Source organism: Argiope bruennichi, chromosome 4, assembly GCF_947563725.1.
Source record: "Argiope bruennichi chromosome 4, qqArgBrue1.1, whole genome shotgun sequence".
Taxonomy (NCBI): Eukaryota; Metazoa; Arthropoda; class Arachnida; order Araneae; family Araneidae; genus Argiope; species Argiope bruennichi.
Window position 1 is genome coordinate 129624232 of NC_079154.1, and position 51336 is coordinate 129675567.

General features: G+C 31.7%; 1 protein-coding gene across 1 annotated transcript; it reads right to left on the reverse strand.

Annotated features, from left to right (window-relative positions):
- Window positions 1-688: 688 nt before the first annotated feature.
- Window positions 689-30460, reverse strand: LOC129965577 (uncharacterized). Its single transcript, XM_056079594.1, has 2 exons — window positions 30276-30460; window positions 689-4137 (listed from the first exon to the last, which is right to left on the reverse strand). The coding sequence occupies exon 2, from the start codon at window positions 4102-4104 to the stop codon at window positions 1639-1641; it is 2466 nt and encodes an 821-aa protein (XP_055935569.1). The 5' UTR covers window positions 4105-4137; window positions 30276-30460; the 3' UTR covers window positions 689-1638.
- Between the last annotated feature and the right edge of the window lie 20876 nt (window positions 30461-51336).

Genomic DNA, 51336 nt, shown 5'->3' on the forward strand with positions numbered 1-51336 from the left:
AAGATGGGCGTGTACCTTTACGTGTGTAAATATGACCTCTAGGTAATCGAGCCTGCAGATTTATGAAGGTTCAAGCATTTTAATAACTAAATTTAAACGCATAAGCACAAACGTAATATTTATAATAAACATCGCAAAATATAACTCAAAATAAGCGCTATCGCCATTTGTTTACGTCTGTCACCTGGCACTGCAAGGCGTTTTTCTTAAACGCTCTATCTTCGCGGCTGAAAGGGTGATTAGCAGACCCTTTTTCTTATTCTTCACCCGATTCTGTCCTGCTTTCTCGAATAAGTTTATTTATAGGTCTGAAAATCTGTTTTGATTCTACTTGAGTAAACCATGCAACATATAAAGATGGACGAAGTGAAGAAACTTGAAAACAATGACTCAAAACGTTGGGAAGAAGCGATGAGCAATACGTTGAGATTTGTGCTAGGTGTCAAAGACAATGCATATTTAATTATTAATGTTAAATATAAGAATAATCAGTTTATGACAACAAACTTCTCGAAATATATAAATTATGGATTATCAGCAAAACGGACAACTAAAGTTGGAGGGTGGAATTAATGAATCCCAACATATTTCTAACATCAATTATTGATATTCTGCAATGGATCATATATTTAAAGTGAGTTCGTTTGAAATAAACAGAAACCTGTTTGTAAAATTAGTTTATTGCCCTTTGACGTGTGGATGAAGGAAACGTTTATACAAATCAATGATATTTATTTTAATCATAAAACAACACCAGGAAAAAAAATAAAACTTACAGTATCAATCTGTCACTAAAAACATTATGCTAGTTTTGAAAGTTTTATAGTAAAAATGCCGTGAGCAGAAAAAATCATTCAGGTTAAAAAAAGTGCGACTAGATAATTTTTAATAAATTTATATTGAATAATTTTATGAAAGATTAACATGAAAATTTCTATTTATATTCGAACCAAATAGCTTAAAAAATTCAAGTTATTTTACTCTACAAAAAGATGCAAATTATTATAGCAGAGATTTTATTACAGTAATTAAAAAAATGATAATTTTGATTTAAAAAGTGCGAAATTATGAAAAAAAAAATGGTGAATTTTATCTTAATTTAAATGCATGTACAATCTACAAGAAACAAATGAGTGTTTAGAGCACTACAAAAATTTGACAAAAAGTATACAAAAGTAAAATTTACACAATTCAAAAATGTCTATATTTTATACATATTCTTCCAGATGTTTAATACATTTCAAGAAAGCACTAAATGGCAAATACAAAAATATTCATTCATTCATCTCCACAAGAATAAAAGCTTACTTAAAGACCTCTAAACCTTTACAAAAAGGAATGCGTCATTTTTTTAAGTCCTTGATTAATGAGGAAATATTTACATACAAAAAAGTTACTGAAATCAGATCTATATCAATTCACACAATATCACATAATATCTGACTAATTCAAAACGGCGAAGTGTCACTAGTGTCTTACTTTGATTACAAATGAATCATTTACAAGGACTTCTGTGCGCATTGTTTAATGTCACAGCACTTGCTCTGTAATAAAATACCGCCGAAGTCATAATTTAAAAGTGACATTTTATAAAAATTCGATTAGTATCATTAATTGAATAACGGCTGACCCAGTACGTTAAATTGAAGACCTGGTTTGGCAAGAGGTAGTGATTGAGCTTGACGAGTTGGTCGAAGTCGAGTCTTTCTGTTTCAGCAACAACCTGGAGGAGAGTTTTTTGGCCATTGATGAATGCAGGCGCGTGCTATTCGTCAGACATCCTGATCCCGTGGAAGCGGAATTAGTGGTTGACCTGAATTCAGCAGGTTTCGATTTCTTGCGCCACTTGTCTTTTAAATATTTCACTACTTTGCTCGAGAAAGAGAAGGCAGCACAAATGAAGACTCCTTGGAAAGTATTGAGAACGCAGAACAAATACCACAATGATTCTACGTCTGCGTAGCTGGCAACGACACCGACGATCCACGTCAAGCCCATGAGAAGGGCTAGCCTCAGGTAGAGTTTAAAATTTCGTCTTTGCGCTTGGCTCTGCTGTTTAACAGAAGACTGTGTAGTCATGAGGATCATTCGTGAACTGGTAAAGAACAAGACCACATTCATCAGCATGATTAAAACCAGAGGCCCAAAAAAGAAGGTTGCGAGAGATCGTCTTTTCAAGAACCAACACTGAGGACTTGCGAAGCCAGGTCTATAGATCAATGGGAAAGTATCAGTGAATTCTGCCACAGCCAAAAGGCCAGTTAAAGATAAGGGTGTACCCCAAGAAAAGAAGGAATAAATAATAAACCGTTTAATTTGTTTACCAGATGACACTCTCAGTTCCGTCGTGGCCATTTTTAGAGTCCGCCAAACGTCGAATGCTATGACGGCCATCCAAAAGAAAGAACTTTGGAAAAAGTAGTATTTGAAAAAGGCAACTAAAGTGCACGAAGACTGACTAAGGGTGGTAGACGCACCAATGATGTAGGATGCATAGGCAAAGAACAAGGCGACGCAGAGAGAAACCAGGCATTTTCCTGAAAGGTTCTGCAAATCTGGCACAATCCAGAACATCACGAAATGCAAAAAGAGAGACAACATAGAAATACCCAGTCCAATCAATGTTACGTATCCCATAACCTCAAAAAATTTATTCTCGTCCGATGCATATCCAAAGTGAGAACATACTAAAGTTTTGCCGTCTCGGGTATGATAATTGGTCGGCTCGTACACTTTGTCATATCTTGGAACGTAAATGCTGTCATTTAGGTATTTTATAAATTCATCATCATTCAAGGCTATCAGTAAACAATCGCGACTGAGATTACCTTTTAACTCACTGTCATTTGTAATAGAAACATTATACGTTTCACCACGCACATTCTGAAGTGGGTTGTCAACATCCTCAGAAAGTTCATATTTGACTTCGTTATCTTCGATTGCAGGCTGTATAACAAGTGGAACATCGCCACTGCCGGATACTGTAACTTCATTAATAGGTTCTTCTCGAAGTACACAGGAATCACCGAACCTCCTGTATCCTGGAAGGCATAAAAGACTTCGACATTTTTGGAAAAACATATCCCATACATCTCCGGGATCACATTTTTGATTCTTTCCAACGTTTTCACCTCCTGCCTCGTTGACATCCAGCAACAAGGAGAATGCTTGTGGCTCGATTTTACGAAAATCTATTCCTTTCATTTCTCTGAACTGACAGGAGAGGTCAGTTGCCTTTCGTCCATTGCAGATAGCACAATGGGGGTTTCTGAATTTGTCTTGGTCGTAGATGAACCTGGCTGCCATGTACGATTTGCACATTATTCTGGTGTTTTCATCTTCCCAATCTAAAGGACAATCCGATATAAGATCCGATTTACACAAGCGAATCTTGCTTTCGAGCTCTATGGGTATGATCGGGTCAAGAACACAGTTGTGATAATGAACCGACCCATTCGGTCCGGTAAGGTAGAAACCCCAACTGGAGTTGTCAGATTTCAGAGTCTGGTAGACTACATCCTTGGTGATATTTATTTGATTTTCATTATAAGTGGTTATAGAAGGGCATACCAACTTAGGAGACCAGAGGGTTATGTTTTCAACCTGATTATTGCATATACTACAGTAGTAATTCTTGAAAGTCATACCGGTCACCTTATTGGTAGCCGGTAAAGATCCAAGAGGATCGGGGGAATTATCTAGGGTTGTTTTGCTTTCACACAAATTCCGGATCTCTTCGGGGCCATCATAAGAAGGTGGACAAGAATCCTTCATATAGATCCCCATTCCTTCCTCCAGGAGATGATACATTTCGAAGCATCCATGTCCTGAAGAGCTAGTCCAAGCGCTTAACCCAGGAGCATCGATGCAGCAATCCCCAAATTCGATGCACAGTTCATCGCAGGCACAGTTCCTGTCCTTGAGAGCAGACCCTTTGCTTGATTCCTCAGCACAACTATCCAGCTGGGGACAGCTTTTACCAAATTTCTGTACTTCGGTGAAATTGAATGACATTGAAGCATCGGCAACGCGTATATAGCACAGGCTAAAGAGAATGACGATACAGCAAATGGGCATCGATAGACGTCGCATATTGTACGGCATTGCAGTATTAACGTTGTAAAACACCTTATGATCCTGAAAGAAAAAAAAAATGCGTATTAATATATTGCAGAAAGACAAATCAAAATTATGTTTGGAACAAGCTTAACCTCAAATAATAAAATGAAAATCCAAAAATATTTAAAATCATGACTATCTTGGATATTGACATGGAATATGGGTCAAAGTTTTATTTAGATGTTAAAACTTTCTTGAATATCTTGAAGTAAATTATTTTCTCACAAGTTATAAAGGAAAGAATACAAATGAGAAAGAATCATAATTCAGCAATTTAATATAAAAATACATCCAGTAAGGGAAATCTTCATTTATCAGTTTGACGTGTCCTTTTGAAGTATTATATTTAAGAACTGTATTACAATAAGGTAGTTTATTTTAATAATTTCGTTTGGATATAAGATAGCATACAATATTAAATCGCATTCCAAAACAAATTACTCGCATATACTCCTTTTATTAAAAAAGTTCAGTGTTATTGTTAATACCCTACTTTTAAGCTACAATGGAGTTATTTCGGAGCGGAACTCGTCATTCGGAATCGTGGTTGGATGACAATGGCATCCGTCTTAGTCTTTTTTCTAAAAATTGACCGGATTAAAAATTATTTTTTGTCCAAGGTCTATACTTTTTTACTGCCAAGATTATAATTTTTGAAAAAACAAATCCTTTATTTCAAAAAGAATTAGTTTATTCAATCATTTTCAAAGAATTTTTTCCAAAGTATCAATAGTTTAAATTTAAAACTGAAGGTAAATATTGTCTACGACCAAGAGATTTTATTTTTAAGAAGGTATATAAAGAGGAAAAAATGAATTATCGCGGTAATCATTTAATCTGAGTAATGTAACTTAAAAGAAGAAGAGGGTTTAACGCAAACTACCATGACATTTTACTTTTAAATTTATCATTCTAATTAGGAATAGAGAATGAATTTGTGTCTGAAAGCATTACAAACATTCACTTATTGATGAATCAAAAGTAAAAATCTAACTATCGCGATTATTACCAAAATAGATTATTATACTATACCGAGAAACCTCATTATGTTGATTCCCTTTGTCCCCCGTGACCTGGGCGTCCCGGGTTCGAGCATGGTTGTTCTCTTCCTTGTGTTCTCTCTGTGAGGTGCGTGAATGAGCCCCCACCCCGTAAAAAAAGGATTGTGCAAGCGAGTGTGTGTGCTATCTTCATTTGAGCTAGAAGTCAGACTTCTGCCCTCGGGTGCTCAGGGGTCTTCACCCTCAGAAGCTACTGCGCAAAAATTTGACTTCAACAGTCATACGACAGAAAAAAAATCCCCTTTGCCCCGATTCACTTCAATGTTAACTTTTTTACAACGTCGCTGTGTTTTAATATTCGATAAAGCGGCATCTAATCTAAATGACCAATACATACATTTTTTTTTAAAGTTTAATGAAAATGATTACTTACAATTTTAACACAAGATCCAGCTATTAGCATCAGGTCGCTACTTCATTTTGTACATTTTAAATATTGTAATTCATTAATTATACTAATTTGCAAATTTTATTAACTTGTTTTGCAGATTTTTTTTTTTTTTCTCCAGGCCCAAATATTGATATACCAAGTTTCAAAAAAATAAGTCAACCAGAACGATCCCCCTCCACAAGAGTCAGAAAAAAAACTAACTTTAAATACCATGTACATAGATAACATGGAATTTATTTAATAACATTAATGACAGAGGGATTAACATTCAAACATCTTCTTACAACTTTGTAGGTATTTTTAACAATAAAAATTTAAAAAACAAATAAAACGTTCAAATGATGCACCGTCTTGAATGGTGAATAAGAAGCGCCATCCGAGTGTAAAGTGTTAATTTCCGTTGAGTGACTCGTGACCAATGGTAAAATGAGCACCTAAGCCCAATTATGTAGGAGTACTCGAAGTGAGAGCCTCGGAATCTTATTACACTGTTAATGTAATTTGTTTCCTATACCTGCTTTTTAGACAAGTAACATTTCCAGCATTTTCGTTTAATCCGTAAGCACTTCCGCGGAAGGTTTTAAATCCATTGTTTTATTTTTGTTACTGAAAAATATTACAAATTTGACAACGTGCATCAGTACTACCTGCACATTCATATGGGTTATCTAAATGGAAGAGCTAAATCTATAGGAAAACGAGGTAGTTCCTTTATTGAAAATAAGGCATGAGATGAGGGGATTTACAATATGCTTATACTAATTCTTTCGATTCATTTTACATTATGGCGATGAAAAAAGTACAGAATTATTTTTGAACTTCATTAAAACAGGACTGTGGAAGGTGATATTTTAGAGCAAACAGCACAATTACACAAGTTCTTCTGATGATGCTTTCGCTATGTATGAAAAAAATTGTCGATAAATGGTGCTGCACAGTTTGAAATTCTCAAAAATCCGAATAGAACTCATTCTTATAGTAGAAATCTATGCTTAAGGGTCAAATACCTCAAAGGGGAAAAAACGGGAGGGAATAAAATGATATTTTTTGAAATTTCTATTACGCATCACATCTACCTCTCTTCTGGATCTCATGTCGTTCGAAAAATTCAAATAAAAATAATAAAAATTAACCCTTATCAGGCGCTAGCTCTTTATACGCAATTTTCACTAGATTATAGTTGATTTCAGTAAATACGCGCAACACTTAGCATTATAAAGATAACATTGATTAAACATTTTTTGAAGGAGTTATAGAAATATATGAATTTTAATTATTTAGGAAGTATGATATTTTTTAAAACAATCTACAACAAGGAATCACTCCACATGAAGGGATGTTTTTCTGTTGCACAATTACAGAAGTATTTCTTCCTCCGGTCTTTGTAGGATTAGAACATACTAAGTAGTTATGTTTTCTTTTAGTATCAAATTGCCAGAAATGCAGTTTCCCATTTAATCACTCCTCATTGTATGTTGTTCCGTACTGTGTAGTTTCACTTCATGTAAATTTCAAATTAATGACAACTCTTTTCCGAATGAAGTTCTTTATAAAATTTTATGATGTCAAGGCTAGTCCTAGCACTAGAATCAAAATCACAGGGAATTGTTTTCAAAACATTCACTCTATTATCACTGCCAAAATTCATACAATTTAATTCATTTTTGTATTTTATTTTTAATATGATAATCAAAGTTTGGGAGGTATCAATAACTCCGCAGCTGATACTTCACTGACAGGACAATCGTGCAAACATTTCAGATAGCGAGTTTCGACATGTTCCGTCTTGCTACTGTCCACGTGACGTACGACCTCAGCGACAAAGCACTGTTATCAGAAAGTGTTGGGAATTCTCCTACGAGCTTTTCCCCTCCGAACTTGGACTGCCTTCCCCTTTCACATCCTAGTCAAAACTCGAGGTGTCATGTTCTCTCCACGGTCACTTTCGTTTTTCGGTCCCGAACGGCAATGGACAAAGATTATCCTGAAATCTGGGACTTTCCGTTGAGAATCCCACTCTAACAAGTTGCCAAAAACGAATGAGAACTTGTTAACGGGGCCATCGAGAGGAAATCAGGATGCACATCTTCCACGGACACTACAGCTAACTTCTCTCAGTTGAAAGAGAAATCATTATAATAGGGTCCTCATGCTTGTTGAAGGGGGGGGGGAGAATATAAGAATTTTTCCAAGGAGCATTTTTTTTTTTTTTTTGAAATTCAAAAACTATAAAATTACGTATCTTAGAAATAAAAATACATATGATAAATGTAAATGAAATAATTTTAATATTCACTTCAACTGAACCATTATTTTAATATTTCTGGATGCTTTAGTGAAGAGCACTAAAGACATCTGCTATGCTCATCGTGCAGTTCATAATCCAAAGATCAAAATGCAAGTCCTTTCAATATTAACCAACGCCCGGCTACAGCTTGATGCTAATTTCGCTAACATATTCGTCCTTCAACTAAAACAAAATTCATTAGTAAAATGTTAATCCTTGCTTTTGATCAGTGCTTGGTAGAATGAATGGGGAAGAGCACGAAATGCCAATTAACTTTTTTACATTAAAAAAATGTACTGGGAAAAATGTATCTTTAAAATATTATAAATATGTGTTTTAAGTTATTTTGTTTTAGCCTCGGTTCTTAAAACTTTTCGATTCTGCTATGCATAAAAACTGTTTTCTATGCATACAAAAATCAGTTTTCTTCAGGTAAGTGAAAAACTTTTTGGGAAATATGTCACCAAAAGAGTCGAGACAGAACTCATTTAACACTGGAAACGACATTTTTCAAAACTATATATAACTCTCGAAATTATCAGAATTCCGTAAAATTTCATTGAGAAGTTAATTTTATTACGACAAATCGATTCAGTGAAGGGGAAAAAAATATTTCCGTAATGGGAAAAATTTCGAGAAAGTAATTCACTCGATTAATCAGTTTGTTTCAATACATCTGTCCCCTCGACTCATTTCCATTGACATCAAATTTGCGCAGATGCGATAATGAAGTTAGAGGTGTCTTGGTACATACGAACGATATAGTCTATAGTAGGAATAGCTTTCAAATTTGACTTCTTTTAGTTAGAAAATGGCAAATCAGAGAAATAAAACCGGATATTCATGCTAAAGGAGACATACCAAAATCTATCGCAACTCCGTTCAGAACTGGCCTGACTTAGAGGTTGGATACAAAACTCAACTCAGTTATTGGCTTTATGGTATTGTAACTCATCCACACAGGACATTTCCGTACGGGTCATAAGCGTCCAATAAATCATCCTTAGTTCATTTGAAAGAGTGGGGTAGGGAGTGATTAATATAGGTTTCCTAAAAACATTAGCTGTTGGCGGGAAAAGGTATTGGTATTAACTAAATTTTGATGCTTAAACAAAAGGAAAAAGCTTCTGCCTGTGCGTGTATGTGTGCTTGCTCTGTACAAACCAGACCATCTGACTGATACCTATCATGGTATTGGGACAGTACGAAAAAGTCATACAACCTTTTTTATGGCGTAACTTTGAGACAAAACCTCGGGACGCGTAGTAAAGGAGGACTTACAGTGTATTCTAGCAAGGTGTTCATCTTCGTTGTGGTAGTGGTGGTGCGTGTGTGTGTGTGTGGGGGATAAATTATCTTGAATGACCGATCGAGCTGCATGGAGTGGTGCCATATCAGTGTGTGTGTGTGTGTGTGTGTGTGTGTGTGTGTGTGTGTGTGTGTGTGTGTGTGCGCGCGCGCGCGCGCAATACCATACCGTAAATATTTATGCACCGCAGCGAGAAAAGGAGGGGAGGAGAAATCCTTTTCCATTCTACTCGACCTAGAGAAAATCGGTACAGAAAGACGAAAGATAGGATGGAAATGCATCACCACCATTCAGCCATCCATCAAAAGACCCCGCCCTCGGTTTCTTTGAGAAAAAATAGTAGCATTCGCACGCACGACAACATATGCAAAAACTTCAAGGTTACCTCAAAACGAAAGAATCTTTTTTGAAATGTTTATGGCATCTCCATTATTTTCTCGACCTTTCAACAAAAGATGATTTTTGCTGCTGCGGAACGCTGCACATGAGCTATGGAATAGTGTCCCAGCAGCAAATCTGGCCCAAATAGCGAAAACACCAACGAAACCACAGAGATTCTTTTATTTCTTGAATAGAGGAAAATCTATGTTAAAAATTCATCCTAAATACATTGTGTGTTTCGTTTACATTAAATGAACGTGTTTATAATGCTTATTTTTTCCCCCAGCTTTTTATGATTTACAAATTAAAAGGTTTTACATAAAAAAAAACTAAAATTAAAAGCCATTTTTTAAAATTCTAATATAGATAGGATTTTTTTAATAGAAAATTTTAAAGTTAATTTTTATGGAAAATTAACACAAAAAACTGAATTTTAAATAAAGAAATATTTTCAGTAAACTAAAAGTTAGGTAACATTTGATCAGATCTGAGAAAATCACTATATAGTATTGAAAAATACAAAAATCTATATCAGAAGACTAAGTTCTGCAAGCAATAACTGACTCATTTCCTCCACTCACATTACAGTCAGTTATTTGCAATGTAAAATATTAAATTCATTATTGTGTTTGCATTCTTTTCACTTTAAAATTGTGTTCTAGATATTTAATAGGAATTCTGAGATGTATTAAAAAAGAAATTCTGAAATGCATTGTTTATCATAAAAAATATACCTTAGAAATTCAGCATTTTATTTTCATCAGAATTATGAAATTATTTCCAACAAATCAATGGAAATAATTTAACAGCCAAAAGTAACAGTTGTTGCTATGATAAAAAAAAAAAAAAAAAAAAAAACAAGAATAGAATAAGTTGTACTAATTATGCTAAGAAGTAATTAAAAACTTCTGAGGATTTAATACTTAAATAATTTTTTTAAAATTTTAAATGAAGGCGATATTATTATGCCAAATTTCGTTTTATTAAAATATACATGAAATGTTAAATTTGTGTGTGTATATTAAATATATGAAAATATTTAGCAATATTAAGTATTTGCCCGATTTTATTTCTTTTTTGGAGTTCAACGGGCTTGCATAAAAGTTATTCCATTAAATATTTACGGTCAAATATTGCACAGCATTAAAATGATTTAATTGGGTATGATGAAATATATTATTTGTTGCTGAAACAAGCTGAATGTAAGTTAATTACCCGGTTAACAGGTTAAAAAAACATCATTATTGACTATATTGTTGAACTGGAAACTTCGTTTCTAAATTATTATATAAAGAGCACCCAATCTTTTTTCATGAAATAAGACTCAAAAAAATCACATGGATTGCTTCGTCTACTTTCATTTGGAATATCTTTACTTCTAAAATGTATACTTTCAATGAACTTCCCACTAGAAGAATCAGGATATTTAAATCCTTGACGAATTTCTTTTACTCGGGCACCTTGACTGTCATTAAAAAAACGGCTGATGTTTTCAAAACTGCTGAATTCTCAAATGGGCGTGCAACTAAAGGATGAATAGAAAAACGTTAAGAGAAGGACTGTCAACCGTAGAAACGGACAAATGAATCATCTACTGAATTTAGCTTTTCTCGCTAATAACTGCTAATATTCATCGAAAAGACTCATTGCCCACTAATATTTGAAAAGGAAACTTCACGAGAAAGTAGAATGGTTGGGAGATCTTACTCAAGTTCGAGAAAAAATCCGTCGTATAAAATACCATGCGCAAGACACATCTGTTTTGTTGACAATTATCATATTCCAAAATTGTTTCATTTCTGGGCTCTTTTTTAGTTCGAGAGCATCTGATCCTTAAGATCTGCCTGCATTCAACAAGAATTTTAACACAATTATTACTCATAATTTGCCAGATGTTCCATTTAGAAGATAGGCGAGAAGAATTTTGGTGCGTACTTGATCATTTTGCACCCTGGTCAGATGATACTCAAACCAAATGAAATTTAGTACACCAAGTACTAAACTTCCACATTACACCAGCATGAAGATGATTGGCATTTAACATTTCCACTTGATTATCATTCCTTGAAGTGCCTTTATTCTGGTAGTTATTTAATTAATATATTTTAAAACTACAGCAAGACATGAAGTTTCCCCTCACCCTTATAATCTAAACAAAGCCTTAATCTATTGCCGATTATTCATCGTTTAGCGTTAACAACTGTACTGTTTGTTAGTTGTCTATATTTCAGGCATTAAGGAACACTAGTTTAAGTCAAGCTAGCTAAAATCAATGCCCGAAAACTGCCAGATAGCGAGATACGACAGAGATAGATACGACACAGCACAATCGGTCGTATTCCTTGAAAGGTCAAATAGGATAATCGCGATATTGTATCGGAAAAATCACTTCGTCTCAAGCAAGCAAACGCTGTGTTTGCCCAGTAACACAGCTAGAAAGTTAATAAAAGATTATCTTTATTTTCGAATCGGCCGATATGTGGGTCGTTTTCAGAAACTGGGGTGTTTGTGTCACGCGCACTTCGAAATTGAGCTGGGTCACATCAGTTGCGAATGCGCACAATGGACTCTTAACTCTTGGCGAAAACAACAAAGAATCGAACAACATTATTTATGGAAAGCTTATATCGAAGGTAAACGCACGTTAGTTTAAAAGCGGCTTTCAGACTTGGATGTAGAAAAGAGCTTTCGAAATAGCAACCTTGTCGTTAATAGTAGTAGCAGGGTCAAAGAAAAAATTGACCCATCGAAAACTTCTCGCGCATTGAATTATTGATTTTAATTTTAAATCTGCAATTGAGTATCAAGTAATTTATATTTAAAAATCACTTAAAAAGCCATCATTATCTCAAATCCCCTTATATTATTAAAGGAATTAAAATAATAAAAGTTCCAAATAGGATGTGTCATTTAACTAGAAATCTAAGTAAATCTGTATGACAAGGGGTTAATCGAGTTTAGGCGTGTTTCAGAGGCAAGGCGTAAAAAAGTCCGCCTCTGGGTCGTCCATCCTCGGGACAGAAACCGAATTCTATGAGGATTCTGATAATTAACTGAGTAAGGATGGAATAACGACCCTAGTTTTAAATGGAGATCCAGGAGAAAAGAACACATCACAAAATTGCCATATTAATGAGAATGCTGGTTTCATAGAAGTGCATTTAAAAGATGCATAGCAAAAGTATTGTACAAATTATTAGGAAACAAAATTATTCAGAATTATATACTGGTTTTCTATTCTTAATCCTGACTCAATTGTCAATTTCTAAACCACTGAAGATGGACATACACATTCAATTAAAAAATGTTTTGAATGGCTCAAATTATATTGTGTTGTTTCAGTCAATAATATTGTCGAAAACCTACAAAATTTCATTTTTTTATATAATTCCTCAACCTTGTCGATCATATTAAATAAATTACCACCGATGTACTAAGAAGAACGTCCCACTTTTTTACGGTCATAACTGACCGAGTAATGAAGCTTTGATTTTCGCTATTTCAGATCCATCATTGGTCGCCTTGAAGAAACGGAATTCGTTGAATGAACGTTCTTTTTGGAGGTAGCTGTTGCGTCGTACACGATTATAGTAGATACTTAACAATTACAGAAGATAATATGACCAATTACTTATTCTTCATCCACAACTTCGGTATTCGCAGAATAGCAAAGCACGGTACGGTAAAATAGCAAAGAATATTAAAAAAATATCAACGTGCTCAAAAACCGATGCTAAAAAAATATTCATAAAAGGTAAAGAAAAATTATTAAGGCCATAAATTTTTAAAAACATTTCTCAAATAAGTGCGTGTTTCAGAAGTTCTAGTCGATACAGTAAAACGAATACAATTATTAAGTTGAACACAAAGTAACAGAGGACTTTCTTTTATAACCACACAGGAAAGATTTCTTCGGAATTTTATATATTATTCTCAAATCAATTAAAAATAAAATGATTTAATTAACCAGTCATTTTGAAACTACATCCTTAGACGATTGATTTTGGGCTGGTTAATCATAACATGCTTCTAAATTTGAACCTGGTTATGTTACAGATAAAGAGGATGAGATAGAAATTGAATACCGATTTTTCGCATTTAAATGAAAATCTATTAAATTATTTCCTTTTATACAACAAGTACTTCAATGGAGTTTCAAAATTTTCATTGAAAATTAGGGAAAAAAATTGAAAGTTGCACTTTTTATTAAATTTACTTCTGAATTCATAGCTTTTTATTTAAAAGCGAACAATCGATAATTCGCCTTTCACCCCTTTGCACTCTTTCCAATAACATCCGGGTGCAAATTCAGGAGCCTAGTCAAACCAATAAAGTCGTCTTAAATTAAACCTCAACTTAAACCAATAAAGTCGCTGTTTTGCACACCCACCCACCCTACATCCTACTGTGTGTAGGATGTAGTTTTAAATTGACTTACGATAATTCGATGTATTTGTTACTTCAAGAGATTTCTATCCTAAGATTGAAATAAGTTGAATGTGTTAATTAAATTATTTTATTTTTTCCCCATAATTTGAAATTTCTCACGATTGGACTAAATCATTTACCCAAGGATTTGAGGACTCATACTTAGAGCATTAAAGGTCGTGAAAGGTGACGAATTATTACATAAATGTAATTTTCTTTTATTGATGAAACTGAAAAAAAATTATTGTAATAAAATGAAACTCATTATAGTTGTTTGGAATGACGAAAATCAATAAGATTAACATGGTAGGAAAACAACTAGCCACCAAAAGTCGATTATAATTATGTTGGAAGAGAAGTATATTTGTAAAATATATTCACCAATAAATTTAATTTTTTTCTATATTGTAAATTTATCTAGTGCTTAGGCTATATATGTTACATTAATTGAATTCTTTTTCTTTTTTTCTTTTTTATCTTAAAACTAAATCCCACATTGAGGCTAATCAAATACAAACCACTGGGTAACGCGATTCTTCAGACAAGAATATATTGTAAGTAATAGGCTATAGTTCATTGAATCAATACATACCATCCCTTAGAGCCTCTAAAAATTCCAATAAATTATTAAAGGAATAGGTATAGTTTTTAGTTCTTTCTCCATTAACCTTAGCACCCCATTGCCCGAATGCGGATTACTCCATAATAAACGACTCCATCATAAAATCTAGGCCAAGTCTTCATAAGAAAGAAAAAGTGGAAGGTCTCGCTTTCAACCAGTGCAGCAGAAGCAAGGAAGAAAAGGTTTCTAAAAAATGTGTTACACCCACCAGGTGAAAGCTGCCGGCCGAGAGGCCCAGTGCCGTCCCCCGCCCATTCCCCCAAAGTAATAACCAAAGAAATTTCACTACCCACTTTCTGCTATGTAGGTCATTCAGTATTTGGTTGGAAAAACCTCAACCACCTACTCTTCTATACCTCTTCTACTCATTTCTGGAGTGGGTGAAACTAGGTTAAATGCGTGTCACCCCCTTCCCAGCAGATCCGCATACCATGCCCCCAGCAGTGCGTGAAGCAGCGATCTCACTTTCCCCTCTACCCATTCACTGGAGGGGAAAAAGGGAGAAAACGGACATTAGAAAGCAATAGGGCGATAAGATGTAAATAAAATATCGCTCATTTTAATTGCTCAGATCAGTATCATTTCTGTCGGCAAGAGGTAGATGCACCCGTCTCGTAACAGAAATGCTGAATCGAAAAACCATAAAATGAGGTTTGAAATTTCACATTATCATGTACCATCATGTTAAAGATACAATTTAAAATCTACCTTAACACGAAGTTTCCATTAGAGGCAAGCTTCAACAAGGAAATAGTTACTCTAGACAATTTATATTTACAATACAGAAGAATGTGTGTTGATCTGTGCAGCAATTTAGAATAATAAGATTTGGCTCAAATGTATTTTTAAAAAAGGGAAAGTGCACTTAGAACCGCAGTTTTCCAATTTTAACCCGAGTTTTAATTCAAAATTAATCAAAAGTTTTTTTTTTTAACTTTGATAACTTCGGAAATTATAGCACAAATATGTTTTTGTCATTCTCAAATTATGTATTTTTAAAGATGACAATTGAATTGTGGGTAATTCTTCTGATATTGGCAAAATTTTAAAAATATTTCCCCAGTACATTATGCGCCACATTTATTTGGATGAAATTCAAACTATTTTCATTGTTTTATCGGGTATTTAACAAAGCATTTTTCTTCCCTAATTCAAAACCAAATTATAAGAAACCAATCAATATTTTAATATACTTTGGCAATGACTTTACAAATAAAAAAGAAAGAAAAAAACTTTAGAAATCTTTAAACAAAACCCACAAATATATTAAGAAATACGTCAATATGTTGAATGACTGTTCTTACTATTCTTTATCCATATGGTGAATATATATCTACATGTTAAATAATGAGATGACAACTTCAATAGGAAGACATGCGCACGAACAAAACAATTTTTTTAAAAAAATATTTAATTTTAACTAAACAGTTCGTATTAATGTTATTTGGAAACTGTTCATACTATAACACCTGTAGAATTTCCGTTGCCATCCTTTACTTCGATAAATGGAATTTGAAAGCACAATGATAGTTCAGTGCTTTAACCCTTTGTACTCGGATGGTGCCTCTCACTCATCATTCAAGTAGGTGCATCATTGACATTTTATTTTTCAATAACGCTTGTTAAAAACGCCCGCAGAATGAAAAATTAAACCACGTTTTCTTTTACCAAAGAAATTCGACTTAATACAATTACGTATACTTATTTTCAGAGCAATAAACAAATCTTTGTATTAGGCAAAAAATGCATCGAATTACTTTTCCGAATGCAAAGGGTTAATACTATGCCATAAGTGTCATCACGAATGTGCCGAGACAATTCGGTTCGGATCTCCCTCAGCCATATAGTTCCAGTTAGTAATATTAACGTTCCGTTTTAAAGAACATCAGAGCTATTTTGGTACGGACTATTTGGAAATGCGCTCAGATAGCGAGGACGACCCCAGAGCTGGCATCCCTCTCCAAACTTCCACACCACTCCAGCGGGAGGACGTTTGGCCCCGACGGATTTAACCTGCACCAGACCCACTTACATGGCGATTCTTTGGTGGAATCGGATCTCGAACCTGAAACCCACCGGTTCCGAAGCCGAGATTTTACCACCAGACCACCGCGGCCCCCATGTAGTTCCAGATTAAAGTTTAAAAAGCTGGTCATTTTCACCACTAAGAAGTCATGGAAAAATAATTTTCTACGCGAAATCTGACTTTAAAGAATCATACGAAAACAATGAGTAAAATCTATGAGCAGAAGTAGTCACTGACCCCATCATCATCTTCAATTCGCGGATCATTCCTCTCAGGTTCCGATGAAATGAAATTGAAGACGATTCTCGTTGGCATAAGTTAAATCAAACGTTCCCTTGATCTAAAAATAACGTGCCATTGCGGAGGTGGTCACCTTTCCATTCCTACGTCGAAGGGTAGTGAATGACACCTGCCTTTGTTTCGCAAAAGACATTACTTTCGAGATGCAGAACGAGGGCAGGAGGAACTGCTGCTTCTTCGGCAAAAGCGGATCTCCGGGTTGAACATACCTTGTGACGTCACAGAAGGAAATCGAAATGTGATGAGAGCGGGTTTCGGTTTCATCGCTGTAGCGCGCATGAGTTTGTTTACTGTAAGTTCATGTTACCCTTTGATAGAAAAATAATGAAGAAATCGGCGTTCTGGCTTAGGGGTAGCGCGTTTTCCCAGTGATCTGGGGGTCCCGGTTCGAATCCTGGTTGATCTTTACTCTGTGTTCCATCTGTGAGGTGTGTGAAAGAGCCCCCCTGTAAAAAGGAGTTGTGCAAGCGAGTGTGTGAGTGTCATCTTCATATGAGCTAAAGTCAGACTTCTGACCTCGGGTGCTCAGGGGTCTTTACCCTCAGAAGCTACTACACTCCTCTTTCCCCGATCTCTTGAACTTGGTTTGAATTTTTGTTCAATCCAAGGGGATAAGTAAAAAGAAATACGGAAGATTCTTCGGATCGACCTTCAGTTTTAAAACCGTGCCTATCTTCAAAAAAGTATTTTTGTCCCTGCCTTAGGAAATTTAGCATCAATTATGTTTGAAAGGTTAAATGATCATTTTTTTTCCAGTGGTACACTTTATTTTTTAGAGGAAGACGAGGAGGAAAGTCAGAGATTGACCACCTGTGGCTTAGGACCAACCGCCTAGAAGAGGATGGCAGTTCGGAGAATTTGTCAGTAATATGGATGGATTTTGTTCAAGACAGCAATCGTCCGCAACAAATCGTTCAGTGGCGGCGGGGTGGTTGGCTGTACACAAGAAGGTAAACTTTTGAGTTTTGAGTTTCGGCCGTCCTCAGAAAAAAAGCCGCCAACTGCTTTAAGAATTCAAAAATTACTATAAACAAGGTTACACGGCATTTAATGCGAGCTAGCGCTGCATCTAAATTATATCATAAGTACTGACCTGCAGTATTACAAATAATAAATTCACAATCAAAAATAATACAGCTTATATAAGACGGAAAAAATGACCCAGCATTGGCAAGCTAGAAACAAGAAAATAATTCACTTTTTTAATCATTGAAGTAAAAAGATCCCATACGAAATGAATTTTTTTTTTCCCCCGTTTAGCAATGTCGACCATTTCGTAGAAGGCACCTTCGATCGCAAAAGTTTCGAACAACTATGTAGCGAACTAATAAAGTATCATAAAGAACTAATAAAGTATCATAAAAAACTAATAAAGTACCATAAAGGCAAAATTTTTGTTGATAAGACTGAGTTGCATAACTTGTATCTGTGATTTCCACTTGGGACAGAGACGGCCAGTTATGAAAGGAAAGTTATGGACAGAGCGTTTCAGATATCTAAAAGAATACATCGAATTTTATTTGAAGTATTTAAAAGTTTTTTGACTAAGTTGGATTGTTTTGATCTTTACTAGAATTCGTATCTTCCGATGGACATCCGGCAAATCGTGTTCAGTTCACAACACGATTCAAGAGAAGATAAGGGTTAAAAGTGTATAGTAACCGAAGCATCAGTTTTCAATGGACATTGAAAGCTATCTTTTAAAACCAGAGCAGGAAATGCCGAGTAAGGGGGGGGGGAGAAGAAAGGAGCTTCTGACAATAATTAAGTCTGTCGAAATATAAAATCATGAAATTCAGATGCGCATTATTTCCGGTAATGGAGTTATTTCATTGTTGCTCATTAACTAAACGAAACAAGAATGCACTGTTCGCTTTAGTATCCTAAGACGACCACTGTTCGACGATTCTATCTCACTAATCGAAGGATGTGCGTAATTTCCGGAATTAAGTTTATTGCTAAATAAATATATCCTCATTTCATCTTTCCTCTCACCCCTATTTCGTCGAATTAAACCCATCCTAACGCATGCTCAAAAGTAGAGGGTTTTATAATCCGTTGGCAAACAATATAAGAAGGAGGGAAGGGGCAAAATGACAATTATAAACTATGCAATTTAATATAAGTATCACAAATATTTATCTGTATAAAAAAATGTTTTTTGCTTCCAAATTGTATAAAACATAAGGAATGCTTTAGTTAAAGTTGTGTGATTTTATTATTAAAAATATTTACACACATAGAAAAAAATATTTCGTGCCACCATTTCTTTTGGATAAAATTCCAACTTTAAATCATATAATTCAATCTTCTTGGAATTACTACCCACAGTATTTAAATGTTGGCATTCTTTAATAATTAAGAAATATTGATTTTCGACTAGTTTTAAAAATATCTTGGCACTATCTTTTCCAAAAGCTTAGATATTATGGAATTGAGGATTCAATTATAAATTTATGGAAAACTGAAGCCATATTAATCTTTGAGGAAGAGTATTCATAATTCCACAATTAATATTGAAATGCAGCTTTAGTATTTTTTTCGGAGGTGGGGATAGTGAAGCTTGCGCTCCCTCATTAACTAGTGCTATTTGCATTCACTTTGTAAATTTACTGGAGTTTAACTGTATTTGGCAGGAAAACTTGGCGAGCATTTAGATGAATCATAGAGATTGCCTATTTGTAGTTCTGATAAGAGATGATTGGTGGTTGAGAGGTATTTCTCATGGATCAATCATCTTTTTCCCACGATAAAACTAATCAAGCATCTGTAAGAACGCGAGAAAAATCAAATTTTACTTTTTGATTTGATATTTGGTGTCTTTTTTTTTTTTCTCCTCCGTTGCTTTGACATAGTTTTAAATACTAAATAATACTATTGAAATATTTGAAACATCAAAAGTAAGGCCATCATCTGAGTATAATAGATGCAATATAAATTATATCGTGAAATTTATCTCATTTATTTCGATTGCAGAAAATGCTTCCAATATAAAATCAGAGTAAATTGAATATTTATATAACAATTTGGAAAATACTCTCTTCGACCTAAAATGGAACAACTTTTTTATATTTGTAAATGTCATACAAGCAATGTTAAATTATCATTAATATTGGGAATTTCCAACAATCAAAACAAAATATTTATATTTCAGACTAACAGCACCAAATGTATCACAGATGAAGTGTGAAATACGATACAATCTTCCATGCATATAATTTAAAATCAGATTTATCTTAACATCCAAATATAACAAAAAAATGATGGATAACATTTCAATAATATATTAAATGCAAAATTATAATTAGAATGCTTCGACTACTTTTATTTCTCAATGTATTACATCTCCTTTAATTAGTCATTATATTTTTAAAATTAGATTTTCATTTGAAGTAAATATTCTTTCCAAGATTTTATCAATGTATTTTCATTGACGGAAAAATAACCTTTTCTTCAGTACAACTTGATCTTTTTGGATATTAAAACATACAAGGCTGTAGCTTGCACTAAATATTGAAAAATCCTTTTATTACTTTCTTGGATAAAATACAGTCACAAAGAATTTAAAATAATCGTTGAATAGTAGACACTAAAAACTGTAGATAATTTTAGAGTAACAAAGATTTGTAATTGTTTTAAGTATAAAAGCATCAAAATGTCACATATCAATGTCACATATAAGGGAATTTCTTCGAAAAAGGGATTCTACTGAATATTACTTTCAAATTATTAAAAATTAAATTTTTGCCGTTAATTAAAAAAAGCCAAAGCACCAATTACATAGGAAGTTAAACATTTTATTTTAATAAGTAATAATAATAATAGTACAAAGAAAAATAAATTCAGTTATTTTTTCAAAAATAATTCCTAATATGCTATGAAGAATCATGCATGATTGATGTTTTATATATTTGTAAAAGCTAAATAGATTTTTAGGATTCTACAAAGTAATGTTCTTTAAGTAATGCAATACTTTAACAAATAAAAACATTGTCCATTTTATCACATTTTTATGCTGAATATTATTTTTAACAAATACTTACGAATTCTAAATCTGGAGCAACTGTGCTATTACTCCAAAAAATGTCTTATTATTTCTAATATATAATTTATGAAAAAAAAAATCGCCAAGGATTAAAGGAAATAGGTGTCTAAAAAGGACATTTTCAAGTATGAAATTTGAATATATGTTAGACAGAATACTGAATTTTAAAACTTTTCTTTTCTGCTGCAACAGGACACATGTTTTGGCTTTAAATCCAGATTTTATTGATAAAACCATATAAATTAATTTTTAAAAAAATCTAACTTAATTATCAATAAATACAATGATTGCCGAATTTCACATAATTATCACCCAATAAGATGTCATTTCTTTCACAATTTTGTATCTTAACCCCTTAATTGTTTAACTTTCTTTACTACCTAATAAGATGACACCTATTTTGGGAATGTTTTCTTATTTTGATTCAAATGGAAATCCATTGAATACTTGAATTATCTATGTATTCGAAGTAATTTTAATACTGAATTATAATCGTTATGAATGGTTTATTTTTTGCTTACAATTCTCAAAATTCGATAAATCGATGCACATATGGCACTCGGTCAAAACAGTTAAGCGGTTAAGAAGGGTTCTGAACTAAGAAAGAATAGTTTGTAGTTTTAGAATTGCATGATTTAAAAAGTACATTTTTTAAAACAGCAGAAATAAGGAAAGTGTGCTGTATTTAAATAACCTAAACATTTTTTTTTTTTTTTTTTAACGAAATAGAGTAATAACTTTATTAATAAAATAGCAGTGAAACTTTTATAGCTTATTTATCTTTGAAAACAGAATATTTAAAAAAAAAAAAAAAAAAACACTTTAAAGAAGAATGAAGCACAGCTTATTAAAATTATATGATCGGGTGCAATAAAAGAAAATGCTTCCTCAAGTCACATAACTAAATTCTTTAAACTCAATAAGGCAAAATGTTCTTTGGTTTTCATATAAAGTTTGAATTCAATTTGACATTTTAACAAAGGTATTTTTTGAAATTTATTCACTTTTTCACGATATACGATACATTCTTCGTTTTTCTGTTTGAACTTATATTTTGAAATCTAATATTTTTTTTATTGTGTGTTTTGCTCTACCTTGTCTTATTTCCAATTCATAAGAACTGGTAGTTTCTATAGCAGTTTTTGAGGCAAGATAATAATTCCCTAGATTTGATTATCAAATTCAAGCAATGTTTGAGATCTAATTTAAGCAATTCTTCATTATATATGTATGCATCATTATTTTATTGTATTGCTTTAAGTATTCGAATAAAATTACTATATCCAATTGAAGTAAAAACACTTTCAGAAGCCTATTTTGCTACTTGCTTTTTGTTTTCCAAGGTAACTACTTGGAATGATAGAATAAGGACTCACGGTCTCCCCTCCCCAAAAGATATGAATAATAATATCTAAACATTTGCTCCTAAATACAATTGTGTAGAGCTTTCCTGAAAAAAATTATCTCCGAAAGCATGCTAATATAGCTGCGAAATAAATATTTTGCAGCTTACTTATTTAATGGTATTGGTATAAAGGTCCGATTTAGTATAATGATCTAAATGTGGTAATTTTTTTTGACAAGAAATTCTGAAAAGTAAAGGAGAAAACAAAATATAAAGCAATTATGAAGTCTTTCTTTCATACGTTTAATCACTTTAGCAATTGATGTAAATTTTTTCATAGCTTGCCACGTAGTAGGTATGTAACATACACTAGAAGGCAATTGTACTGTTGAAGAATTGTGAGTATAAGTGAAAAAACTAAATATTATTAATATCCACTTAAGCTTGAATTTAAAATAATTTTTGTATATTTTGTTTCATTCTGTTAAATTAAAGAAGCTATAAAATTTGCAAGATACATTAAATTTGAAAATTATAATTTTTATAAACGTTTTCGTTACTACAAACTTATAGACGTATTTTCCTTTTTAATAAATTTTTGGAAGTAAATTTCTCATTTTATTTATTATTTTCAACAATTTTCTAAAACTCGGCATTGATCGTTCGTTTCAAAAGAGCGATATGAACTATCGGCATTTTTCCGTGGAAATTCCTTCCAGTCTGTTATCAGAAATATGGAGTGACATTCGCACACAGACATTGATTAATTAACTTGTGTCGTTCGTTATCGTTGCGCCAAATCTTATATACATACACTTTATAATATGGCAGCCATTTTAATGAGTGAGCGCATTTAATACTAGCTAATGAGTGAGCGCAAGTTACACACAACTATTTTTATTTTATTCTACAAAAAACTATTAAAACTTGATCTTTAAAAATGGAAGTTGGTTCACCCCTACGGAAATATGCACCATTATAAGTAGCATTTTTAAAAAGACAAGTGGATGATGTTGGACAAGATGTAAGTATAGGCGTCCCAGAATGCAGCATAGAAATTATAACAACGTAGTAGAATACGATGCAACTATAGGTAAACAAATACAGATTTCTGTATACGAGCTCAAATGGACAAATTTTTCTACAGATAATATTTTAATACCAATAATGATCACCATAATTTAAATTTTTGTGTATTCCATACTGAAAATAAATGCCAGTATAGGTATTCAAAGAACCAGATTTGACGATGGCAAAATTAACACTACTCAGAAAGCTACCAGGGATTAGTCAAGGGCCTACGGAGCATTTCTATGCATTTTATGGCTTATGAAATTTAAATTTTTTTCAAACCTAAAACTATCCATATTTAAAACTGAACTCTGTTCAGATATATCAAATAATTTTAAATGAAACAGAACCATATCCAGGAATTTTGAAGTGAAGTGAATACTCTGAGACACGTTGCCACACAACCGAGTAATTGTACAATATTGAATAATTGTTCTACATTCGTTAATATACTGTTGCGCATATATTCGATAACATTAGTTCCTTCTACGATTTTGACGGGGAAAAATATTAATCAAAATCATAGTTTTGTTTCTGGAAAATTAAATAAAATGGAAAAATTGTTCCATTCGCCAAAGGTACGCATTCCTGCAATCCATCTCGAATTCGCCCCCCTGCTTCGAACATGCTCCTATCAACAAATTTCCGCGAATTCCGACGTCTGGTTATCAGTCAGAGGGCAAGTCGGGGCTGTTTAAACACCGTGACTCATTCATCTTTCACTTCCCCAAAGGTCCATTCTTTCACTTCTTCCCCGTACTTATAGCAAAGGCATTACCCCCACATGGTAACCAAAGAGATGAACCGTCCAGTTGGACCGCGACCCTCGAAAGATATCCCGAAGGTCATGGTTTGATTCAATAACGGAAAATTTCAAATGGTGACCCCCCAAAGGGTACCTCTCTTATAAGCATCGATATTCTTTAACAATTAGAACATTTTGTTTCTATAGGCGCAAACTTTTAAAGGTTTTCGCACCCTCTTTTTGGTGCTTTCATATCAAAAAAACGCTTAAAGCACTAAATTAAATACGTAACTAGCAATTGAACATTCCATTGAACAAAGCAATTGAACAAAAACTAGCAATTGAACAAAAACTTAAGAATTCAAACACAACTTATGAAGAATAATAAAACTTTCCGAGATGCAATGAAAATTTTGCTTTTCAGGATTTGAGAGATTTGTCTTATAATTAGAAGTATTTCTTAATTAAGAGAAGGAAAAATAAATTGCTATAATAGTTCAAAAGAGCAGGGGCATTGAGCAATTTGCAAATATATTTCGAAATTAAGTTTTAATAATGGTTATGCAATTTAAAGGGCATTGGTTTCAGATAGTGTATTTATTACAAATTGCGAGAAAAAATGTTGACATTACTTAAGCTAATAATAAACGAAAAAAATTTAAGAAGGAGTAGCAGTAATTTCTTCAGAACCGCCATACTACAAAACTTCAGAAAAGTAAATATCAAATAAGATTTTTTTTCAATGCAGAGGCAGAAAGTTTATTCTTATAAAACTTTTAATCAAACCGAAAACACTTACACATGAGCATAGTTCGAAGGGGATAATGGGAACTTGCGAAATTGCTCTCACTCATTAACTAGTGCTACTTGCACTCATTTAATAGGTTTATTGGAGGTAATTATCTTTGGCAGGAAAGAAATTATAGAGAATGCCAATTTCTCATTCTGATAAGAGATGACTGACTGATCCTTGAGGGATATTTCTCATGGAATAATCAACTTTTTGCCACAACAAAACTGATTACGCCTCTAAGGGAGCTCGATAACATCTTAAGAAATTTTTCCTCTTGATTTGTGGTTCGATGTGTCTTTTCTCCGTTGCTTTGACATGGTTTTAAATAAGAATAATATTATTGAAGTTTCCGAAACATTAAAAGTAAAGACATCTTCTGTGTATAATAGATATATGAATATAAAAATATCGTAGTAGTCTTAAGAATGTAATTAGATGCGCCAAACTTTATATATTCAAAGATAAACTTCATAATATAGCAGCCATTTTAATGCTAGAACGCATATGGCATTAATTAATGAGTGAGCTCAAATGCGATTGAGCGAATCGGACACAACAGTTCGAAGATGTGGAATTTTTCAATGAGAATCAGTGGGGGAGATGATACTGTTGCAACAAAAGATTATGATACATTTATAAGTGGTCACATTTCCTTATGAGAAGTGTAACTATGACCATGATGAATGGCTAAATTGGCTAAGACCGATATACGATGAGATAAATTTCGATTTCAATGAAACAAAGTCCGTTATTTATTGTTATTGTTAGAATCTTTATTTCAACAGCTAAAAACATTTCTGACAATCAAATAGATTTTCCTACTGAACCCGCTTTCACGGAAGTTAATAGGAAATAAACTTCAAAATTTTGAATTATACTTATTTAATACGCGAATGCATTGAAATACGCTTGCCGGTCAGCTTTTTGACAGGCAGAAAAGAAAAGCCCTTACGAAATAAAATCATTCAAAATAATTTACAAATGAACACACAAAAGCTATATCAGAATTTATAAATTCTGCCAAGCTCACGAACTACCCAATCCATTTAAAATTAATAACCCTCCCCTTGAGAAAAAAAAAAAAAAAAAAAAAAAATTCGAGCTAATTCAATATACAGATGAGTTCCCACGCGTTAAATTTCAACAAGTTCGAATAAGAATTTGAGTTGTACAATTCAGAAATTCCACAAGCTAGATGAATGAGTTTTGGTATGCGGCCTTAACACTAAAATTACAGATTTCTATCAAATTTGGAGAAGAAATTTTAAAGAAATTTATTCATATGAATTTCTAAAGAAATTTATTCATATGAATTTCTAAAGAAATTTATTCATATGGATACAGTTAAAAGGAAAGAACCACATGGATAAAAGACGATTCAATTATTAAGTAGTGGAAAATTTTAAATGTTTTTTTTTTTTTATCATTTGAGCGCGTGTAGTTTTGGATTAAATCTCACAAAGGGATGACCATCTTAATAGATTCGCATGTACGACGATCAAACGGTCCTTATAAAATTCCTTACATAACTCACCGAAGAGACTTTTAAAAGTCATTTTCATTATATTGAGAAGCATAAAACGTTACAAAGCATCGAGGGCAGAAAACGCTCCTGGTTTCTCCAGCTAATGCATTTCAATTTCTGATTCTCGCCTCTGTATGCAGTCAACCTTTACTAATAGGTGTATTTTAAACATTCAATTCTATTATTGAAATTCAATGAACGATACAAGAAATGCAATGATTACGTATGAAATTTAATCATATTCTGAATATCTTCTCAAAGAGTGTCAGTATTTCCGTACATATAATATGTAATTTGCAATCTGTATAGAATATTCTCAAAGTAGCTCATTTTTATAAAATATTTTATGATATTACACTAAATTGATGCTTGACAAATAGGCATTATAGTAAAATATTGTATTTAATAAAAAAGCTTTAATAAAAAAACTAAATAGTTTTAATAAAAATGGAAACTAACATTTACTAATAAATAAGGTGTTATGTCCAATTTTTTCGAAGAGTACTTCACGTTAAATGATCTTAAAATTTGTTACAATTATAGTTATTCCATTTTGAGCATTAAAAATTTTGCATTAGTCACAACAACAACAAAAAAAAAAGAACTGAAGAGCTATTAATTTGAATGAAATTCAACATGATTATTCAGGAAATTTTAATGTCTTAATCTATTTTTAACAACTTTATATAGAATCGCTACGAAGAATTAGTCATGCTTTAAACACAGCGTTACATTAACGGTCCGAAATACAAGAATCCAAACCCAAAATCATTCCCTCAGATGAAATATTTAAGAAGAGATTTAATGTGGTGGTATGGTATCATGGTAACAGTGGAGGATGTCTCAATCATTTGTCTTGGAGGACATCCAGGAGATGAATTTATTAGTACAGAGATCGGTGTTTTATAATAAGAAATTATAATTCCAAATTACATGAAAGAATTTTTTTCATAATAATACCACATCTAGTCTCATGACTGGATTTGGAACTATATTGCTGCATTGAACAGAGACAGTCGACTCTCCATGGCCGAATGGTCATAACACTGATTTCATAATCAAGAGATTGTAAGTTCGAATCCTGCCGGAGACAATGCGATTCACAGTTTGTGTAAATATTTAATTCCTTGATTTTATGTTTCCCTTTATTTCATGTTCCAGAAGATGCTGGACATTTCTTAAGTTTACCAGCCAAGTGTTCTGGACTTTTCTTACTGTCTCCAGAAAAGTATTCTGGAACTTTCCCAGCTAGTACAAAAGCAGAAGATTTGTGTTCTCAGTTCTGAGTTGAGTTAATAAACTGGTTTAGCTCTACTTCGTGTGTGTCATTGCGTTCCACACTAAAGTATCTACGTGACAATATGGCCTTTTAAGGCAATTTACATTCAAGGGACCCTTTGCCTTTCAATTTCAAAAATCATAATTGTCGATTTTAGTTTAAACTTCATGTAAGCAGTTTAAATAATAAATATTATGACAAACTGAAATAAAATATTTAAAAAGAGGTGATTGTCAAAGAATTGGTTTCAGTAATCCGCGTATAAAAGAAGCAATTTTTAATAAAATTGTACAAAATAATACTTGTTTTATTACAATCTAAATACTTAATTGCAAAATTTGCGAAAGTCGTTGATATGTGAATCATTTAGTCAACTGAAAAAAATTTGGATCACAATGATCTACAAACAAATTTGAAAGATTGAGGACATCTAAAAGCAATGTTCTAAAATTTAAATGTCTGAATTAAGTTTTTAAAAAATTTGACTTACCTACGTAAAAATAACCTACGTAAATCAAATGAAAGCACCCAATTAACTAAATTTCCTTAAAAACAAAATTTAAGCATCGAAAAAACCAAGGTCCCATATTTAATGGCAGTTTTGATAGTTTGATAATCGGTCCTGTATCTATAAAAGCTATATCTTTTGAAAAAATGCAAAATTTCTAAAAGCTATAAACTTTTATAGAAACTATAAATGCTAAAGAGAACTTTTAAATGAACTTCATCTGACCTGAGGTCAGTTTGTCCATCACTAAACGCATTTGTCATTTTTCAAAGCCAAGTATGATGTGCGAACGCGAAAATGGCATGTGCCATTTACATTTGTTAAACTACCGAAGAAAAAAAGTAAAATTCTCGAGTACCATATTCTTTTGCCACGCCAACCTCCAGACAAGCAAGAATAGTTAGTAGAATAAGCACAGATTTTGTGTGATATATTATCGTACTTCACAAACTCAGATAACGAAATGCTTTAAATTAATCTCATGTTAAATATTTACTCTAAAACTAAGTTTATGGAAAGGCTTCGGGAACTTTATCAAATCGAAGCTACATTTCACTCGTATATATACTACCCCACGAGCAAAAAATATAAGAAAGAAACAAGCTTTTGATTATTTGTAAAATTAGAATGAACTGATTCAAATCATTTTTCCCTTATGTTTTTTTTTTTTTTTTTTTTTTTTTTTTCCTTTATGTTTCCTTGGTAAGATGAAAGAATCGAGATAGAAAGAAGTATACAGAAGATGCAGAAGTATGATTTGACAATATCTTTGCGATTTCAAATATGTTCTGTTAGTTTAAGAACGTATAGAATAGTTGAAATAATAAAACTAAAAGCAAGCTAACAGATTGTATAAATAGAACCAATTTGTGTGAATATCAAAAAGATGTTAGAGACGCAGTTAATGCTGTTATCAAACTCTAAAATACGGAATTTGAAATTCCAGTCATTTTCTCAAAACAATACAGAAAGAAAAAAAATCCTCGAAAAGGAATCATAACAATGACAGACAATGACAGTAGTGCTTGGATTTGACGAATATTTCTAAGCAGATAAATATAATAAAGAATTATAATATACATTTAATAAAGAAATAAAAAGAAGTTTTAAAATTTTAAATCTGAAGCTCGATTTCAAAGTTTATATCTATTTTTAGATGAGTTCTCAATTGCAATTATAGCATAAATTATTATAATGAATTTGTATAAAAATTAGCTGAACTATTCAATTTTTCTTTTAAATCTGGCTGAAAATTCTCCGTTCTTTGAATGTGCAATTCTTTTAAAAAAATATTTAGATAACATTGCTAAAAAAAGGTTCAAATTAGTCACAATGATATCGAAATTGTTATCCTCCCCCCCCCCACACACAAAAAAAAAATCAATTATATAGATAAGTACTTTTAAAGTTTTCGAAATAACAATAAAACATTTCACAACAAGAAATAATGGTTAAAATATGGAAAAATATAGTATCAATAGTTTTATTATTTAATTACAGTTTCTTTCGATAATTATTTTTAGCAAAGTTTTTAAAATCGGCAAAAATTTTGCTTTAAATTTAATTTCAATGTTCAAAAATATTTCCCCGTATAATTCGATGTGGCATATAATTAGTGTCTACTTTAATTAATACTTGATTACAATTTCAATCTCAAAAAGAAAATTTCTTTTTTCACATGCTATTACAAGGTTTGAATGTCAGTTATTCATTACGATTTCGCGAACTAGAAGCCATATCTTTTCTCAAAGTCCTAGGAATAAACACCAGAATGAAGAATTCGGCAGAACTTTATAAAGAAAGCAATATACACACATTTCAACTGCATCTGAAGTTATAAAGGTGAGGAAATTGTTTAAATTAAGTCAATTTTTCAACAACCAAATACAATTCAAATAGTTTGAGCGTCAATTGTTTGGTTAAAACTTTAGATTCTTTCAAAACCGGATTGTGAAACAATGATGCAAAGTTCTCCAGAACTTTAAATTTCGATGAATATCGTCTTAATCATAGATATCTTCAGCAAACATTTGCACTTACCAGCCAGTAATCCTAAGAACACGCTTGAATTCACCAACTGTTTATCCGTTGTCAATCCAGAACCTGCTGACCATCTTACAGCTCCAGTCAGCAGTACTTCGAGGCTTTTCTCGCTAAACGAATATCCGCACGTGTTGCACCGCCGAAGAATGCCTAAGAACTGAGGGTTCCTGCCAACTCGCGGTCGTTTGTCAGAATGAGTCAGAATTCGGAAGGAGCGGGCATCGAGATTCCAGTTATCGGTAGGGGGGAAATCGTCTGCTTAGGGAAATGTTGTAGGGATTTTTTTCCTTCTGAATATCGACTCGCAGAAAATGGCAAAAACTTCTTTTCTTTCTTCCCTTACCCCCTCAAGATGTCGCGAGGGTAAAATGGGGTAGATATTTGACGAATGATGTAAAAATGGGAGGATAAAACGTTTGAACATCCATCAGATAAATAAAAAAAAAGATGGTTTATTTTATTTTATTTTTTGATGGCATTTATATCGATAAGAGTGAGAAGAATGAAAACTTAAAATATACAGTATTTCTTTACACCATTTTAAAATACAAATATTTATATTTTCTGTGACATCAATTTTATTTCCTCACAGTTCTTCTATAATTTTTAATCAATTTTTCATAGTCAATGTAAACAAAATTTAAATCAAGTCGAAATATTACACCTATTTCCTTATTTAATCGCATTTATCATTTGCTTGCTTTTGCCAGTGATGACGTTGCTTTCTTCAAACATTTTCATTTTTGTTTTTACGTTCTCTTTACTTTTTACGGTTTGTAGTAATCATGTTCGTTCTGTATTGGGACAGTCCAAGGGGCAGATTTCCTATGCATGGATTTCATTTCAAAGTTTGATAGAATTATTCAAATTTTCTGTAAAGCCCGTATACCAAATTTCATCTGCCTAGCTCAAAGCGGTTTTCCGAATTAGAGGTTACAGACAAACAGACATTAATTTTTTTTTCTGGGGATCTAAAGGGAAATCTAAAACGTAAAAATTCGTCAAAATCAAGAATTCGATTTTTTTGACAATTTCGATATTTTCTTTTTGTATATTTTGTAAACGAGAAAGCAAAAGATATAACTGTGTAATAAGAATTTTACTAATTTATTATTACACATTTGAGAACTTATTTAAAACAAGCCAATAAAGCAAATTTGCAATGTAAAATGAAAGAAGGGGGGGAGGGCACATATTTTTGACATTGATACTTTTGATGACAATTGGACCGGTTTATCAGTCGTACGTAATCCATTAATTTGTTTTGATTATTCATGATCAATGCTTTTGTTGCATGCGAAAATAATAATAATGTGAAATAAAGGAACAGCATTGCTTCAAATTGTATTCAAAACTAATTTTGATAAAATAATTTAATGAAAAGGAGAAAAATTGCACGGAAACAAAGTTGTGCAAAGTGTAGTTCATAAACGCCAATGCAAATGTGCAACGATTTCACCCAAACTAAATTTTGAATTTATAAATGATTTTTTTTTGGGGGGGGACATTAATATCCTTAAAATTTATTATAGGGAACATTTCAGTTTAGATTGTTAACTAAAAATCTAGAATCCTTAAAATCCTTTGTTAGGAACACTTGCTACTCAAGAAGTACCTAGGTGCCAAATTTGATAGCTCTAGATCCAACTATCTGAACTCAGGAGTTTTCACAACTAGCTGAACTGTGGAGAGTGCACAATGCGTAGTTCTTTTATGCATTGTGCAATTTAAGCATAGTCTAAAAGAAGTGTTTATATTAACCCTTTCTAGGGTTTCCCACCAAATTTATCAGTTTTTGTATGAAATTATGCAGGTTGGCATAAGTTCTGACAAATTTGTTTAGAAAGACAGAAACTTAGATGCTTCAGTTCTTTATCTTACACAAAATGATGTGTCTTGATTTGTTACTTAATTGTTAATTAACCAAATTAATTAATGAATCAAATTAAATTTATCTAATAAGCTAAATGAATCCCTTTCTTATTCTAATTCCAAGCCTCAAAATATTTTAACATAATATGACTAGAAAAAAAATGGCCCTTTAAAGGGTTAAAGTATGTGAATACAAAAAAAAATGTATTTCTGATTTTTAATTTTAAAATACTCAAAGCTGGAAATATTGCAGATAAACATACTTATGCTCTGAGAGAGCAGAGCTCCTAATAATGGGTTAATTCAACGTTAAATAACGGCACGCCTAGACAGAGAACAATCCGTTATCTGTGAAAACTCCTTTTATTTTTCTCTATGTATTTAGAAGCCGATTCGGATTAACTTTATATATTAACAATTTCCCTCGATCCTACGGAATTCCTTGTCAAAAAACTGTTTCTCTTTCCGAAATGGCTGCGGGAATTTCATTTTCTGTGCTTCAGTGGAAGCGCACCGTTTTCCTTTCCGTGTCTGGATCCAGACTCCTCGCGGTAAATGGAGCGGCTCCATTTAGCGGACGAGACATCCATCACAACTCGCGTATCATTTCTTAAGATACTGACAATGACTATAAAATACAGTGGTGCATCTCTCTGGCTGAAAAAAAAAATTAGTCTATGTAACTGATGCATTAGCCCCTCGTCCACTTGACAATTTTCTGCTTCTTGTTGTAAAGGAAATAATAGCGTACTTCTGGAGTCTTACCCTTGATTGATTGGAATGAAGCTTTTTAACACAGATCCGTAATTTTAGCGATGAATCAACTTACGAAAAACCATTGTCTATTTGAACTTTTGCATGTACATATATGCGAACATACGTAAAGGTCTTTTAATAGATCCTCTAAAAATCGGATTCAGATCTATTATATAATTGGAACATAAAAATTGCATTCCAAATTCAATCTTTCTACCTCTGTGATTGAATTACCAAGATCAAAAGAATGGATAGGTAAACGTACAATTTCTCTGCCATTCTGGTTCTTTTTTGCATCCTCTTATATAAAAAGTTAAGGAACTCCAGAATTCATAAAAACGATGAGGAATTGAGAAATCTCTATTCTAGACATTTGAGTCCAAAAAAATATTCTTAGAATTTCCAATCTAACAAATTTGATCATTCACAAATATAACAGGTCTGGAATAAGATTTGGTAGGGATCATTACGCAAAAATTATCTTTTATAGAATCCATCCATGAGAAATGTCCCTCCGATTACAAGTAAACACGATAATTCACAGTTATAACCGGCCTGGGTTAGCTCTTTATATCCGTGTAGCCCCCATTGGTATGACGGAAATTGGTATTTATTGGAAGCATTTAAAAACATCTTCCGAAAATGAAACCCAATAAATTGATAAATTAAAATTTCAATACCGACATCCATGTAGATGTAAACGTGCTTGCAACGAACTTGAAAGAGATTACTTTTCTTTCTAGCTGTACATCTTTTAAAACTTTCTTCTATTGATTATTTTTGCACTTTTAATTTATTTTCTTCCATTGTTTTTACGATTATGTTGAAAATGGGACAGAAATTAAATTATCGGGAAAAAAGGCTCAAATCAAAACATATTTATTTTAAACGTGGCTTGTTTATATTTGGAAAGGAAACTTAGGTAATTCATTAATTGCTGACGATGTTGTCAAATCCTAACACTGAATAACGCATTTTTTGGAATTATATGCAATAAAAATTGCCAGTATCCAACTTTATTTGCAATTTCTTTCCGCCTTGATTTGGGCATTCGATTATCAAATAATCAAGGAGTCATTTTTTACCTATTCACATTTATAATTAAATTCTTGGATCCTACATGGCGTATTAAATATTAAAATATACTGTGGATATTCTATTTCGTTAGCAGTCAAAATATTACAGAAAAAAGTTCATCTAATGATTATCTGCATCCATTTTCTCGTACATGCTTTAAAAGATACGTAAAAAACTATCTAAAACAAATGATCTCGAATTTTATTCAGGGTCGCGGTCGGCCTGACGGACAACCAGAGGGTTTTAGGTTCGAGATCCGATTTCACAGAAGAACCGTCGTGTAAGCGGATCAGGTACACACTAAACCCTTCGGGGCCAAACGTCCTCCGACTGGCGCGGCGTGAAAGATTGGAGAGGATTGGATTGCCAATTCAGGTGCCGTCCTTGTCATCTGACAGCTGTTCAGAATTATGAGGTCCGTCCCAAAGTAGCCATAGTGTTGCTTTAAAACGCGAAGCAAAAATAAGTAAATTAAACTAGAATTTTATTTTGTTCTCTTCCCATTTAAAAAAAAAGAAGAAAAAAAAAGAAAATCACGCAACTGAAATTTGGCAGAAAAAATAATTAGCAATTAAAAACCAATTGATTTATTCAAATTTGAAAAAAAAAATTAAATTTGAAAAAATTTGAAAAAAAAAATGAAAATGGCAAATGAAATAATTTAAAACATGAACAAAACAATAATAACAAAAACCCCGAACTTATAATGGTGGCAAGGCTAATTTTTGCATGCTACCAAATAACGCTTAAGTAAAGTGAGAATTTGCTGAATTTATCACTTGTATGAAAGTTACAATGTGCGAAAGTCATTCATTAAAGACTTTGTTATTAGTCAAATTCTTTTTCAAATTTATTTCTTGAAAGAATGAATTTCATCAGACTTTGAACATAAATTTGAAGTCGTGGTCCTGTTCGCTGGGAAATAAAATTCGGAAGAAAAAAAAAAGTCTCATAATTCTTTCAAAAAAAAAAAGGGGGCTCTGTATATTATCTGAATGATCTCATACAAATGCGCGATTAATTATGTAAAGAGTGAAATATTTCAAGTTATTTTAGTTAAAAGCGTAATGTTAAATGTTAATCTGATGCAGGAAATGTTCTTTCTATACTTAAATTTGAAGATAAAAAAATAAAGCACGATTAATGATAAATAAAAATTAATTCAAAAATTTTGTACTATTGAAATTTTTGAAAATAATTACGTAAATAGTATATCTGCAGATATATTTATTTTAACCTTCAATGTTATGATTTTTCAATATATATATATATATATATATATGTCTGTGTGTGTGTGTGTTAGCAGTTGCGTAGCTGAAAGAAGACAGTTTTGAAATTTTTAATTTCGATTTATTCCATCCCGGGAGGCATAATTTATGTACAGGAATAAGGGGTAAGAAATGCGTCAGTCTACGTCAGAGCAGAAAAACAAAAAAGATCGAAATTTTCTCTTCAATGATTTTTACTATGACATTTTGATAGGGATTTCTTTGACACTTGTCTATTTAGGATTAAGAAATTTAGGTATCTTTAAAAGAATGCGCTGAGTATTAAGGATTTTTAACCCTTCACTCGGAGGGTGAGAAAATGCAGAAGTGAGCATTTTTATAGAGCGCATATTGAAAGTAATTGCATAAAATATTTGGAATTGGATCAGGAAATTGTTTATTAATTTAATCCTCATCAAATGAAATATCTAATTATTTATTTTAATACCTAGTTACTTCTTCTTCTTGTGTACAGCTGACTACCCCACCATCACTGAACGTAGCAGTATCGACAGGATTTGTTGTGGCCGACTGCTATCTTTAGCATTGTCCATCCTTGCATTGACCGATTTGTGAAATTGAGATTCTCTTCGAGGCAATTGGCCACAAACTGATCAATTACTGTCCTTCTTCCTTAATGCCTAGTTACTAAATCATTCAAATTTTAAAAAAGGCAATATTTGTTACATCGGAACGCATCAATGCGATTTGTAATACGCATCGATGCGCTTTGTAATTTAGGCTACAGGGGATGGCGTGGAACGTGACAACCTACCGCAAGTTAAAAATGGATTAATGTGCCATTTAACATGTGAGATGCATTTAAAAAGAGAAATAAAAGTAAGAATAGTTTAATAGATTATTTTTCTTATTTTTGAAAGTTTTGCTTCAAATTTTTAAAGCCTGTGGGGCTGAATTGTGTGATAAGCGCATTCATGTTTTATCTACCCTCACCTGTCCTTGATTAAAATCACTCTACTAATCAAACGAACATGATATTTCAATTGCGCAATGAGCTAGGAAAATGAAATTTGGTATGTGACTTTCACTCCAAAAAAAATTAAGATTTTTATCAAACTTCGCTCGAAGCCCACGAGTGGTAAATTTGTCCGTCAGAATGAATATATTGAATGATAATGCGAAAAAGTAAAAAGAAAAAGCAGAAGAAAAAATTTTCGCACGGTTCCCTCATCAGAATCCGTTTGAGATTTGTTGATGTGCCTTTTCGCGAGTACGTGTATGCGATAAATAAAAAGCTCAAGTGAAACAATGTCACCAATATTTAAGTTAAATTTTGGGTTCAATCGGTTAAAATGAAAACTCCCAAATTGTATGCTTAGTTTTCTCCTTCTTCTCTAAATTGTGTCGCGTTGAACGTGACTTAATGTTCAGAAGAGGATAGCACTTTCTAATAAGATCTCGCTAGTTTGACGGAGGATGAAGCCGACCAATGATTGATTACATTTGAGAAAAATGTAAATTTTGTAAACTATAAAAAGTAGTATAGTAAGTAAAATGAATTAACAACACCACTATGAAATAAATTATAATAAAATAACTTATTTATATAAAATATAAAGAAATATTAATTGTTCGTTTAATTTCTTATTTTATTTTCCACTTGGCAGGCCCTGTGAAACAATGTTTCAAATTTTTATTTCCTTATGATCCATCACTATAAGTAAATACTTTTATTTTTTAAGAATGGAAATCATTAACTAACTAGTAATAGTTTTTAAAGAATTTTATTACTTTAATCATTTTTCCATTATATACATGGTAAAGAAAATAAAGAGATAAAAGAAAATATACTTTCAGAAAATTACTACAGCAAAAAAAAAAAAAAAAATGAATTTGAAATAAATAATGAACACATTAATTTAAAAATGCGTTGAACTCTTAAACTAAATTGGCTAGTTATTGAAAGAGAAGCCTCATAATGTGTACTCTCTGCTGGACTGCAAAATGCCTAGAATATAGAATATAAGGTAACATTTATATGAAATCTATAATGGAAGGTATATATGAGATGTCCTTCGTATTTGAGGAATATCTGAGTTCGTTGAATCTCAACCTCTTGTGTCAAGTTGTTTGCCGACATCATGCACGCTGACTCGCCTTGAGAAACTTTCTACATCAAAACAAGCCACTATTGGAAATATTAGTAAACAGCATTCAGAAGAGTTTAAAAAAGGAACGGAGGCTCTTGCAATTCAGAAGTTTACCAACCATTTGAAATCAAAGTGTGATGATATCTTTCTTATTTTCTCCAAATGAAGGTAAAAGGACCAAGATTTTTTTTTAAGTGACATCAGTGAACAGTGTAATGAAAGTATGAGTATTGTGCACACAAGACCCGTTTCTAGCCGATTTGGACTGACTCGTCTTTGCTAGAATGCTAACTACTCTGTGCTGTGTTCAATGGTGTAAGTAGGATGCAGTATACAAGAATCATGACCCGTCGCTACGATCAGAGACTACAAAATTAAATTTAAAGCTTCCTGAGAGTTGCATTTCCCCCCCCCCCCTATTTCTTGCATGCAAAGAGAAAATATTGTATTTATATTAAAATTTGACCTCAAAATCTTGATTAATCCTCACGTTTTAAACCCTCCCGTGTCCGAGAAACACCATTTTTGGAATTATATATATACCTAGAACAAAATATTTCAAAAACGCAATGATCTAAGAGGTTTAAATTTGGTCATGCCATTAAAAATGAATATTTCATTTTCATTTTGAATCTAAAGAAAGTCCGTCTGTTTTCCATTCATGTAAATCTGGATTTTAAAAAAATAACCTTAAAATGCTAAATGGATGAAAATGTACCCGTGGTTTTATCTTCAGAATCTGAAGATATGCATCGAATTTTAAACCAAATCAATTAAAGGGTTGAACTAGCTGTTTGTCTTTCGATTCGGAAAAACTCGAATACCGGAATTCAATAAGCCGCATAAATGAATTTAATATGTGATTTTTAACATTGACTCTGCTAATGTTGATAAGTTTCACCCTGGTCAGTTGAAGAGAGGTAGTCCAACATTATATGTTGGATTCCACTCATTTTGTAGCGAGAAAGTTGGGTGGAGAGCCTCTGCCAGCTTCCTCTTCGCTCTAAATCCTTAAAATCTAAGACGACAATTATAAAAAAAAAATATTATTGATAAATGCCGGGCAAATTTGATAGTCCCCAAAGACTCTTTTCGGTGAAAGAGAGAAAAAAAAATGCAAGATCTATCACGTTTTCTTTTAAATAACCAAACAAACAAAAAATCAAGTTCGAATTACCTTTAAAAATATGTTTCAACTCATTTCGGGAAAACACGAGAAGTGACCCTATTGTCCAAGAGATTGGAAAAAACGCTGATGACCGACTTGCGGATGCAAATTGTGTTATTTAATAAAGAAACTAAACTTTTATTAAAGAAACTAAACGCCTCGTGAAGAAAATCTGAGTCGAGCCCGGACCTGTTTTTAGCCTCTTCTGTTTCATTTCATTTGTGGTTTGTTTTGGAGAGTTTTTTCATTCAAGGCCTCGGGGTAATGACCCATTTTATAGCAATGACCTGGTTTAGATAATAATGAGGTAAAAATAGCTTTAAGTCGTTTTTGGAAAGTCTTCTTGACAGGATGAACTGAGAATAACTTTCCGCCGAAAGTACGGACGAGCTCTGATTGTTTAATGTTTGATAATCCTTCGTTGCTGAGTGTTTTGGTGTCGCTAGAACATGCTTCGTTAGAGATGGAGATGAAAACTGTGATAATCTTGCTCCCTCTCCCTACTTCGGATGAGATCTTCTCACACAGATAACAAATTTGGAGCAGGCGTTCTCCCCTCAACTTTCTCTGTACTTCTACAGTATGGGCAGCTTCGACAAAGGGAATCGTCCTCTCAAGCCCCGTTCCGACGGCCCCTGCGAGTGTTGAGACAGGCACATTTCCCCCTCTCTTGGAGTTTTCTCTCTCTTTGATTTCTGTTCATTTTACCGACGATTTGGGAGAAGCTCCCGATCGATGTCCATAGGCGGGAGTGGCCCTATAACGGTTCAGATAGCAGATTTACGACCCTATCCGTAAAGGCAAGTAACCATCGAAACAAGGCTTCACATAGGCTGTGAACTTGAGAGGACAGATTCACAGGTGTCACTGACGTCATCGCTTTCACCCACACACGAAAAGATAGGCATTCTAAATTGATTTATCTCTCACATTTAAATAATGGCCAAGAAAACCTTCTTATAACCTACTTCAAAGTATTTATTACCAAAAAAGTGAAGAAAATCTCGGATTTTTGTTTCATTCTAGGATTCAAAGAGAAAGCAATCGACCTCGAAAGTAATAAATTCGATGTCGCAACTTCGATGCATTTTTACATTTCAAACCTCTCTCTGTGAATATGTTAACTTAAAAACTCAGCGATCCGAAAGCAAATTTGGCACCGCAGATTTCTGTGATATTTCGAGCAAAATCTGTTTTCAGAAGATAAATATAATCACATTTATTTAATTTTGCACCCCACATTTAGGGTCTTTAAAAATTTAACGCTCTGTTTTCTATTTAAAACTTTTGTTCTGCTGGTAAATTTAAAAACAAAATAATATAATTTTTTGCGTAAGAAGAAAAGAAACCTCCCATCTGTAATGTCTTACCGCTTTTGCACACAGCATTCACTTAGCTAAAAGGTTGATAAAGTCGATAACCGAGATATTAGAAGTAAAGTTTTACATGCCCTACCATGACGGAAAACTTTTTCCGACAGGTTGAAACTTGAAAGGAAATAAAAAATAACCGAAAATTAATGGTGAAAGATTTATGAAATAATATTGAATTTTAAAATTTTCTTCTTAACAAATGTCTGTCTAATGCCTATGTGTTTTTACTCCTACAGTTTTATGATTTTTTTTGTTTTGTTATTATTCAACTACGGTTGTATAATTTTTCATTAATAAAAGCAAAAACTACAAGAAAAATTGCTTTTAATTACATTTAAACTAAAAAAAAAAATTAATTCTTTTAATTCTTTCCTGCATCAAGTAAAAAATTTAACTATTATTTTTCTAATACTAATTATAAAATTATTCAAAATTAATTTAAAAATGAAAAATTTACATTATATCGAAAGGTTAAACTTAAATTTACCGAATGTAATATAAATTACATCCCTTCCACGGTTAATGAAAATATTGAAATTCCGAACAAAACGCTGTTTATAAGCACTACATTTTGTTTAATTTAGCTTTTCTTGTTTAAAAGTAACCGAAGGTTCTAATTTTAATCAACGCCTTTTATCAACAGATGTTTGCGATTCCATAAATACATTCATTGTCTAGTACATTATAGTAAGATGGAATAAATGGGCACCGATTTTTGCAAATTGATTCAGAACTTCCATCTTTTACTTTCCTCTTATGAATATCTGTGCTTAGCGGATCCCAGTAGGTGAAACTTTTAAAATTAATCAGTTGTTTAAAAATAAAAATTTATTTCTAAAAATACAATTACAGTTCCCTCTCTTTTAGCGTAAGTGGGTGCAATCTCTCTAAATTTTAGAAATAATAATGAGAAAAATATTTTGCACTATATATATATATATATATATATATATATATATATATATATATATATATATATATATATATATATATATATATATATATATATATATATATATATATATATATATATATATATATATATATATATATATATATATATATTGTTACGAACCTGTGATGCTGCTTCCCAGCATAGTTGGTTCCATAGGGGGTCCGAGAGCTTGGCGACAAACTTGGCCACCATTTGGCTACGAATTTGGCGACTTCGAACGTTGCTGACTGGTTGAGAGGCTTCTAGCCCCGCCTCTTGAGACCTATAAAAGGAAGCAGTCGCAGCTGCCGGGCAGTCGTGGACCAGTGGAGTCGTCGTAGTCGGAACCGACGGTAAAGAACTGGCCTTCCAGAGATAAACGGAGCAGCGACGGAGTGAAGCTAGTGCTGAACTAAGCTGTGTGCTACTGTCTGCAGTAGAGTCTCTTGTATGCTGCACGTCTCGGCTGAAGATAATCGTTTTCTGTGCTGTATATAATTGTCGTCTTTGTGCTGTCCTGTGCGTCTTCGTGTAAATAAACGTCATTGTTTTATTTTCTACTGCCGCCTGGTGATTGAGCGTTCTTCACACCATATAACCCCCACTATCCAAACGAACCCCGGAAATTTCGTAACAATATATATATATTCTTAAATCTTTAAAAAATTTATTTTTTTTTAAAGAAATGAAATATATTTATATCCTATTAACTTTTTTAAAAATTAGACATATTCTAATCAATTTATTATTTTTAATAAGCTTTATGAATGAAATGAAATGAATTTTATTATATATTTCAGGTAGGAAAACAATATAATTCTCAAAATGTTCTTCTTTTAATTCTGCAATTATTATTATTATTTTCATTTTCGAGTTGATTTGTTTATATCAATTAAATTATATTCTTTATCGATTTCAAGTTCGCTTAAATTTCTGAAAGAGATATTTTCCGTAGAACTTATAAGGTTGAGCTCATTTAGAACGCCCGTGTAGTTTGAAATTTTTTTTTATCAATACTTTGCATTAGTAATTTCTATTCAAACATTCTTTAGCTCTATGCCATAATTTCAATCGTCTATAAACTTTATTAAATTCTTCATCGGAAAGTCTCAATTTCATCATAACGCTACAATTTGTTATTTTTTTCTATAGGTTTAACTACAAATTCAGAAAGTTAGTTTGTTTTCGATTGCATTTTCGCTCATACTTTGGTATCTAGAAACTAAAGTCATATCTAATTGTCCAACATTTTCTAAAATAAATTTATTACTTAATGTCTGATATTGTGAATTGGATGGCAAATGTACTTTATGACGATTCGTTACTATGAAACTTTCAGATAATCGTTGATATTTAGAAATGGCATTCCAATCTAGTAACTTTTCATTATCTGATATAAATTTTTCTGGTAATCTTTGATAAGCTGAAATGTTTTGCCGATTGACGCTATCTTTAAATTCTAAAATGAACTTCTCTGATAGCTTGAAACTAAATCCCAATCCACTTTATCATTTCATTCTCAGAACAAACTTGCAGTTAGAAGAGGATATGTAGAAACTACGCTCCAATCGACTCGACAATTTTATTATTATTATACTGCACTATTTTTAACGAAATAACATCGTTTTGTTTTCCTTCCACAAAATGTGTTATCAAATCTTTCCCATTGATCCCTCTACACAAAATCATAGAAATGTTGCTGCGCTGTGTCTTACGGTACTGTAGCGAGATGTAATGTGCGAGGATAGAACCTGGAACCTTGTGGTTCGCAGTTCAGTAATATGACCATGATACAAAAGCAATAGCTAGGGTAGTTTAGATGTTAACTGGCTGATAAGCTATTCATTACAGTACTTTACAAGCCCGATGATAGTTATCTGTCTGCGATTTAAGCCGAGCGAGCGTCTCTTGTTTTTTCAGTAGCGCCAACTAGGGCCAAAGGTACGGCTCAGCTACTTCAAAGGTCATATTCGCTTGCACAACCCCTTTTTACAGGGAAGGTCACATTCACACACCTCACAGATAGAACACAGAAGAGGAACATTCATGTCCGAACCGGGACTCGAACCCGGGACGCCCTGATCACGGGGTAGAAGCGCTAGCCCTAAGCCAGGACGCCAGCATAATTGCTGAGTTGTAACTCTATTTGAAAATCTTTGTCTGGACCTTTTAAATATATGTTAATTTTCATGCACATATCTATCGATAATTTTAAATTTTTATCTGGTAATTTTAAACTCATCAAATTGAAATTTACTTTTGTATGTCCTGGGCCTTCAAAAGTTTCTTTTATAATATCTCAAAAATCTTTACATTCTATATACAGTCCATTAATATTTATTTTAAAAGGTTACCAAGTTTTTTTATCATTTATTTTTGTTTTTTATCAACATATTGTTTAGGAGTTGCATCAGATTTATCTTGAGTATTTGGAAGATGTTTTAATGGAATACTCTTCGTATCTCAAATTCCTTCACTTAAAACCAAAGCATTTTTTTTTCTAATTATTGTTTATTGACACTATTCATATCATGAATCGGATCTTTAACATTTCCAATAATTTTTCCTCTTGCATCGAAATCACCATATTCTGAACGAACAAGACTTATTTTTTTGTAATTCAACCATTTTCACTTTTAAATCTGAACCAAATCAATATATGATTTAGTAGCTGAATCACTTATATGAACTAGATCTTGTAGATTTTTTTTATCTTTTCTTTTCCTTATTATAATGTCCATCATTTATTAATTTAAAACCAATTGCTGGAGGTCCAATAGCTTTTATTTCATCATCAAAAATAGGATAATAAGCAGTCATTTATAAAGAATGAAATTGTAGCCGATCGCTTTAGCTATAATCCTCTTTTCTATTAAATGTAATTAAATTTTTAAATATATTTAAAAGTCATTTATTTATTTCTTTTAAAATAAAATTAAAATATATAATTGTTTTGAGTATTATTTTTCAATCGCCAGTTGAATTGTAACGTTCTTTTTTCTAAAGAAGTGAAATTTTTATAATTTGATAAATCGAAACAAATAGTTCGGTATAATTTCTCCAAATTGAGTATAATTAATCATACAACCGGTTTCTCTAATAATATTATTTAAACCAGCTTTATAAGAGAGATGTATAGAGTTGATTATAATCTTTCTCAGAGAAATTCATTTTATAATGATTATCAGGATATTCTTGTCTTTTTTTTTCTATTATCCAACACTCAATTTTATCTAAATAATCAAATACTAAATTATTTTTAACATAAGCTTCTTTTCTATCGAATATTGAGGAATGACATAAACAGCTGAGACTTCATCCAATTCGGTTGGAATTGGATATGATCCTTTAGAAACTTTAAACTGAACATTGGATTTATTAATTCAGTAGTGATCCCAATCTGTTTCAATCCATGAATCTAAAACTTTTAATTCTTTAAATCTCACTGCTGCTGAATTTTTAAATTCCATATATGGTAAGAATAATGTTATGTGTTCAACATCTACTTTAAAATCAGGATTGACTGCATCTGTTATTAACATATTCGCGCTATGATTTCTTTGAAATTCCATTATCACATGAAAACTATACAGTATTTTTTTATATTCATTAAAAATATCAAATATATATTTCAATGGAATCCATATATGAACTGTTTGGCCATTTTTTGCAAAATGATACCTTTTTTCAAATTCTTCGCCATATTTTTTATTTATTTTTACATTGTTAAAAAAAATCCTGTTATATTTTTCTGATTTGTTAAAACACTCTCATATTTTTATTTACTTTGATTTGTTGCATCGACTGTACCTTAATAAAAACATTATATTTTCAGTTTCTGAAGAGGCATAATCTTTTGTAAAATGAATACGTCTTAAAACTTGATCTAAAATCAAACAATAAGTATGATTTGATTCAATCTTATTACTTCCAAAAATTAGTTCTTTAGTTTTAACTAAACCACCTCCATTCACTAAAGTAATATTTTCATTTCTAATTGGATCACCATTATTTTTCATAATTTTTAATTGTTGATGTAAATAACCTTCAGAATAAATAAATATTATCATCTTCACCACAAATATCAAACTTATAAACACCATCTTCTAAAGAATTATAGCTTTTATTTTCTCTTTCTATTTCAATATATTCAAAATTTTCAATTTCATTATTTTGAAAATAACGAGTGTCTTACCTTTCTTCTCTCTCGAAAATATTTCATTTAATTTACACGAACAAATGTCTCTGCTTTATCTTCTAAAATAGGCTTAGCTTCTTGAATGATGGCTTTAAAAAAATCCTCTGCCATGTATTTTTTTCTCTTTTTTTATATATGTTTTGATCTATGCTTATTCATTTATTTAGAAAAAAAAATTGACTGCAATAAGCTGTAAATCTTTTTAGGATAATTCTCATCTTCCGCGTCCATAGCGACGGAATTACATTCTACTCTTCCATGATTTAAATATATTAATTCATTATTTGGCTCATAATTCGCATTCTAATTCTAAGAACATTATTTATATTCATTGGAACAAATATCAAATCATCAAATTTATGAGATATTAGACTTCCAAGGAGATTTGTATTGATAAATGAATAAATGACATGCGAATTTAAATTATTAATCAATGTTCCATCAACAATATCCCAATGAATATAAACGTTATCTTTTCTTTGTGAAATATTCGCAATATAGTGATCTCCTTGCTCTTAAATCAAATAATTTAGTCAAATAATTAACTAACTTCAAACCCCAAAAGTTGCACAGATTACTACTTCTTAAATCTCTTTTATAATTTTTTTCCAATTTAATTGAAATTTTTTACCTATCATCAATAATACCAAAAAAAAAAAATAAGTAAATCTTTTCCAAATAATTTAATCATTTATCTGTTTGATTCTTTAATAGTGTAATTACCATCAGAAATCCTGCTATTTTTTCTGTGCTTCCTTCAATTAATTTAAACTTATTAGTGTTATATTTTTCGCTAATATTGTATCAAGACATTTCCATCTAAAAATGTTTCAAAACTAATTTTTAAAATTTTAAATGAGGGGAAAATTCCATTGTCAAATCTACGGATTTTCCCCTAAATATCTAATTTCATTTTTAACATCTTTACATTCATTTATTCGATACAAAATTTTCGTTAAAAATACTTGACTCTTGAGTAAATGAATATAAAGCATCTATTGAAGAGTTTCCCTTATTTCTGTGTCTTATATATTTTGCACGAAATAAACTACATTTTACTGAAGTAGATAGTTGTAAAAAATTAGAATTGTATCTGATTTTGTTTCTTGTATCTGATATATTTTTATTATATTTGTTAGTTTGTATTGATATATTTTTAAGTTTAATATTCTCAGATTCATATTCACCAAAAGAATCAAAATATTCACCCAAATCATATGTAGGATCACTATAATAACAAATCCAATGTGTACCTAAACCTGTTGAAATATCTAAATTAATAATACCATTTTCAAATTTTCTCATTTGTTTAGGTAATAAATCTGATGTAAAAACACCTCGAAATTCTTTCTCTTTTTTCATATTGTCCTCAATCATTTTGTTGCAAATTCCCAATTTTGATACACTCCCTTTCCAATTTTTTTTGAAGTTCCAGAACAAGAAATTTTGCCTAATATTTTTTTTAGTTCCCCATCTAGCTGGTACGAGTCCTAAACTTAAATTAAAATTGGAATAAGAAATGGCACCCTTTTTCTTTAATTCAGTTTTACTGATTTTAAATCTTTTTTCTTGTTGTATTTGATTTATTTGTGTCCGAGTTAAAAACATTACGCAATTTGAGGCTTTCGATTTACTAATTTGTAATGAAGTTCCTCTCTTTTTTTCCTTTCGCCGATTTTAATTTATCTTTCTGTCCTCTCTTAAATTAATCTTCTTTTGAATATAAATCATTTATTATAATATTGTTTCACTTGATTACTAGTCATGATACCTTCTTTTATTAATCTACCTAATAATATTACCTAATACATTACTTTTAGATCGATATCCTTTAAAAATTTTATCTGTTAATTTATTTGAAGTCTCTAAAACAGCTAACTCTTCTCCAAAATAAGTTCTTCCTAGTTTTAAAACGTTGAAAGCTTTTATGTATTTTTTCATCATTTGCATGATGTAATCTTCTTTGTTTAAATCATCAGTTTTTTTCATGACTATACTCAGCGTCTCATACTTTTTTGCTGATTTTATTATTTTATCTAGTTCCTCTCCTATTTTACTTATTAACTCAGTTGTAAATCGAAACTCTCATTTTTGATAAACATAAATATAAATCTGTATTAAAATAGACGTTGGGATAACCTTCAGCTATATCTATCATATTTCCTACATCTGAAGAATAATCTGATTTTTCTAACATTTTGGATGATTCATGTTGAGAAATAATTGATAAATTATCAACTAAATTTTGAATAAATTGTATTTATTGCTTCCTAATTGTGTCTTGTTTTTTGATTTCTTCTGAAACAGGTCTATGAAATCTTTTTAAAGACCTTTCTATTCCTAATTTTTCTCCTAATTCTTCTTCTTCGTTCTTCTTTTTTCTTTATCTAATTCCATGATACGTATTAAATTTTTAATTCTTGCTTCTCACTCATTTATTAGATGAGAATTTGCAACAAGCAAAAACAAGAATTTGTTACATAATGAATGGTAAAAAAAAAAAAAAAAAAAAAAAAAAAAAAATTGAGATAAAGCAGAAGAAGAATTTGTATATTCATATCAAGATACGGATATAATTATTCAATCATTTCGTTTATTAATTACTGGAGCATCAGAATCAGGAAAAACAAATTTATTACTTCACTAAGCTGCCTTCGACGACCAGTCGGTTCGCTAATTTTAATGCTCTTTAAAATTTATTATTAAACATTTTTATGTAACTCGCTTTTTAATAGATTCTTCATCAGAATATTTTTAAGTTCAACTTTTGATAGTCGTAAAATTCCCACATATTATTATAAAGACCTTAAGCTATAATGTACTATGTATCTCTCTAATCTTCTGTCAGCTCTCATGAAATTCCAAATTTAAATTAAAGTGGAAATGATTATACTGCAATTAATATAAAACAACATTTCTTGCTGAAACCTTGCATTTAAAAAAAAAATATGAGTACTGAAAACAGAGTCGTTCAGCATTCAAATCTTATGTGCACTACAGAATGATTTTCATTATTTAAGTAATATCTCAAAAATTATTCAACAAAATTCCTCACCTTCATCTTAAAATGCAATTTTTAGTTTTACATTCAAAAGGATTTAAATGATGTGAATAACAATATTTTACCTTGTTTCCGTTTATAAATTTACTTCAAAAAATTATGAAATTTAAATTTCAGACAGTCTTTTGATCCTAAGGTATCATATTCTGCGAAATATTCTTGCTACTTCAGCCTTTAAATATATAAATGAGCATTTCCAACCTTTTGTTTTCAAATCTGCTTGATTTATAAAATTTCGAACAGAATGGTTTAGAACAGTAAATATTTTTATAATCAGACCAATGAGTCTTGAGAAATCCTGGGAACTGATTGGAGTATCATCTTTGAGATGACCGATGAAGTGGCCTAAAATCGCCCGTTTTCTTTGAATAGTGAAATTCAAATTTTCATAAATCAGTTTTAGTGATTGGAGTGCAACTCTTTTTATTTAAAATATTAGCGTCTCAAGCAGATTCTGTTAAAGATGATCCACAGAGAACTAGTATATAGATCAACGCTAAACATTCGTAATTCATTAGAGCATTTATTGACGCAAGTTGCATAAAATATAATTATTTACTTCATTTAGACCATTTTAACACATGTATCTCTTTTATTAAAGATTTACAAATTAGCCATTGGACTTTGAATAAAAGGATATATATTAAACCCTGCCATTTATAAATTATGAAGTATTAAAAACAAATCTAATTATATGCAAAATTAAAGATAGTATAATATTTTGTCACTAGATGGCAGCATGAATCAAAGAACTTTAAAATAAATCGGAATCGGAATTAATGTTTTTTTTTTTTTCCCCATATTAAGAAAAATTGTTTACTTATTTTTTTATTTGTATAAATGATATTTTATAAGTCATATGTTCTAATTTAAATATTTTAGACTTTTATTATTATTTTTTGAACAAATTTATATTACAGTTATGTTAATTGGTAGCATGAACTATGTTGCAGAGTCGATAATAATGCTCATCTCGAATAAAGCAGATCGCGAATTTGCATTTGATAATCCTTTTTGAAAAATAGAATAATTTTCAAGGTTAAAGTCATATAGATGGCTGTGAATTCTAAAGATAGAAGGATTTGAATGCTAAAGCCATTTAGATTGCTGTGAATTCTAAATACAGTAGGTTAAGTAATAATAATGAATGCAAAATTTGCGATTTGTATAATATTCCAAACACAGAAAGACTATCTTAATCCTAAAAATACAAAATTCTGAAAGGATTTTCATGCTTAAAAAATTTATTGTAATAATTGGAGTTATACTATAAGACGTACATTTTGTTTACTTTTTAAACCTAAAAGCGATTTCTATACTTTTCACAGAAAGAAGATAATCGCTCTAACATTTATTATCAATCTCATTGGAAAGATTGTAATTCTAAAATCAACTATAAAAAATTAACAGTGAATGTGGGAAAGCTTATTCTTATGCTCATAAAAAAGACATTTAAAAAGTAATTATCATGTCAACCGCACCTGTAAGAAAAGTACTTAAAAAAATTTCCTAATAAATGGAGGTTGTTCTAAAGTTTATGACTATGAAACAACTGCAGGATGCGGCGAAAAATCTTAGACAAAGTTATTACATTATAGAATAGAAGTTAATTAATTTCTTTTTAATTTTTGTTCATTTCCTTTTGTCTATCACTTCAATTATAACATATTTTATAATGTATCTTTTAGTTTACAAATTGTTTTTTGGCTTTTTTCCAATGCCAAGCAAAAGATATGCTATTTTACAGTTGTTTAAGCACGGAAAATGAAAATGACAGTATGAAGTCATTCTTTTGCTTAATATGCCTCGACAAATAGTGTCTGATGCAATCTATCATTTCAAAGAGCTTGGCAATGATGGTCGGCTTCCAAGAAGTGAACGAAAACGTAGGGTAAACACTTTCATTAGCCGTAAGGTTATCAAACAGAGAATTAAATGAAATTCGAAGGTTTCTATTAGAAAGATCGCTCGTGAACTTCGAATAAGGAACTGATCAGCGCAACGAATGGTAAAAACAGAGCTTAAGATAAAACCTTTCAAGTTCCAAAAAATTCAGCCTCTCACTGTAAAAAGCAAACTTGTGCGGCTCCAAAGACGCCGAAAACTTTTGAGACGGACCGCAAGTCAGAGCCGAGAGAGATTCCTTTTCACTAATGAGAAGCTCTTTAACGTCCAAAAGCTCATAACTCCTAGAACTAAAGGACACTCCAAGCACTTCAGCAATTGTTAATCATCGCAAAAATCCAAAGACGGTCATGGTTTGGAGCGGAATTTGCGCAAAACATCTCTGGTTTTTGGGATGAGGGCGTTAAAATAAATCAAAAAGTGTACCAACGGGATATTCTAGAAGCTCTTGTATTTCCGTGAGCCAAACGCACTTCGGCAATGTAAAGTGGGAGTTTCAACAAGAATCCGCATCAGATGAAAGATGTATTCCGCATCATAAGGCTAAAAAGACAGAAGAGTGGTGCAAGGCGAATTTTCTGGCCGTAGTATCATCTGGAGAATGGGCATAGTACTCACCGAATCTCAATCTCGTGATTATAGTGTATGGTCCATTTCGGAGTCTCGGACTTGCATTAAACGGCATAACAGTTTGGACTCTCTAAAGTAATGGCTTCGGCTGGAATGGGATGGATTAAAGGTAGCAGATTTGCGGCCCATTGCTGAAAATTTCAATAAGCGTTTATGCCTTTGCATTGCTGAGAAAGGCGACCACTTTGAAACAAATTAAATTTTTTTATTAATAAAAGTCTACTTAACTCTTGCCTACTCTTGTTATTATTTGTTATATTTTATAAATGTATTTATTTTTAAGCAAGTTATATTAAAAATTGTTTGTCTGGGTTTTTCTGCTGCACCCTGTATATGAATGTTGTGAAACGTATAATATTCGATGACATTCGAGATTAAGAAAAAATGATCTCGCAGATTTTGTGACAGATCAGATGAAAACAAACAAATTTATTTCAACATTTAATTTTTAAAATTATTATTTTTTAAATCTCTAATGAAATGCAAGATTTGTGGTGAATATTATAAACTATTTAATATAAGAAATTATTTAAGAATATTGAAACATAAATTTGCTTTCATTAATGAATAAAATATTGAAGATAAAACAACAACAAAAAAAGAAGAAGAAGGAACATTGAAGATAAATATTTTAAATCTAAACCAAAAAAAGAATTATTAGATTATTGCAAAATACATAATTATCAAGAATTCGAAAACCTGAAA

Coding starts and splice junctions, on each gene's coding strand:
- LOC129965577 (XM_056079594.1), bottom strand. CDS start 4,104: ATGCCGTACAATATGCGACGTCTATCGATGCCCATTTGCTGTATCGTC.